This window comes from Corvus hawaiiensis, chromosome 30, assembly GCF_020740725.1.
Source record: "Corvus hawaiiensis isolate bCorHaw1 chromosome 30, bCorHaw1.pri.cur, whole genome shotgun sequence".
NCBI lineage: Eukaryota > Metazoa > Chordata > Aves > Passeriformes > Corvidae > Corvus > Corvus hawaiiensis.
The window spans coordinates 2,636,049-2,708,137 of record NC_063242.1 but is presented as its reverse complement, the minus strand read 5'-3'; the positions used below and the strand labels follow the sequence as shown (position 1 = coordinate 2,708,137).

The following is a 72,089-nucleotide window of genomic DNA, read 5'->3' as shown; positions in this document are numbered from 1 at the left end:
TTCTTAGCTCCAGGCAACAAGATACTAATTGAGCTGTTCAGCATGCAAACATTTTGAATTTCATTCCAAAGTACATGATGCTCATATTGGGGGATTAATGAGAGCGGAGTGTCTCTGCTTCTGAGATTAATTCTTTATGTACATTCTCACTACCAGTGTAACATTCTTTTAATTTCTGTAGTTCTGTCTGATAATTGGCTTCTTCTTGATCATTTTAATGGCAGACTTTTCAGCAAATCTAATGTCATGGGCTTAATAAGAATGATAAGAGAAAAATCCCATTTTCCTCAGTTTTCTCTGTAGCTCCATTTGCTTTCATAAAAAGTTCAAATTCTTATATTAATATCTTTCAGATGGCTGCTGCATGTTTGGAGAGTTCAATTTGCAATGGGGTGCTATGCTGTTTCTGTATTTTTTTTTATCAACTCTATATTTCCCTTTCAAAGTCTTTCTTCCCATGCCTTGCACTTCTATCATTGGGTAAGCCTTACAAGTGGTGGTGAAGAATTGTTTCTCATAATTAGGTCTTTTGCACATTCAAGTAAGTTGTAAATATTTATAAAAGCTTAAAAAGGATAGCAAGAGGTTTGTATGAATTGGTGCCTTAATGTCAGAGTACCTCCAAGAACATGGTAATCCAAGCCCGGTGCTGTCGTATGACAACCCGTACATATCCAGTTTCCCTGGTGAATTAACGGACATTGATGCCTTGATGCTAGATGCCAATGCAGAATTCAAATGCTAAAAAATGATGCCACCTCAACTTTTTAGTTAGTTGTCTAACTGCTCTGTTAGTTCTGAGTCATAATGTATATGGATAAGAACTGAATGAAGGCAGCTCAGGTGTTTCCAAGTGTGGCAGCACCAAACCGCAGTGTTTGACTTCACAGCCTTAATAATGTTTTTCGGTGTAGTTGTGACTGTACTCCTTTAGTTTTGCAAAATGTGTGGTGACGTCCTCCTCCTCCTCCCTTGTCATTCCATGGTATTGTTTTGGGGCTTGTATTTCATACCAGTATTGTTGATGAGCTGGCCTAGACTATGTATGGAACACTACCAAGGGAACCCGCAGATATGCATGGATACTCTTTTTCCCTCTCTTTGAATAAGAATGAGATACTTTTCACAGATATTTGCCAGCAGCAGAGAATAGAAAATTTTAATTTTAAAACAAACATAAAAGCATGGCCAAATCTGAGTAGATTTTTGTGGGATTGTCAAAGAATATGTCTACACAAATATATTCTCTTGCCAAACTTCAAGTCTTTCCTCCGAAGGAAATGAACTCCAGATGAAGAAATGACCATGGAGAAGGTCATCACATTCATTTTTAACACTAAAATAAAAAAAAAAAAAAAAAACCACAAGGGAAAAACACAGCTTCACTTCCAGGAGTGGCTGAATTCTCACTTCCATATCCACCCTTGCTCCACCTTCCTCTCTCACCTCCCTTTTGTCCTGCTCCATACCAAAATATCAGAAAAATTTGGGCACTTTGAATGCAAAAGTGTCAGACCAGGGGTTAAAGCTGTGCTTTTAAAATCTGGAAACCAAGATCTTACTTAAAGTGCCAAGAAATCTTTATAATTATAAAAAATCCTGTTAGAGAACGGTAAGATCTCCTGTAATTTAACCTTGGCACTAAAAGGGATAAGAAATTTCCTTATATTTTATTCTTGATTTTTTGATACCTCAATCTGCAACAAATAACTGGAATTCAGACAAGGCTGAATACACAAAACTTATGAAGTTAACAATTAACACAGTAAGCAATGTGTAGCATTTTTCCTACATAGTAGCTCAAACCTGACTTTAAGTGGTTATGGCAATTTTCAGTGATCGTAGCTTATTTCTCCTTGTATTTGAATTTATTTTTTCTGGATCAAGAAAATAGTTGTGCATATTAATATATTTGTACATCTATTAAATTTATAAAAGAGATAACATACAAAAATTTTAAAATCAGATTACTTTAGTATACTGTGAACACAATGGGTTAATCAAATAGTATAAGATGGATTCTAGCATTTCCCATTAGGTCCTTCACAATTCAATACTTTTTGTCAGCTTTTTCAAAACTGAAACAACATTGTCTCTGGTGACCCATGTGCATAGGAACATGGGAATTTTCTCCAGAAAATATATTATTTGGGACTGTCATTATAACTAATTTCTAAGTTACTACTTTGACCTAAGAATTTCTTTTTTGCACCTCAGAGAAACACTGCATATATGAGGCCGAACGCTTTTTTGATTGCTCTTTCATCTTGACAGATTGGTGCAGAGACACATAAGTGACACCTACTGAGAACAGTAATGGACTTCTTTCCTGAATTTTAAAACTCGACAGAGCATTTGGAATCTGGATTCAGATGAAAACCATGAAAAATTCACAAATCCAGACATCTCACTCACTAAGGTAATAATAATAAAGAAATCACTTTCCATGTATCTTTTGAATCATTTACCTGCATTTCTCACTCTACTGAATTAAGAGACATATTTTAATAATTCTAACTGACTGGAAAAGGAGCCCTCATATTATTTATGGCTGTACTTGTTAGGTTAACATCTTGAAACTGGTTTTGGCTGGTGTATAATCGTGAAATATATTGAAATTTGCCAATATATAAACACAAAGGCAATGATTTGTAATTGTCCTGGTTTTGTATATGTGCAGTGATAAAACAGCATAAACAATTTTGCAGGGCAGGTTTTTGCCTGTATGGATGGCTTTAACGAATGAAAATTCACCTTCAAGTGATTGACTTGGTAGCAAAGTTCCCAGTGAAAAGCAATCTGCTCTGTTCTGGAGAAAGATTGCCTGGATGAGTTCTAGCATCTGATGAGCTGAAGGCTGACAGTGAGAGGGATGGCCTCGTTCACTGATATTTTTTTGATCCTAAGTTTGAGAGGGTTTGTTTTGGCACAAGATGATAATCACTATGAGAATGAGAGGTTCACAAGCTGAGCTGGGTAGTGTGAGAGAAATAAGTGACATGAGATGAGATGGGGGGAGGACGACATCTGGCATCAGAGTTGGTGGATAATCTGTTTAAAGATGGCTCTGTAGACAACCTTGCACACCTGCAACACCTGCACTGGTGTTTTGAGGTAACCCTTTTGCAGTTTCCCCAGGATGAGTGACAGGAATGACAGCAGCTTGTGTGGAGGTGGCAGCAGGTCAAGACCTCATCCTGAATGCAGTCATGAAGAGTGGACACACTTATATGCAGGGTCACATGAAAAATCCAGATCTACAACTGGGAAAAGACGTTTAGATCACCCATTAATATTTTCCCCTATTTCTCCACTGCTGGATCCACTATTCAGATTTCTAAGATAGCACTCCAAGAACACCAAATCTGCTGGATTAAGTCAGGGAATCAGAAAAGCACCGTGATATGATTAGGAACACGATCAGGGATGGTACCATAACAGAAGGTCAAGAGAATGGGAGCCAAAGCCCTGGAGGTCTCCCAGAAAAATTCTTCACAACCATCATGAAGATGACAGAACAGAATCATGTACCTGGAATATATTGTCTCAGTCTTGAGGGTATCTTCTCTACAGTTCCTCAGTACTCTGGTAGAGGCCAAGCAGGAATACAAATGAAGTGAAGATCATTTGATTGCATTTCACTTCATTTCATTAAGCTGTGCCCACCTGTAATTAATTTTTAGCATGACAGATGTCATGATCTTTATCCTACGTTGAATTTGCCCAAGAAAGAAATTCTAGGTCTGTGCAGAGTCTATCATTCCTAATCTAATTTATATCTTGTGCATAAGTAGGAATGAATAGGTTATGCATAGGAAAGCCTGGGTTATGCAAAATTGTCAGGACTTTTTTTTTGGTGCAACCATCTACTGAAATACCGGATGAAATTTTCTTCTTCTGAGGTAACAACAATAACACCTTTGTGTGCTTAACATCCATGAAAATTATAGCTATTACCCTATCAACTTTCAAGGTTTCCTTTATAACTATGAAATTTTCCTGTGTCACTGATCTAAATTCAAGTAGGTAAAGTAGCCTGGGACTGGTGTGGACAGACACTAAAGGGAAAAAGAAATGAAGCCATGATTTGTGATGGTCACAGCTGAAATTCAGTCAGCTGAACTTTTGAAAGATGGCAGACACACTGGCTGAAATTCCAGATGGTATATTAGACTGAACAACCTTAAATTTTCTCATTTCTAACTTTAGTGATTTTACTGAAACCAAACAACAAACAAAATAAAAAAGCGTATAAATAATGGATGCTCAGAGCACCAGTGACTCATGTAGAGTTGGGAGAATTATACATAGTAAATAAATTATAAGATAAATTTTTCCTTTTCCTATTGGCAAACTGTCTTTGAATAGCTGATAATTTTCCTAGATTTATTAATTTGAAATTAATCAATTAATTATTTATGTAATTAATTCATGGCTTTATCTAATTGTAAAAGAATTATTTGGAAATCTACAATAATAAGGACTTATAGGGCCATGATTGCACAATATTTCACTGAATTTATTTTTGCTCTAGGTCAGCTCTGCAAAATTTCAGCTTCAGTTTCCAAATATTCATGTATGTGAATTTTAAAATCCTTTTACAATGCTATTCTTCAATATTTGCTTGTAAGTTTTATATACCAGTGAACATTTCTATAATAAATCTCTCTACTAAAACTATTTGCAGAAATCAAACAAAATGACTGAACTAAAAAGACTAAGTGTTGAAGGAATCTTTTCCAGGAAATACTGTTGACCTGGACATTTAGGGACAGTGAATTTTTTAATAAGCTTTGCTTATTCCTGATACCCACACAAGCATGTACTCACTAAATGGCATTACATTTGGCAAGGCAGCAAATGTGCAGGTTATGCTGTGACTCCTGACGGGAAGAGGAATATTATGGAGCTAAGGGATCAACAGAATGAGGCTTCAATTCATTAGTTCTTCAGTGATCATTTCAGATGCTTAGTACCAGACCTCCCTGATTGACATTCAATATTCATTGGAAGACAAGTTGAAGTCACAAAGTGTACAAGAAAAGGCAACAGAAATGGCTACAGGAATAAAGCAGTTGCCTTGAGAAGAAAAATAAAATAAGGCTTTTGAGAAGAAGGCTAAAGGGAAATACAAATGAGGTTTATATAATCACCATGATGATGGAGTAAGATCAACGAGAACTGTTATATAGAAAATTCCTAAAATCTGGAATTTCAGAGCTCTGAATCTCATAAAAGATCATAAAACAGATGGAAAAAACTAGATTTTTTTATTGAATAGATAATGAACTTTTAAAATGTGTTGTCACAGGAGACTGTGCAGAGAGACAGTATCAGTGTTTCAAAGAGATCAGACTAAGGTACTAAAGAGTATATGCAGGGATATATAATCTATCCTATATCCCTATGTATCACATATTCAATGGCTGTGAATCCCAGGAGAGGAAAAAGGCAGGTGGCCAAATTCACATGTTCTGACTAAATATCATCCCCCACTGACAGTGTTGGAGGCAGGGCGAGGTGTAGGGAACTGGCCTCACTCACTAGGATGTTTATCACATTCTTGCAGAATCTGAAACATTTCTAGCATGCACACTTTCTGTTTGTTTATTTCTGCTCCAAATAAACATTGGTTTCCTATGCACTATCAATCATTTTCTTGTGATCAGGTAGCATGAGGCAGAGGTTATAAAAATTTCAGCACCTTCACAGAGCAGAGAAAACTTTTATATCTGTAGATGGTCCTGAAAGATCCTGTAGGGACTTACTGGGACATATTAATTCCACATCTCCCTCCCCATATGAACTCTGTACAGTTTCACAGTCTCACAAGACTGGATCTCTAGATGTTAAGCCTGCTGTTTATGAAAGATGAAGTATTAGTTTTGTTCCATGAGAAATTTCTGTCTTAAGGGATTATCTCCTCTTGTGCTTTATTTGCTGGACAGGGGAAGTGCACATGAACAAGTCTTAACCAGTGCTGGTGCACTGATGCAGCTCTGTCTGCAATAGCAGTGAATATGATATTGAAATGTACCTTAAAAACATGGTCAGCTCACCTGAAAGTTCTTTAGGAAAAAAAAAAACGTGGGCAAAAACAATGGTACAGATTTTTTTTAAGACCAAAAGGGTCAGAGCAAGCTCATTCTTACAAGTGTGTTTAAAGAAAAAAGTCCTTCCAGACTCCATAGCTGACAGTCTCTCCCATGGCTGACAGAGAGAAAAAAGGCAGTTTTTCTTTCATGCCCTATACTTTCTTCCTCATGACATAAACAGGAAAAACAGAGAGTAATGGACAATTTTCTGCCATCCATTTCTCTTGTGGCAGCAGAGGAAAATAAAAGGGACTCTTAAAGTGCCACCCATTCACAAATCTCTTAATTTATGAAAGCAACACAGATTTCACAAAATCACATACTTCTGAACAAAACAGATGAAACATTTTCCACTTTACATAACAGTGAGGAACTGATTATACTGTTTTGTTTACTTGCCTGTAAAAAGTACTAATGACTAAGTATTCAGGCTGCAAGAAGAACGAAGTTCCCTTCCTTCCTTAGCTGTGTATGGTATCATCATATGTTTGTTGGTGAAGCCCTGAATGCAAACCTCCAGCAGCAGCACTTCAACACAATTCATGCAGTTACATAAATTCAGTTTCTTGTCAGAGAGATGTTTTCAGTTTAAGGCATGCATTTGGGCTATGAAGCAACTGAGATTATCTCTCCATGTTTATATTTTTTCAGAGTGACATAACAAACTTTCAATAAAGAGGTCAAGCATCAAAGGCGGTTACAGGTTGTTGGCATTCATTTGTCTTCTGGGTACAAAAGAGAACACTTATTCACTGTGAACACTGAAGAGCTGAAACAAGGCTTTAAATCAGCGTATGTTAGAGGCTAGTTCAAAGAGCATGGAGTATAACACCATACTACTGGTCTACAAAAGGAGGGAAACACACAGGGACAGAAAAAAGATCTATAGAAAACCACAAAAACCCACAATGTCTGCTGTTACAAGTGTGAGAAAAAAATTTTAACAGGATGAGAACTTATACTGAAATTTCAAATAAACATCTAAAGTACAGATTAAGCTGTGACTTTATGTAAAACATGAATTGATTTACCCCAAATCTTTCTACAATCATGCTAACAGCATGAAGAAGAAGAATGAAATAATTCTTTGCAATGGTTTCTCACAGGAAAAAACATTCCATCCTATGTTAGAGGATGCAAATACAGTTTAACAGGCTCACAGCTCTGGAAATTATTGCATGAGGAGAGAAACAAAGGCAATAAGTATATAACTGGTCACTGTGGATGAAAAGAAACACAAAGAGATCTCATATTTATACATAGACCTGAATTAATGAGAAGAAATTTATGTCATTGTTCTAAAGCAGGAAGGGAAAGGGAAATTTGTGGAGAAATGGTTGACATCACTTTTCTAAGTTTGAGCAATCAGGGAGGTTCAAGTGGAGTACTCAAAAAATGGGACATCTGTTCAACACCGCTGTGGACACCACCATTTCTTTAAACTGATTTATGTACATCAATGACATTTCACAGGAAAATGCAACATTTGCTGCTCTAGAGCTTATACTAAGGTCTAAAGAAATGACACCTTGATTTGAGAAAAGTGGTAGAAGGTTGTGACTGGTGGTTTAGGACAGCTTTGCAATGAGCAACAGCAGTCAAGGAGTGTGAGTAATAGAAGTACCATTTCAGAAAGAAGTGAATAAACTGTATATGCAGTTAGCAACATAATCTGAGCCAACCCCCAAATCTGTCCTCCAGCAATTATGAAAGGGTCATGCAGACTCATTGAAATGATGAAATACATAGAAAAATATATGTTTAACCTCTTTGAACCAGCAGCCAGAAAAATGCAGTACAATGATGCTGGATAGCTTAAAATTCTTAATGAAGTGTTAGAGGACCTGGAGGGATAATGAAATACCCTAACATAGAGGTAATATAATAGTAAATTAAAATCAAAACAGCACATATTTAAGGAGAATAGAGACACAGCACAAGCCAGTTTTCACTATCTTACAATATGGTGCTGGATCAAAGGAAGAAACCCACAGACCCCTGGACTAGCAAAGGACACCGATAGTCCTAATATTTAATTTCTTTGTTTAACAGACTGGTCATATGTATTCGAAACATTCCAGAACCTTAATATGGCTCGTAAACTGCTGTTATTTTTGTACTTGATTACTAAGAGAAGATGTGAAAGACTGGGCTTAAAAGAGATTTTAGCAAGAAGTTGGAGCTATTATCTCATGCTGAGACTCCTGCTACATAACATTGATTGGTTAGAAAAGAAGACCCTGTCAGCCTCTCTTGCTAAGAATGGTTTCTGAACAAACATAGCTTTCCCATATGAGGTGATAGTTTAAAAATAGGAATATATCTTACCACATACAGTTTTCTACAAATGATGTAAGTGACATCAAACACAGTAGCTGTTGGCTTATTTGAGTTCTTAACATGGTATCTCCACTCAGTATGACAGGACAGAGTTAAGACCTGAGCAGTAAAATTCAATAATTTGCCATTTATACAGGAAAAAAAAATAATGGTAGGTTGAATCATTCCCAAAATGAAACTCATAATAATTCTGAGCAAATGACTGCTTTTAACAGTTATTTACTCTATTTTATAGCACAATGTTAACCTAAGCCATAAAACATAATGACTTGGACTGCAGAAGTGGCAGCACGTTTTAATTTTCATTCCAAAAATACTAATACAGACTGTTTGTAACTTTTGCTTTAGTGCTTTGTATTTAATGTGCAGGAATTTGTTGTAAATCGCTATAAAAATTGGAATTAATTTCTAAAGCAAAATAAAAGCAAATTATTTCCTTCTGAACCCCTCAACCATCTCCTGGACCCATAAAATAGTTTCTTTTATTGAACTGCTCATGAAAAATGTAATGTTTTTCCAAAGCAAAGTTCTCTGCAGTGATGTGCCAAGTGATCTGATCATAATTAGGGAGCTGGGTAACCATGGAGTTTGTTTTCATCTACTTCATAATTACATTGCTTATAGTTCATGTTTTTAGCCTGCAGCTACTACAAAAATTTTTTCAGTGTGTCTGACAGCCAAATCAGTTTTTCTGTCCTTGGTCTCTACAGCAGCCATGGCTGGTTGTAGCCTTTCTGATGGGGATCTAAGTGGTCTCAGGCATAACACCTTGTGCCTAATTGAAGCTAAAGTACTGTACAAGGTGAAAATCAATGTGTGGAGGGGAGAGAGAGTGATAGAAGATGTCAAATGCCATTTCTGACAAGCACTTTTGGCTGTAAAGGAAACACAGGCCTCCCATAAGATGGAAAATTGTGGTCTTTGTTTACTTTGTTTACTCAGTGTTCTCATTCTCAACCCCTTAAGAAAATTAACTAATTGAGCCACTTTGTTTATTTTTTAAAATTAGCAGAATCACACAAAAAATTTGAGAGTGACAGAAGCCTTTATTCAGAGAACTGTTGAGAAAGGAAGAAAGCAAAAACTAAATTTCTCAGAGCTTTTTGGAATACAAACAGTGAAGAGAAAAAGAAGCAGGGAAAGATGATTTTCGAGATTCACTTCTAACAAACAGGAGACAACTGGATGAAAATCGGACGATGAAAGGCAACTCTGATGGACTGCTAGCAATATGACAACATTCATTACTTAGAAAGAAAGAGAGTGAAAACAGAATATTAAGACCAAAAAAATGTGTGAAAAGCAGACTCCAATAAACTCAGAGCTTTTTAAGTATACTTTTGTGGAAAATAAACCTGATGAGGAAAAACCTGGGTTCTGAAAATTTAGTTATGGTTTTAAAAATTATGTCAAGGGCACAAGTGTAAATTACAGTGGCAGATGAAAGATAGGAAGTTAAATTGGTCTTAATGAGTTTGCAATCACTTAAAATTTAAGAATGAAGAATAGACAAGTAGAAACAAGGTAATTTATGAAGGATCTTAAAAGAATAGTTGGAGCATGAGGAAAAGAATAGAAGAGCCAAAGCTCAAAGCAATCACTGCTGGCAGGAGATGTGAATAGCAAGAACACCAGCAAAAGGGCTGGCCACCTCCCAAGGGACCAGAAAGCTATCAACATATGATATCAAGAAACTGAAAGTAAATCTAATGTCTTTTTTGCTCAAATCTTCACTAAAAGGTCAAGTTCAGTCAAACAGGCAATGCAGTTAATGCTCACAACAAAAGGATAAGTCAAGATATAGAAGGATAAAAACAAGCCTGAGATTGCTAAAAATATTTACATACTTGTAAGTCTGCTGCACATGCCCATTTCCACTCCAAGTCATGTGAAAAAATAATTTCACTAATGTCAGAGGCATTAGAAGTCCTTCTGGAAATATTGTGACAATAAGCAAATTTCCAGAAGGCTAATATAGCAAAAAGAACATCCACTCTTAAAAGTGCAGAAGAAAAATAGGAATTACAAGCATTTGGCTTAAATTCACTCATACAAATTAATTACAAAATTTGTAGAAAGAGGGAAGATAATATGGACACCAACCAGAGCCAAAATAGTAGTCAAACATTTCTAATTTTCTTCTACAAGATGAGGAGGGTTTGTGTGTGGAAATACAATGTTTTTATGTCAATAAAATACAAACGCTTTTAAGACAACATACCAGATGCCAGAGTGTGCTGAAATATTCTGGGCAATTGTACGTTCACTAGAGAATCAGAAGTCAGATATTGTCAATTTCTAATAGGCAAGCAATACTCTGGGAGAGATATATAGATGTCCTATCCCAGAACATGCAAGACCTCAGCCAGCATGGGCTCTTGTTTCCAATGAGGGTCATTGACCACACAAGGCTCATAAGTAGAAGGTATTGAAGAACAGTAACAGGTCTGAGAGAGGGTGCTTACAAAGCATATTTCAAATACAGGGGTAAACTAGCTTGGAGAAGATGTACAGAGTGGTAAGTAACTGATGTGCCAATGTGATATAGAAGAGGAAATAAGTTGTTCTCCACACTGAGTGTGGGTAGGGAAGAAATGAAGGCTTTAAACTGGGAGATGAAATTAAGCTCCAGACTAGGAATGAAAATTCCTAGTGGGAAGACTAGACAAAAGCAGGAATCTATTTCCCAGAGAGACATTAGAATCTTGGTTTTTAAAAGCAGATGGGGCAGACATTTTCAATAGCAACCAGAAATCAAGGAAATGGGATGGATTACCTCACTTTCCTTATATATCTACCTGCTCAGCTGTTGAGGGAAGGGCAGGAGGGAAAGACAAACCCAGTTCAAGGTGGAAGAACTTACTGAGAAGACTGGATAAAATTCACCACTCTGCAAAAAGTGAATAACAGGTCTGTGTAACATGAAGGTTTCCCCAAAGTGCTCTACTGGAATTACATTGTAATCCCAGATCTTCTGAACAGGAACCTTCCCATCTCTTCCAAAACAAAGTGAACCAAAACCTCTGAATTGCTCTTGTTATTTGCATTTAATCTTGTTTACTGTATTATTGCCAGGAACTAGCCAAAAACAAAGCCCCAGTGAGTTAAACACTATATTAGAACTGAAGAATGGATAGTTCTTACACCAGAGGGCTCACAGTTTGAAGATAGATGTAATTTACTCTTTCTGCTTTCTTTTTTTTATCTTTGAGATCTCTGAAGAAATGTAAATATGTGTTTTCAGTATAGGTATATCTGAGATTTCAAGGAAAATACCTTTGTTATCATCCTGATTTTCAGTGCTTACAGTTTTCTACAATAAGCATTCTGAAATTTGAACTGTTTGAGGGCTATTTTAAATAGGGCAGAGTTTGAGTGTTTTGAGGTTTGGGGGCATTATTATTTTAAATGCTTCTCTATGTAGAACATCTTTGTAGTTGGAAAAATATTCTACTAATTTGCAGTTACCAGTATTTGAGAACAGAACTTAGTACAGCAACCGTATCACACTAGAAATTGTTTGTCATTTCTGAATTACATAACCTGTATCTTGTCTTTCCAGTCTGAATCTGATTTTGTAAGCCAATGCAGTTTTAATCCGGTCCAAATGTCATTCATGGCTATTGTCAAACATTCCATATCTTTAATGTGAGCTAAAGAAAACAATCGTTCACATGAAGAACATATTGCATGAAATGACTGCATGAGTTTTGAATCTCTTAAATGTTTTATCTCAATGTTTTTCAAAACTGTCCACATACTTTCAAATTACTGGAGCAGTTTTGCTCTGGGTTTAGCACTTTAAAGTATATTCCTTCAACATAGTTTTGCTGGAGCATAGAGGGAATGAAAGCAACATCACAGCATTAGAGAATTGAGGCCTATGGTAGAATGTATTTGCAGTGTGAATGAAAAAATATGCAAATGTTGTGTGCCCTCTCCTAGAGAATACATCATAAAACCATATTATGTACATTACTTTTGTCTCATAATATACGAGAAAATGTCTTTTAAAAAAATTAAAAGTAACTATTGCTAAATATGGGATTTCTGTTATAAATGCCATTGCATTTATCCCAAGGGTTTTTTTCACTGTGTAGATTGTCTGTTTGAATAACTATGATGTGAACCTACTTCTTCAAAGAAATAACAATTTATGACATCCAAAGTCGATGTTGATCTAATCTCCAAAATATAAAGTTTGTTTTAAAATAATTCTTAGCATTTTCCCATTACAGACAGTGATTATCTTAAGCTAATACCAATCAACAACTATCATAGGTTTTTGTATTTCACTTACAATTTCATTCTTTTAACAGTGTGTTGCAGCTGCATTTATTGTACATATTGATGTCTGAACTTTGTGTTGTTTTTCTCTTATCTTTTTCTCCATCCCCCTTGTAATACACAAACTGAATTTCTGCAAAATTCTAAATGGCTATATTCTTTTTGTCAAGCTTGGTTTGTGACTCTTTTTCTCTTGGTCTTCACATTTTCTTTCAGATCCTCTCTTCTTATAAGATGTTTAAATTATCAATGCATTTATTCTGGGTGCAGTTATTTGGCTCTATGCATATACATAATCAGCTTTAGTAGACCACTTAATGAACCTAATCCACTGTGCTTATTTTCACCCTCTTTTTTGAGTACGAATGGACTGAAACATTTGTGTAAAGTTTGGCTGTATGTTTTCATGATTTTTTGAAGCAGGCTATGTGTGTGAATTTAACCAAATGTGTAACTGTTTACAATATAAAAGCTTAGTTTTCCATAGTGACATCTATGCAACTAAATCCATGATAACAGTAAAAAAAGTCCCACAGTGAGGTATATCTGGATTTATGCAAAGCTTAGTTTTCCATAGTCACATCTATGCAACTAAATCCATGATAACAGTAAAAAAAGTCCCACAGTGAGGTATATCTGGATTTATGCAGAGGTTGAGTTAAACTCAGTAACACATCAGACTCATGGAAGCTTCTCCTTGTTGTGTTTAAAAGTATCAGTAATAACATGCACATAAAAGTTTGAAATGTAGTTGCCATGAATGTTATGTATTTGATAGAATATGAAAATAGGCAGTAACAATAAAAGTATAAATTGAAGAAAAGCTTAAAAATTGAAAAAAAAAAATTCAACTGGAATTTCAAATGATTTTTTTTTTAATTTCCACATTCAACACTGCAAAACTAGTAAATATTTTTTAGATTTTCATTGCATTTGATTGGTAGCTTAATTTTAAGGACTGTAATTTAATGGGTTCATTACCTTCCAATGAACCCATTAATCCATGTAATTCATTTACAAGGCTGAAAATCTGACCAAAGCTTGTTGTAATAAAAATGAGGCAGCAGTTTTCCCTTGTTTGACTTAATAATTTCTAATATCTCTAAAAAGACCTCACATATTTTTTATTATATAATAGAATGTCTAATTTTATAGGTTGCAGTAGTTGTAGATTTAAACATTTTATTCATTTGCTACATTTTTGTTTTGTTTTGAAATTTGGGAAACATATTTGTGCAATTTTTTCCTTGGCTTATTCTTAAGAGATACTACTGTGAAGTGATATGGTCCACAATCTGTTTGCACATTACAGCAATTAAAAATGGTACAAAATTGTTGCTGTCTTTATGCAAATGAGAAATTAAATAGCCTTGAGATGATTTAGATACACCCGTAAATCAGACAGGCTAAACAAGTAAGCTTTGCTTCTCACAGATGTGACAGCCAGATGTGGCTCTGCTTTTTATTTCATAGCTGTAATCTGTACTGGATTTAAGTTATTTCCTGAAAAATAAGGCAGGCACTCAAAGCTGAAACATCACTAGTTGCTTCAGGTCACTACTTGTTTTTAGCTGTGAGCATTTCCCTGTTTGGACTCTTTTTGTCTGGAGAAGAGGTGAAACAGGAATTGTTGTTTCAAGGCTTTGAAATTATTAAATAGTTTTTGGCAAGTGGTGCAAAGTGTTTTCACTGTAGCAGGTTTGTTTCAATACTACATTAAATTATCGCTCTTTCAAGCCAAAATTAATAAATATGCCAGGATGATCATGTTTTAGCGTAGAGAGAGTGTATTACTGGCCAGGTCCCTTGATGAAACAAACAGAAAGCTTTCATGGGCTTTGGCTTTCACATTTTTTTTGCTCTATTCAGTTGCTAATGCCTTCTCTAGAATTAAGAGACCAAGATTTTTCCTCAGCATGCACATTCGTCCAATTAAAGGTAATGAGTGAAATGCTGTCCTCAGTTATGTGATCATGAACTCCAAGAACTTTGTGCTAATTTTATTGGAAATCATGAACAAAAAAATCTAAAATTGTAGCTGTGATTGCCTGTATGAGATTCAGGAAAAGTGCCATCATGTCTCCGTGCCTTGTACAGTCCTTACTCCTGTTGCCTTGTAAATGAAGACTCCACATACTCCTTGCTCTAAATCTAACCTCTGCCTGCTCCAAATTAGTCAAAAAACCCTACGTGCTTGATAGTAGGAACCCAAGATACTGACACCTTCACAGAAAAAAACAGTAGTCAAACACCCTCCACTTGCAAATGGACGAAGCAGAAAGGTGACCTTAAAAGTTGACAGCGTGTCAAGTTTGTTTTGGCTTTCCTATTCATTTGCTTGCTGTGGGCTTTTCCTGTATTGACACTGCTTTTCCTGGATTGTCTGGCAGCTACTACGCAGTGATCAGCTCTGAACCTCACAGCTCTGCCTTGCTATAATGTTGAGTGTTCTGAAACAATGAGTAAAGAGCTGTATCAAACTGGGTTATGCTCATCAGGACTTAGGCACTCTGAAGACTTTCTTTCTCTTCAGAGAGCAGCACAACCAGATCCATGGAATTAACTGGAAAACATTTCTTCTCGTCCTTTTTCCTGTATGTTCTAAACAAAAGGTTTGCTAGCCACATTTTTAGACTTTCAAGTCTTCCTTTAAGTATAACTAGTACAAGTTATTTGGGCTCGTAAATTTTGATTCTTTTTAGGGGTTTATGACTCCCAGCAATCTATATGGAAGCAATTTGGTAAGTAGGAATAGGATCAGTTCTCTCTGTCCCTTTATAAAGACTTATTCTTGACAGATCACACAGTAATGCTATCAGCTAGTCCAAGGGTATAAACACCTGGTTTGATACCACTCCATTAGAAAGTAACATGGGCATGAAGTATGACCCAGCTGTCTTGGAGTTTTCTGTGCTCAGATTATCTGACTTTGGTTTTAGACATGGTCATGCACTAAAAACTGACAGCCATAATTCAGCTTCTTCAGTTGCAATATTCAGCGTATCAAACTGGGTTTGAGGGCCAATGTCTTTTCAAAGAAGACCTCTTTCCTTCTTTTCCTTTTTTTATTTCTTTTTTTTTTAATAATTTGACGAACCTTGATGCAGGTCAGCTATTTACCTGTGTATATGTCATATTTAGTTTTTGTTAGGTATTATTATCCTGGATAATGCGGCTAGCTCCTGCTAATCTGGAAAAGAGAATAAAAATAGGCAGATGTAATTTGCTTATTCGGGCAGACAGGAGGTTAGTCAGTAAAGGAACATTGGCATGGGAGAGTTCTCAAGTGTAATGACTCAGTATTAATTTAAAAACAGACTTAGAGAGTGGTCAGTTTACAATTTATAATCTGTCTGAATAGATTGGCCTGAAAACCTACACTACTTTTGCTGTGTTTTTCAAAAAAGTGGTTTGTTCTGGAACATGGTAAAAGGGCAGATCCTGGCTGTAGCCCAGCTAGAATGGTTCTCTGGTAAACAAGTGTCTGTTATTTTGTCATGACAAGGATTACAGGACTCTTTTTCTAAGTCTGTTTATTGAATTTATAATATTAGGTTCACTTTTAAAAGTCAATTTAGGTCTCAAATAAACAAGGTAGCAGAAACCCAACCCTACTTAGTATTACTGCTTTTTACTTCAGTCCATCACTTGCATTTATTTCCACTATGGTGAACAATCTCCTTTATTTATCATCTCATAAATCATAAATTGGAAACTTTTTAATGTATTTCAGGACCAAAAAATCAGGGTGGTTTACAAATGGCAATTCTGGGTGCTGCTGAATATTTTTCTCTTGGGTTTATTTTCAAAACTACGAAATTTCAAAATCTAGACTTCAGAGAAAGATCTGACTGGCTAGGAAAAGGTGTACTTTAAATAGAGAATGTGGTTGGTTTAAGTCACAGTATTTTTGAGAAAGACTACATGAGCCCTCTGTAGATGTCTTTATAATGAGCTTCCACATTAATTTTAAGAAATCAGTATGATGTGCTGCTTGCAGATTATAATGTAATTCTGTAATACAAATTAGATCAGCTTTGAATGTCTTTGAAATGTAGTGTGTTAAAAATGGTATGTACAGGTTAAAAGATACAGATTCAGAACACCGGGATTTACATGAAATTATCACACATGCTTTGATAGAGTCCTAGACTGATTCAAAAGAGCAAGTTTCATATGAAGCTGTCTCATTTTCTTTGATAGCCACCTTGATCTTTATGCAGTCATCTATTAATTATATTACAGATAAGGTAAATAAAAGTGCTGAAATATTGAGATCACAGCCTCCTTTTTTCTTGTGAAGACTAAAGGTATGCTTCTATGAAGTCAGTGAGCAACGGGGAATGATAAAGGTATTCTTTAGCTGTCAGACAGTATTTATTTTGACACGTGACTGAAAGATCTAGAGTTCAATAGCTAAAAGCATAACTGAAAGGGTAAAATTTATATGTGATCTAGACCAAAGGTGCTATAAGACAGTTTATGGATTTTCCAGGGTCAATGCAGTGGATAACACTGTGAAGGTTTTCCTGGTGGAATTATATTTCATTTAGTTCTCACAAGACTATGCTGTGAGCCTCATCCTGCCATGTGCTGATCACCATACAACTGCCACTAGCATCACTCTGCATTCCAGCTTGTTTCCTCTCAGGTTTGGCCTCTCTGATTGCCTCACACAAACAGCTTGAAAGCTTTAACCCTGTTAGTTCTAGAGGAGCCCATCATGCTTATTACAGACTAAACAGAGGAAATTTGCTTATTTTATCAGAGTTCAGGATTTAGCAGTGTGGATTTTGAATGTGGAAATTTTCCGACTTTTTTTTTAAAGGCAGCAACATTTAGCTAATAAGGTACAGTGTCACTGTTACACAGATGTCACTGCAGAATACTCTGTGTCAAGAAATTGGCTTACGTGCTTACTCTTTAATTCAAAATTTTCCAAAAGCAAATTCCTTTGCTTTCAGTAAGCCTTAATAGAAATGTCTAGCCTATGAAAGGTCTTTATCACTGTGGGGATGGAATATTCAGCTGAACTAAATGCATTTATTCACTTTAATATTAAATTCCAGTGTCCTGCCCTCTGTAGATACAGATAACTGAACCTGCCACAAAAAAAAAAAAAAAAAGGTAATCAAATGATGTGCATCTCTTCTAGAACAATATCTTGATTTAAACAAACATACAATTCCCTATATAAAACCTCCATGGGTGCAATAGGTTTAATTCAATTCATTGCTTATATAAACACTGGCATTGCCTGAAGATGACTCAAGAGGTCTTCTTTATTTCTTTATTTTACTTTAGATGTTCACATGTATTTAAATTTATTGCTAACATTGCATGATATGGCTGACTGTGAGATCATCAAAAGTTAGTAACTACACCTCTGTCTCCACTGATGTGCTAAAAATATAAACTAGCAATATGCTCATAAAGCACTCTAGATTCCTGCGTTCATTATTGGTGCATTTCTTCTTTAAGGGATTCTTTTCCTAGTTCTATATATTTCTGTCATAGTCTTTAAAGGGCTTATTGTCCAAACATGCACATCATTCCTACCTCCATTGACGATATTTTTGCTATAAATGTATGAAGAGGGAAAACAGTCCTTATGCTTTTAAAAGTAGTTTATATAAATATTGCAAGAAAAAAAGCTAGTCAGAACCCTGTCCAGTATTTTTCTGTACTAAAGTTCTTTTGTAAACTCACTTTGTAGTCAAGACAGATGAGTTTTTTGTAAGCTTATTTTTCTCAAACCAAGGAATGCAATTAGGTGACTTTTATCTAAAACATAAATCTGCTGACTTGCTAACATTTTGTAAAATGAGGAGGTAGGCAATGGTCACAGCAAGAATTTCCTAGACTACAGTTATATAGGTGCAAAGTTCCTAATTTTGTGTTTTCCTCTACAGAATAATTATGTGGGAAAACAGTGTGAAGCATACAGTGGCTGTAGGCAAGATGAAGAGACCATGGAGAATGAAAGAAAGACAGACCCCAATCCCCTGAAAAAAAATTATAGAAATCTATAAAAACATTATTCTTCTTATAGGATGTCTGAGTGAGATCCTCTGCTAGATAGGTTTTCATCAAAATCAATGTTATGCTATGTATTTTAAGATCATCTTTGGTACCAGACAAAGAGCAGTAACATCAGTGCTTGAAAAAACAGTGGTTTAATGTAGCAAAGTACTAATGCAGAGAAGAGAACTTATTAAATAAGTATGTATGTTTTCCATAAAACAGAACTGGAGTATCACCAACAAATGATGAGCACTTTGGCTATAAGAACGTAGCTTCAACAGGTTTCCATTCATGAGCTAAATTTACTGTAAAATACATTTGCTACTGGGTGGGGATGTTCTTTGCTCTTCTGGCCTTTGGGTGATTTCTCTAAAATTGTCAAAACTGAAAAGTGATGTGTGTTTATAAGTCATGTGCATGCTTGAAATTTTTGAAAACTACATCCTGAACAACATATCAGACCACACAAGGTATGCTTATATGGACAACGTAAAAATATCCAAGGCTTTGCTATGCAGATTTACCCTTTTCAGTTGTTGGGTTTTGTTAAACTTTCTCAGGGATGGGATATTGGGAAAGAGGATTTAAAAAACCCCCAAAAAACAATTGTCATAACTCCCATATCATGCCAGTAGAAATACTTTAATTTTCAGACACTTTATGTAGTAGAAAAGAAACACATTCTGTTATGTGTTAGTGAGTATGTCTATTAAAACAATTTTTAAATCTTTAATTTATTTTCCCCTCTGAATAAACTTACATATACACTAATTCATATATATATTTTACCTGTTGTTTGGGTGCTTGGCGTGGGGAGGGTACTGTTGTTGGTTTTGTTTGATTTGGTTTTTAATTGCTAAAAAAAATTAAGTCATTCACTGAAGTATCAAATTCTTGAGTATCTCCAAATGGTTCTGGATTATCTGACATAGACCAACATCTCATACTACAATAGCCATGATATGGCCAAAGAAAAACACAGTGCACAAACTAGTTAGGGACCTCAGAGTCACAGTCAAAATCTCTTTTGATGTTCTAAACAGATCCTTGTCCTTGCAGCTGTGAGAGCTGGCACTGGCATGCAACTTGTTGATGTGCACAGACATGAAACTTGTGATAACACCATGAGAGTCACTAGAGAGGGGCTGATATCAGGTGACCTCTTCTAGGTGGCAAAGCAATTTTCAAGTAGAACATCAGCCTTCAAGGGCAAGTAGATGAGCAGGAGAGGGATTTTTTTTTCTAGTTTATCGGGTTTTTTTTTTTTTCCGAACCTTTTTTCTACCTTTTACAACCAGTACTTTCATTTTCTAAGACCTATATCAAAAAATAAGCAAAATCCACTGGTTTTATTTGGATTGACTGTGGCTGAGCCATTTAAAGTAGAATGCTGGAGTATTTGTAAGGTTTTATACTGGGATTTTATCTTTAGTATAATTTTCTTTCAATATGGGTAGCTTCCATGTTAAGTGTAGCTATATCACACATTATTATATTATAGAAAATATTTTTAAAGATAGGCTAACAATTACTTTTCTTCCACTTGGTTAAAACTGTGTGCCTTTGTTTGAAAGTAAAAATAGGTGTTTTCTTGCAGGAAGAAGCTATATCCACAAGACTAAAAGACACAGCAAGGCATTATATCCGAGATCAGTTGGGGAATTCTGAGACAATGTTGCATTGACAAATTATTAGAAGACCTTGAGTTATCATACATTTTGAAAGGTCACTCACCCTGTGATAACAAAGGCTAACACTTCAGACCCCAACTTCCTCTTCCAGATCCTACGTGTCTGAGCAAACCCAGCAGCGTAGCACATCGGTGGCTACTCAACAGATGTCTGTACCCAGTGACATCATACCAAGATTCATCTGCTCCTTAGCATACCCTATGCCAAAGCTATAGTGTATGTAATCATGTATGGTGTGCATCATTACTGTAAATGCTTTTCAGTACAAAAGTAAGCTTCAAAAGGAGTTTTAAACCATCTCACAAGGCACATATATCTGTAGTGCACAAATCAGACAGGAAATAGTTGCACCACCTTTTCCGCTAAATTTACAGAACATCCGTCTAACACAAAGCAAAGAACATTTTTGCAGCAAGTATAGGTTCATTCAGAGTTGATTAGAAGGTAGAAATTATACACAGAGCCATCCATAATAATTATGCCACTTTTACAACAATTCATTCTTGTTCTAATTTTCCTGCAAGCTAGTCATGGGATGCCCCTGTAACTCCCATTGATATATTGACATAAGAAGTTCTGAAAGTTTGTCTTTCTCTAAAAATACACTTGAACTAGCTGAACTTCCTGATCTACTTCTCTCCCCAAAATAAACAATGAGTGCGATCTGTTTGCATTTGAGAAGAAGTTGCTCTGAATATCCTTAAGTGCTTTTGTAGAAGTGCATTTAACTGCACATATTATTCTGTTTTTTATTATGTAATATTCCCAATATGAAAAATCCAAAGGATTTAATTGGCACATAAAAAACCAATATCCTTAACATGAGATGTTAACATTTAGTAATTATATTTAATATTTTAACATTTATGAAAATCCTGAATTACAATAGATTATTTTGGAAAAGATCCCATGTTATTTGTTCCCTAATAGTCCCAGGGACATTTGACTTTTTCCAAAAGAAATATAAATCTTATTAAAAAAACTTTAGAAAGTTGGTGTGTATATGTCTAGAGAGGTTACTTTCCTTTTCATCTTTTCTTCATCCAAATTCTGATTTCTTTGCCTTTGTCAGCTTAAATTAGGCTTTTAATGTTATTTTAGCACTTTTTATTTAATATGTACTGAAAGTGGTCTGTGCCTAATGTTAGCACAGCTGTGAAATTTGATTTTTATCCTCTTTACTAAAGGACTTGCGGGAGTATAAAGATTTTTATAACAGTGCTTCCTAAGGAGGTAGAAACAATCAATATACTACCACTTAAAAAAAAAAAAAGTAGATAATTTGCACAGTACTCTTGACCATTGCAGTGATTAAATAAACACTAGGTGTAGTCACCCACTGCCTGTAAGCTCATAAGGATAATTTAGCCATTACCATCCACTCCTGCTTTTTATGTATCCAATTCAGTCACTGTGACAACAGCTCCAATGTATTTCATCGACTCATGTGATAACTGAGTAGAAAGAACCTCTGGAGGTGATCTGACCCTGCAAGGCCACCTGAAACTGGACTGCTCAGGGATGTGTCCAACATAGTTTTGGATATCTCCACAGAGAATTCAAGAAATTCTTGCACATGTTTGAAAACCTTTGTGGAGAAAAGATTCTTCATAATATCTGAAAGCACTGAGGGGGCTGGAGACCTACATCTACTGAAGCCAAGGTAATTTTGCATTATTGCAAAGAAAGTCAGGTCCTCTCCACCTAGCTTCTTCAACAGTTGGTATAGAAGAGATCCACTTCTTCACTTTTAGAGGAGGGCAGAAGCACTGCAGGTCAAAAAGAAGGTATTACATAAATGGCATTTTTGACCACCAGGAGATGATTCCAAGGCTGGCAAGGCTGATGCCTGTGTCCTGCCTTCAGGATAGTCCACTAGCCTCCATCCCAGCTAATCACTGGCAGGTGTTTAAGCCACCTTTCTCTGCCTCAAGACACTGAGCCCAGGCTAAGCCAGGTTGTGGACTACAGATGCTTCCCATGCCTGCAGAAGAAAGGAAGCAATTAATTTGTCCCTTCTGCAGGAAGTTTGTTGCTTCTTTCTGGAGGAAATCTCAGCCAGAGCCATATACACAAGCAGCATCTGTACCTCCCGCTGGTCCCTCACCATCTCCTCTTCAATGTCATCTCAGTCTCCAATGGATCTGGGTCCCTGGTGACCTCAGAGCAAAACTATTTTGTCATCTGATGCATTCATTTGTTCTCCTCATTCATTCATTTCTTGCCCTGCCTCTCCATATCCTTCCTCCTACAGGGTTTCTCTCTTCACCTTGTTAAGCCTTGGCAGGCGAAGGCACTGGAACCACTTTTCCAGCAAGGAGTGGATTGCCTACAGCAGGTTCCCAGGGGTGAGGTTGGTCTGGCCACTTCTCATCAGGTCTGTGTGGGAAGATTTAGTTAAGGGGGCAGGCTTGTGGCAATCTTCCCCAAGCTGGACTGGTCTCAGGGGAAATCCTCCTTCATCAGAAGGTCAATGTAATGTCCTTCATGCTCCAATCAGAGCTAGCAACAAACCCCTTTTCTTCCTTACCACCCCTGACTGCTCCACGGCCTCTCAGTGATCACAGATGTGACACACTCAGCAGCCTGAGGGCATAGTTCTGTGGGTGGACTTCTTTTAAGGGCTCTTAAGGTACAACAGTTTACCCAGTATGATCTGTCAGGTGGCTGGAGACAGCAAGGGGCTATTGAGAGGTACATACCTCTATTTTCTGACTCCGGGATTTGAAGTCTTCCATCAAAGCCATCCACTAAGTGGCTTCTCCAGGAATGTCTGGAAACCTCTCAGTATGCCAAGGAAACTTTCATCCCAGTTCTGTGGGAAAGCTTGCGCATGCATTTCTTGTTTATCATTCCCTCACACTCGATGAGTTTATAAAGAGAAAATAGAAAATATCTGTAATGATAAGTTTCTTATGAACATTTAGAATTAATCAGAAAGAGTACTTGTTCCATGTGTATTCCAAGAGCTCTGTGCAAGTGTGAAAATATAACATTAAAGTAAAATATATTTTACAATTATATTTTCAATAATTCTTCTTTCAACTTTTTTCACAATTTTTAAAAATTTTTGACTGTTTGCATGCTTTTTCTTGATAAGACAAATAATTATCACTTATGATCAAGACTTCCATCCTTTGTTTGAGAGGTGATTTATAAAACCTTCAACATTACTCAAGACCAAAATAATATGCCATTTTTCTTATATTATGGAATACTCTAATATTATGGAATACTCATATATATATATATAAAATACTATACTATACTATACTCTAATATATATATAATATATACATATATAATATATGTATTTTCTTATATTATGGTATTAACTAATAGTATTATTAAAATCAATAATCTCAAAAATGTAGTCTGGTATCTAAACTATTTTAGATAATGGTACTACTTCTTTAAAGTAGTGTTGAATAGCTCTTTCATGAAAACTGAATAGTCTGTTTCACATTCAGTTAAAGTTAATAATAGAAGTTAATCCTAATAAATTTCAACAAATGAAAAAAAATTTAAGTTAATATACCACGCTGTTTATTTAATCACTTAAAATGTACCTAGTAATCTTACCTAATCACCTGTAATGTACCTAGAGCTGAACTTTAGAAAAGATTCACAGAATTGTGCTTTAAATTATGTAGAGGGCTGTAACACTGTCATTTCCATCATTTCTAAGAAGCAGAATATTGAAAAATCACTTTCACATAAACCCACAATGAAACTTTGATAATAAATTTGTCACACTGACAATGACAGAACAATAATAGCATAGTTACTATAGTTGTACGTTTACTTATGGCCATAGAGGTTACATACAGGGATTTGGCAAAAGAAACTGTCATGTTGTTATCTGACCTTTTAGTTAGTGTAGTCAGGTGCTTGTCAGTAGCACTCCATCTTGTATTTTGACAGAATTAAGATCTATTTTTTTACTAAAACCATCCTGGGTAAGCTTATATCAAGAAGGAGCTTTTCTATGTTACTAGAAAAAAAAAGATATTTACTTTCTACATGAAATCAGTTACATGTCAGGTGTTCAACAAGTACACCGCTGAATGTGTTGCAGCTAGAAACTACCATTGTTTAGATGTAATTTTTATATACACTGGTTTTGGTTAAATGAAAAAAGACCTCTGTATGTGTGTGTGAGCTGTGCACTGGTATGTAAAGCAGATGAAAAAAACAACTGATAAATCTTTGTACATTTTGTATTTGATGTACTTGAGGGAAAAATAAAAGAAAATTTTAAAAATAACCAAAAAACCACAAGATTTGAAAATATCTTGGTCCATTTCTCTTAACAAATTTTATCTGAGGGACTAAAAATAGCTTTTACTAGAAGTGCTTATCTTTTGTGAGCCATGGGGTTTTTTTATGAGTGTTTGTGCAGATGCACAGAACTGGAGGGACAACATGAGAAATTGCCAAAAAAAGATATGTAAAAAACCTGACAAGAAGGCAAAATTTAATTCAAGAAGCATCAAGGTCCCAAGCGCTATTATGCATTTTTCACTCTCTGAGTTTTTGCTCACAGCTCTTTTTAATTATTCCACCTGATACTACAATGATTGTGGAGGTAGACCTACCAAAATATGTGCCATTAAACTAAAATATGCATAGCCTTTGCTGATTATAATCCATTCTTACTCTTGAGAAGATGTTGACCCATATGCTACATGACTTCCTTCTCTGCTTTGAAAAGCAGTACAGAGTTGTAAGATTCCACCTAAGGAACTTGTTACAGGCCCAGAAGAGACATATGCTTAATATCACATTGGGATATCTGGAAGGATTTCTTTACTGTATAAAGAAACACAGTATTCCCTATTCTTCCACTTCATTAACAGCACTTTGTTTCTTCAGCTTTGAAATGAGAGTTTATTACTTTCCAGTCTAAAGATGAGCTCAATATTGGCAAGCCAAGAAAAACCTATGAGCATATACCTTTGTTTTATGTGCTCAGAAATCTCTGCATAGTCCCACCACAATTTTAAAACCAGGGAACACCCTTCCTCCTAAATTAGGTAGCTGCTGTAAAGCTGCATTTGTAATAGCTTTTAGATACAAAATGTCTTTGAAGAGATACTGACATATATCTGAGGAAACATTTCCTCTTTATTTAAACATCCTGAAGGTAAGAGGAGGAGTTCTGTAGTTTATCCTGTCAACAAAAACAAGAAAAAGTTAATATCAGGGACATAGGTAAAAAGTAGTAGTTATAAAATACCATATATGTTTATGTGATGTTGCCATCAACATATATTTAGCCAGATATATGTTGCCAGGTTAAAACTTCAGGGAAGGCAAAAAATTCAGGCTTCAATAGACTTGAGAAGCAGTGCTTGAGACCCTGTGGATTAAAAGTGTATGAAGTGAGAGTGTCTTGTCTTACTCCAGTTATACAGAGATGAAACTTCACTGTTTTCTGGCATGAAAGTAGAGTATTTTAGAGATAAATCAGACCTCTCTAATTCCTACAAGTCTAACAAAGTTTTCTTAGGCAAATTAAACTAAGCAAAACACACAACAAGCTCACCTTTCCCCTGTGCCCCCGCTCCAAAAGAAAAAATCTCCTAGATCCTGGAAAAGCTTTGTAAAAAAGACTAAAATTTACATATAGTTCATATATATACTGATTTTAAGATATACCTCTTGAAAACATCATGAAAGTGGAAAAGAAATAAAAGTTGTACTTATTTTGTAGTGACCTGAATTTAGCATCAGATGTTAAAATCAAGACATGAAATTTTGGTAGAGAGATAAAAGTCTGAACAGAGACCTGACCACATGCCGGATGATATTAGTGGCAGATGTGATCGTCAGAAGTGTGATGGCATTTCCTCTGAATAGGCGAATGGACTCTTCAAACTTTGATGTTAACATGATTAGCAATGAAAGTATGCTTTGTTCCTTTGCCTTCACATGGTCTCAATATTGGCAGTTATCGTTTACTTGTATTTTTAAATCAAATATTATCCTGCCCTGTATTCATGTGCAGATGCTTTGCACAATGCTGCTTTTTCTGTTGGACCTAAAAGAAAACTGTGAATCATTGTGCTGAACAGAAGCTAATTTTTTCTCTCTTTTGCTCAATCCATGCATTTGTATTTCCTAGTTTTATATTGGAAGCCACAGTACCATACTTTCCACACAACACCAATATCCCTATTACTTTGTCCATTGCCCTCAGAAAGTCATTAATTGACTGCAAACCAACTTTATTGCAAAATGACTGCAGTTTTATTAAGCAACGGGATTTACAGGCAATAACATAATCAATAGAACATTAATATATCACATAATTAAGCAGTTCTTACAAGCTCTGCCTGTAGCCTTAAATATATAGAACATCATTGTGACTAGTGATAGCTGTTGTCCAAAAACGATTAAAATCATGATTTCTAGAGTGGGAAAATACATATCCTCCCTCAGCTGAAGGTAAAATGTCCTGTTTATCCCATATACATCCTCATTAGTCACCTAAAAACTCCCACTTGTCCACCTTAAAAATAACAGCTGTGTAAGATTGTTACTATAATGCAAGTTAGAACAGCAAGGTATGCTCCTGAGAACATACAGGGATCAACTTTTTTATTTGAACTCCTATAAGTTCACCTGGAAGTCAGTGATGCTTCCTGTATTTTGCACATTACTTGCGTGAGTAAAGATGGCACAGCAAACAAAATGGATAAAATATTAATTCTTGCACATTAGATTACTGCTGAATGTCTTCCATCTGCTGCAATAAATCTGGGTGTACTTATGGAGTTCTGTGAACCTAAAACAGAGTTTACTATTTCCATGAAGTCTATTTGCTCATGAAAGAATGACATGTGAGATGATGGAATCTGTTCAAACAGTATCTCTCAAGAGCTGAAAAGGACTTGAACACATAACTTTCCCAAAACTTACACGAATAGTCTCTGAAGTTCTATGCATTCTTTTTAAGCCAAATTAATAATTATTCTTAGTACATGGAGACATGTAAACCTGGAAAGCCGTGTCTGGACTGCCCTATTGGAATGTGGTTCTGCTGGCAGCCCTGAGGTCAAATTTCCTGACCAAATTCCGTTAGTACTTCCATGTACTTTTGAAATGTTCTCTTGCATATGGTAGTCATGTTGTCTCTTGAACAAGGAAATGTGTGGGACAGAACAATGCAAATATCCAGCACCTCCAGGATATACCTCCCATAAAGCCTCAATACCAGTACTCTGTAGTGCCTCTCCTGAAGTACATATAAGTCTATCCACTCTCACAAGACTTTGTAGAATTAGATCATGAGATCTTCGTGCCATAACCCTGTTCCTTGTTTCTGTACGTAGAATGTCTCTCTTCAAAAAACCATGGCACACATACGCCTCTCATTTCTAAGTATGGCACCCAAGCAAATGACAGTGTGCTACCACTGAGAAATCATCAATCAGAAGACAATCTGGACAGAATTACTTTATTAGAGCATAGTCTGAGAAAGTCAGATGCAGCAACTCCTATTTTAAAGAGACCACTGGCAATTCTGATCAAGTCAACTTAGTGCAGAGAGGAAAGCATTGACACATGGAGGAAGAAAAGTTGGTGGAGCCTTACGAACCAAAGGCAGTAACTCTGATTGGAAGGAGGTTGTGTATAAGGAGGTCCATCATAAGACTGCTGTGCAGCTTCTTCTATTCTTGGAATGGAAGATGGGAAGACAGATCTCCAAACTAGTAACTCAAAACAGAAAGGAGAAAAGGATATCCCTAAAGTATACTTTAAAGGATACTTTGGGAATGTACCCCTAAAGGATACTTTCAGAGAGAAAGACAGCAAAACATATGCCATGTGCATAAGCCTATGAGTGACCGACCTCCTCCTCCCATTTGCTTTGTAGGACCTTCCAACCTAACAAGGAAAACTCTTTAGCTTTTTTGAAAACATTGTCTAGGGGCAGTGAGAACTGTCCCAAAGATATTCACTGTCCAGCACCACACTTCCAGGATGGCAACCTCTTCCATTATGCATCTCCAAGTTATTCTTCTGTCACATACATGTGAGCACTAATCACAAGCCAGAGATCAGTTATCCTTTCACGCTGTGTAGGATATAGTTCTGCTACACCTACAGTCATCTCAAAAGCACATTTGGGACATATTCAGACTATCGTCCCTACTACTGATGAGGAGGAGCAATTGTCTTTTGCTGATTCCCTACTCCACAAGCTCCACTTCAGAATTTTCCAAGGAAACTACTCAACATTTCTAGGAAGCAAGATGATCAAATCCTTAAGGGAAATCTACTGTAGAAAATATCAAGACAGTGTTCATTCTGTAGAAAAGGAGGCAGAGTGAAGTAGATCACTTTTAGGCCAGACTTCACGCAATTTCACCATTGCTCAGAGGGACTCTTGATTTACGCACAACACACACACATAACTAGTTCTATCAATGCTGTCTGAACATGAGGGTGAACATGGATGTAAGCCCAGAATTCCCTCTGGCAGAGAACTGTGTATTATCAAACACAACAAAAAAATAACCAGATCAAAAGCAGGGTCCCAGGAGACTCTCACAATCTTATCCATTCTGGACACTTTCTTATGAATAACTGGGCAAACAGCCCAAAGCCTGATCTGGTTAGAATTGCACATCAGGTTTATACATTTGACAACAATTAAATATTTTTGTACTTTCAAACATGTGTTTGTTCTCTGGACTTAAGGTCTTTTGGGACTGCCCTTAGCTCTACTGCTGTTTTCTTTGTCTTCCCTATGAGATCTACATGCACATGCTCTGATCCCAGGAGATGGGAGCCCCTGTACACTAATGGTCTCTTATAGAAGACGTGGGAGTCTCCAGCCTCCTTCCAAGGAAAGGTTTGAAAAAGATGACTGCCAAGTGCAAAAGATATTCTCCCTGGGATCAGGGATATGAGATATTGTGCTGCTTCTAACTAAGAGGTGCACTGCCAGCATTTTTCTGCCATGCTTTGAAACTGATGTAAGGAATGGCTTCTGTCAGACAAAACAGTAGTATTCTTGGATCAAGACTAGCAGAAGACTGGCCAGGATGACAGACTGTGATATTTGTGATGATGTCTTGGGAGCAGTATCCCATTGCTCACCTTCTTCCAAAAGTTCAGGAAAATTACATCCATATATCCTAGGTAGTGAGTCCAGGAGTATGTTTTCTGATGTAGAGTAATGATGGAGGCTGGTACTCAGTATGGAATGATTTTATTTATTCTTCCTTGTAGTTCTACAGGAAGTTCAAATTTTTTTTTCAAGTAATGGAGGAGAAAAATGTTTTCAGGTTGAGGAAGGAAGGGAGAGCAGAGTCAGGAAGACATGGATGTCTGGTATAGAGAACAGTCAGTCTGCTTGCTGACAGCAGCCTGCTCTTACAGGAACCAAGGGAGAGAGTCGTAGCTGCTGAGAGAACAAAGAAGAGCAACAAAAGGGAGAATACCATTTGAAAGGGAGGACAAGGAAAGAGAGAGACAAGATAAAAGTCTTGAAGCCAGGAAAAGGCCCTGAGAATAGGTGATGAAGATGGCCAATGAACATTTACACAAATAGCCTCCAGCTGCACCTCTTCCATTCCAGGAAAAACTGACTGAAGCCACATCCATGGTCAGTGAGCCGAGAGCCATAAGTGCTTATTGTCAGGAGAAACTGCACAGATTGTGGCTCCAAAGGTAAGAGGCAGTCAAAAAAGGTGCATGTGAAAACCCTTTTATATAGGTGATTGTACTCAAGACCCAAAACGCCTGCACTGTGGGCATGGGTACTGTGTGTTATCAAAGGGTGCTTTCCAGAGAGATGTGAAAAACTTGAATCAATCTTCCCAAGCTTATGAGAAGCTATCAAACAAATGTAGATAGGCTCAAGCATCATAAGCTGAGTATTATTCTGGGGGAGAGGGTGAAAAAAAGGCAAACCCAGCATTCTAGTGATACCAAAAACATGCGCCCACCCCTTGTGATGGAAAAGCAGGCAAGAGGGACAAGTTTGTTGGGGTGAACAGCACTTCTGCTATGCTTCTCTAATCCTCCATATAACTTGCATAAATTGGTAAGGGCGGACCTAGGCAGACTACAGGACTTGTCTTGCCTAAGAAAGCCATGTGTCTGGGCATTTCAAAGAGCAAACATCTTCCACGCTCCTTCTGAGAGCATCCTCATATCCAGATAGTAGCCACACAAAAATTTAATGCAAGATCAGACTTCATTAGCTTCCTGGTAGATTTACCACAGATTACCAGAAGTATACAAATTTCCTGTGTTCACAATATATCATCTCCTCTTACCTCTTGTCCACATGTAATCACTTAGATTCACAGAGTGGGCCTTATGAGCAAGGCCTTGGGGAATAATTCTAACATACAACTGCGAACATATGCAATAATGGAAGGCTATATAAATTTTTTAAAAAGTAGTTGGTGACATGAATTGGTTTCTACTTCCTCCTCTGCCCTACTGCTTTCATTTCTTGTAAAGTTAGTAAGAAGATCACAGCAGAGAAAATGTAACTTGAGAAGGAATTTATATGTTCTTTGAATTATTGTTCTCCAAAGGGAGATGCTGAATTAAAACATCAAAATCTTCTTAAGGTTCTGGAAAGTAAGCCACAGGAGACACACATGTTGTACACCTCCATATCCTATTCCCCTCAGAAGATTATCATCTCTTCCATTAGCACACTACTATGTATTTTAATTTTACCATCACCACCACTACTCTCTTCATTTTATGAATGACAAATTACACACTATTTTGTTCTCATTTGTTCTTAAAAACTCTTTCTACTAAAAACTTTATGGTCTGTGACATTTATCAGTATTTGTTAATTCATATTCTCAAACACATTCTGAACTGCTGAAATTCAGAGAAACAGTGAGGTATTTTTGCTGTATCCATCCTCATAAGACTCTTGCTCCCTCACACAACCTAAACCATGCCCATGTCAGATGAAGAAAGTATTCACTTTTACCTTTTTCTCTCTGTCTATAGGAGAACTAAATATATGGATATGTTTATCATAATCTCACTTTGCAACACAGTTTTTGTCAAGGTTTCAAAACTGAATTTCCTTTTTTTAAAAAAATTACCTTATTTTACATATAGTTTTGTGCATGAAGTTGTAAATTATTTATCCTTTTATAGAAAAAAACCAGGGATTTGCCTGACATTTTTAAAAATTTGTTTGTAAACCCCCCTGTTTATAAATTTTCCCAAAGATTTCACCATTGTTTTTCTAGATATACAAGATATTTGTAAAACTGAAGAGACCAAGAGTAGGTCCCTCAATCAATTCTTAACCACTGAAATATATGGAGTAATTTTAAAACATGTTTTTGAGTTAAAAACAAGCAAACAAACAAAAAGCCCTTGATCTTAAGGCATTTCTTACAATGGTAACACTTTCTAGGGCAAGCTGCTCTGATGACTCCTGTAAGAATAAGCATAGTCTGTAAACACCAGATTGTTTTCACTACATAACTAAGTATGGATTTCAGTGTGTAAATCCAGACATGACAGCCAGAATGTTTCCAGTGACATCACGGGAGTTGATGACACTGTGGTGAATACATTATGAGTATGTGGATGCAGTTTAACTGCCCTAGTTCTGGCTCTACCTCTCACCTGCTGTCACTGTGAGTCTTTGAAACATCCCGTTAAACCTGAGTCACTGTCGAGTGAAAATCATAATTCAGAGGCTCAGGTTCTCATTTCTGCCATAAACAAAGCCTAACTTGGGGAAACCACTTCTCTACCTCTGTGTCTCCATCCTCTACTGGTCTCACAGAGGCAGTGCTTCTTTGTTACGTTCTCTGCAGATCTCATCTACTACAGCTTCACCTGTTCCAGGACAGTGGCTTCCTCCAGTGTTATAGAGAGCCATTTTTAAAAGGATTCCAGGTACTGCTATTGCAAAGCATGGAAAAATAATAATCACCTCCCTTGGGATTGTGAGTCTGAGCTGTTTGCTCTTTGATAGCCTAAAAAAAAAAAGTACAATGCATATATTTGAGCAAAATGTTACTATCATAGTAGAACCAAAGGCTGATGGATGGGAATTAAAAAAAAAAAAAAATTAAAGTAAGACTTTGTACAGTCATCTATGCAGTTTATCTTGCCCTTTGCTCTGAAATATCTGACACAATATCCCTTGAAGTGCCGTGTGGTAAAACTAACACTGATCTGAACTGTTTACATAACTCACATGTTCCCACTGCTGCTTGCAAATAATGGATGGATTTTCTTGCAATCAAGCTCATCAGAGCCTGTATGTAAATTCCGTGGTCCTGAATACAGAAATTTCACTTGCCCATGATTTTTTCAAGTTACTTATATAGGAGAACCATTACTACAACAGTTTTATTATTTCTGCTGCAGTGTCATTATCACATAGGCAAAGTCCAGAATTTGAGTAAAATTATTGGTTTCTTTATTTTTTTCAATTTTGCAGCGCCTAGAATGAATAGATGGAGGAGTCCCCTTCACAATCACAAGTGAATAATCCAAACAGCTATTTCTAATACCACAGCTCACACATTATGCTATCCTAAATGGGTGTTCATTCCTGTAACTGTTGTGAGGCAAATTGTTAATATTCGATTATCAATAATGATGTATTTATGTAATAATATGATTATTACATCAACAATGATGTAATAATGACTGGGAAAATACAATTGTATCAGAGGGATCAGCCCAAAGTCAAAAGCGAAGTGTACAAGGATTGAGATGAAAGAAATCAATATAAATAATGAGAGGGCAGTGTGATGAGGCTCTGCAGAGGTGGACTTGCTAACCCTAAACCTTTCCACCTGAATTATAACAAGTAAATCAAAGCACTCGTATATCTGGATCAAGGCACTTTCCAGCTTTGCTTTAGTGACAAGGGAATGGGCATTACTCAGAAGCTGTAGGGTGATGTTCAGAGGCAGCTAACAAACCACCAGCTCAGCTTTTCTTTTCCACAGGGCAAGCACTCTGAATGCTCCTCCTCCCCTTAACTTGCTGAAACTTGCAGTTGAGATTCACAACCTGACCAACACTGATAGATAACAAACCACTGACCTTGAGGGCGGCTTTGTATGTCAGCCTTCTTATTGCACTGAGTCACTGCACTCCTCGTGTGTGTTATTTTAAGTAGCACATTTATCAGCCAGTTCCAAATAGAATACGTGGCCATGTGTATTTTATTAGTGAGTTTTGAGTATTAAAAAAAAAAAAAAGGGAAAAAAACCCCCACTTTTTTTTAAAAAAAAGGCTTGAAGGCTCTGACACAATTTAAAAATCTCCTTGTTTTCAGTTACAACATAAGGAATCTATATGGATGCTAATATGTTTGCATTTGTAGCTTTTCCAGACTTTTTTTCCCAGCACACCGCAGTATAGCAATGTCAGAAATATACCATTCCCCATAACAGGACACATCTGTGGTGAATCTGCACAGAAGCAATTAATTTCCTTGTGGTATTTTTACACTGGGGTCTTAATGCAAGTCCCCACTATACAAACAAAAAGCTCTAGACAGCTCCTGCTGCCTGATAAAAAAAAAAAATCAGATTGAGAAGGGCTGTTTGGCCTAGGACTGCTACAGGCAATGACTTGTAATGAGGCATCCCAAGACTAATTATGAAGGTTATTAAAGAGAATTGTTTAAGTTGTACTAGAGTGCATGCTATAATCATGTTAAGGAAGATATGTGTACTGAATTGGGGTTCTCCAGTTTCTTCCCTTAGAGAAGTGGACCCACTACTTAATGAAGCCAATTTGGGTCTCCATTTATAGCAGCAATATCATTGTGCTTGGCAGACTGGTCAAGATGAATTTGATGGAGAGGCAGGTGAGAACCCCAGCAGCTTGGTGATAATTCACACATCATAGCCTTCACAACTAACTAACATCTGCAGGAGAGTGGGCCAAGAAACTGTCAAAAACAAATACTTTCAATCCAGGATTTTATTATTAAACTTCTCCCAATTGTTCAGTAAGGTTGAAAAAGCAATATTTCAGTGTACTCTTTCAGGAAAGGAAAAAAAAAAAAAAAGATTAATAAAGATGTTAGGAGGCTGAACTGCTGTGAGATTTGTTTAATTATTCCCCACAGTACTGCCCCAGCAATCTGCTGACATTTAGCCCCGACCTTGCAAATCCTCAGTAAATATTAATATATCAACTCAAACAGGGACCGTTGTTTTATTGGTTCACGGAGCTCAGAGAGATTCGCCACAGCAGTGAAAAATAATGTGCAGAACTGAGGAAGAACGGCTCCTTTGATATCACCTTCTGCTGCACACATGTGCTGGGAGCATCAACAAAATGGAAATTCTGTTACTTTGCCACAGCTGTAGAGTGACACTTCAGATGCCTTTGCTTCCCTTTGTACAGCCTGCTGGAATAATCCCAAAACCACAGTGGCAAGAGATTAGAAAACACACACACGCACGCGCGCGCACACATATACACACACACGGAGGAAGAGAGAGAGAGATCACATTTTATTATCTGACACAGTGGGTATTTTAATAACGGTGGGCTCCTACCTTAAAACCTAATAAGTTTTGCCAAGAACAATGAACATGCTGAAAAGAGCCAAGGAGAGTTGAATGCAATCTACTGGAATCTGTTTACTACGGTGACTTTGCTGTTTGCTTCCATGAGTGCCACATAAACTTCTTTCTTCTCCAAACAGTTGCCCCCACTGACTGCTTCCTAATGTATTTTATGTGCCTACAGTCCTCACAAATCCTGACAAAGCACCCACAATTTATTTTCTCCCTTTTATTTGCTTGCCTCAAATGTAAATGTACATTATTAAAATATCTTCTCATAACTATACCTCCATTACTAATAGACGAGTGTTTGATGTGGGTCAATACTGCATCCAAAATTCTTGGGTTTAGGGGAAAGGGCTGCTGTGCAACATTTGGCATTCAGATGTATTGAGCTGCAGAGTTAATGCGTGATTAATTTTATTCATAAAAATGTTAATCACTTCATTGTGAGACCTCTTTAACATTCTGTGCACCGAACACCTTTTAACTTCTTTTTCACACAAGCTCACAAATGTATTTAATATTTTCAAACATTCTGTTATTACCAATAACACTGGTAATTAAACATACATTTAAAATGCAATAAAAAGCTGGCAAGTAACGGCACGACACCGAACACAAATGGAAGCCCATTGCCCACTGCCTCTCCTGTGCTCCCTCCCCCTTGGCAGCAACTGACCAGTTTCTTTAATGTGAACTTGTTTGCAGAGTCCCAGAGGCAGTTTTTCCCCTCAAGCCTACTCCAACCCTCATTGACACAGCCGAACACCATGAAAATAATACAGCCATGTAGCAAGCTATAGGTGGTTCTAAAAATGCTTCTGTTCTCAGGGTGGAGAGGAGCACAGTGTTGGGCACATCGTGGCAGGCTGGGGGCTCTGAAGGGGTTGTTTTGGGTAGGGATGGGGTTGGGGTTTTTTTGAGATGAGCACTCAAGCCTCATCTGAGAGAGGTGTCAGGCGCTGGTGTGTGTGCCGGCTGCACTCACTGACTTCTTGTTTCCAGCTGGGCAAGGCTATTGTGAGTGTATTCAGCCAATGCACTCATGAAACTGGATAAATGGATTAGTGGATCAGAGACACCATCGGCATCTTCAAAAGGAAAACAGCAGCCTGCAAAAAGACTGACATTTGTGTACTGGGGCAGAGGGTGTGTGAATGCTCTGCCTCCTCCAAAGGGACAAGACAGTGATAAACTTTCCACACTGACCACCTCACTTTGTGCTACAATTGCCCAACAAAATAAATGGATTGCTTCATTGTTTTTGAACCGTAGGCAGCACAGGGAAAGCGCTCCTGTGCAGCAACAAAGGACAATGTATTGTGTGGGGCCAACAGCTCAAAATAAAACCTTTAATTATCTACGGGTCAGCCATAAATCTGGAATAAAAATAAATGTTCCTTTTTAAACTCGCCTTTAATTCTGCACGGAGTTTACGCCGGCACTTTCTATTCTCTCAGGAGAGGCACTACCAGGACTTGGTGTGCGCCCCACGTTTGCATTTTTGCATCAGCTTGACTCCCCAGGAACGTGTTAGGAAACAAGTTTGGCCATCAGACATGAAGGATGTCTATAATGCTAATTAAAGTTAGCAAGGACAGATAAAAGGTGTATTTATTTCACTTTTTTTTAAAAAAAAACACCCATGCATGTATTCTCTTTTCACATAAGCAAAAAAAGAAGCCAAAACTAATATTAATAGTGGTGACGGGACTCAAGTAAATTAATTCCTTACAGAAGTACATTGTTTAGTTTTAAGAGCTCATATTTTCGAAGTCTTAAATTTTGAATACCTATTTCTATGGGGTTTTCAGTCTCCTGGTACCCCGCGATTCCTGTCCACATGGCTGGTTTTATGGGCAAGCTATGAATGGCACTGCATGGGGGCACCGCACAATGGGGAACACCAACCTCGCCAGGAGCTGTTTCTGTAACTTTTCACTGGAAAACACGCCACACAGGCCATGTTTATTACATGTTCCAGCATTTTACTTGATTTGTTAGGCCCAGGTAAGTTTTACTGCTGAAACCCAGAGACTCGAAGCCTGGAATCGGGCCCCACATCACTCCTCACCACAGCTGCCACAGAGCTGGTGGCGGGCTCAGGCCCTGCTGGCCATTGCCATGGACCTTCCTGGCAGAGGGGCACCTGTGGTCCTGAAGGGCGCAGCTCCATGGCTGCCACCCACTTCACACAGGCCAGCAGGGACTTGCCACAGCTTTTTTCAGCTGTGGCTACCAGATCCATGGTGGGCAGCTGGGTTTTGGGGCCAGCGGGTGGCTCTCCTCCATCCACCTGCAGGCCTGCACTTAGCGTTTGGGAGCGCAGAGGTCACCAGGATGGCAGGGGCGCCTCAGCCCGGGGTTGAGGCAGCAGTCTGGGAATGGAGGGCGGGTGCTGAAGCCCATGTTTGATGCTCTCTTTCACAGAGCACTTACAACTCACCGGCCCTTTCCCTGTGATGCTTTTGTGCCTCCGTCAGCTCCTCTTTACATCTCGCCTTTTAAGGACATTAGGGAATTTAAAAAATATATAAAGACAAAAAAAAAAAAAATTAAACATACTCCAAAAGCATTGGAACTAGCCAGGTGATGGAGACTCCCTTTATCGCCTTCCCTCCCCAGGCACAGCGCGGGTGCCCAGCCTCAGGGCACGCCCCGGAGCGGCCTGGGCCCCATTCCCGCGCCGGGGTGCCCATCCCTCAGGGCGGGCACCGGCAGCCCGCCTCTCCGCCGGGGCCAGGCGGCCCAGCGCGGCTCTTCCCGCCCCTGCCCGACGGGCTGACAGGGATGGGGACGAGGCAGGGCCCCGCAGCCCTTTCCCGGGGGCCGGTCGAGGGTGGGCGCGGGCGGGCGGAGCGAGGGACCCGCGTCAGCGGGAGCCCCGCCGGGCAGAACTAATGCCGGGCCCGCATTGTCCCCGCCAGACACCGGGTGGTTTCAATACGAGCCTGTTTAACAGGGGGCCGATGGCCGGCCGAGGCTCAGAGCCACCGCTGCTGCCGGCCCCCACCTCCCCGCCCCCGCCGCTCCGCGCTCTTTGTAATAGTCTCATCTACAAGGACGATTGAAACTTTATAGTGCATGATTCATAGAGCGGGGCTGCGCTCGGAGCCGCGGCGCATATTACATTAATCAGTGTCAGGCCACTAAAACAGAGATATGAATATGAATTCTCCATATTGCAGGGGAGATAAATGTGCTTGTGAATAATTGATCGGCGCCCACGGAAAAAAAAAAAAGAGTAAAAAAAAAAGTTTAAAAAAAAAGGCTGGCGCGGGTGGGGGAAAACATGGTCATACCATGAAAGTTAGCGGGAGATCGAACGAGCCCCGCGACGAGGGCTGGTGCGGGGCTGCCGGCGGGCGGGGTCAGCCGCATCCCGCACCGCGCCCCCGCCCCAGCTCCGCCGGTCGCCGCTGCCGGCGGCGGCTTCGGGGCCGCTCCAGTTTCAGAGCGAGCGCATCAAAAACTCAACCAAGGCAGAAAAAAGGGATGACAGGAGTCGGGAACGATAACAATCATAGGAACGAGCCAGTTTTGGTACACACACCCTACTAATGTTGTCCTTCCCTTTCTCTGGTGTTTTTTTGTTTTTTTTTTTTTTTTTTTTGTTACCTAGTTAAAAATAGAGCTTTTTTTTTTTTTTTTCAGAATAAAACAGAAAAAAGAATAAAAAATGAGGCATGCATACCAATCAGCGTGTTTCATAACTACGTCTCTGTGACAAAGCCAAATCCCCGTAAAGCTGCCGTTTGCTTTTAATCTGTTCTGGCAACTGCGGATTTCTGAGTTTGCTGAACTCGAGATTATATCAACTTTTCAGTGTTCTTTCTTCACAGATTTCTGCCGCTCTTCTGTTAATGCTAAGTAAATAATAACAAAAACAAGGCTTTTTTTACTGGGAGAGGATGGAGGGTTATGCAAACGTATAAAAAAATGTTCTCTGGCAGTCTTTTAAGTAGCACGAAAATGTATCTTGGCACTCCGTTGTCGTGCTAAAAGAAGTATTACTGCTTGTAGCTCCCATTCGATTCAATGCAAATTTTCTTATTGACTTTATTTATCAGTTTCGGGTACCGTCATCATTAAAGAAAAAAAAAAAATGGTGGGAAACTAGTACTTTCCAATTTACTCTTATCAGCTCGAAGCATTCCCAATTACGGCAGATCGTTTAGCTTAAGCTTCTTTATTATTCTCCCTGCACTCTGGTGTTTTCTGGTATACATCTGCTGGGGTGGATCTCAATGAAAATATGACAGAAAAACTACAAATTATTTTCCTGCCAGGGTGACGTAAACGATCATTCCTAGCAGGGTTCACGTGACAAGCGAAACCTCGGGATTATGAAGCCCCCGCTCCTTCCTACAAGCGGCGCGGGGGCTCCCGGCGGCGGGGAGAGGAAAGGGGTGGTGTGGGGGCGTCCCTGCCCGGCCCGAGCCCCGCACCGCACCCCGGCAGCCTCCGAGAGCTCCGTGCGGTAGCGCAATGACCACTCGTACACGTGCTCTCTCTCTGAAACTTCCTGCAGGAGAAATGGCCACCTCACTGTGACTTGCGGGGCAGGGGAAGGGGATCACCCCTCTCCCCGAGTGCCGAATAGGCTGAGGCAGCGGCCTTCGAGGGCACGGAGGCACGCAGCCACGCCGGAGCTTTTCTGGCTTCAACAACACGGTTGTTCTCAGCTGGCCTTAGGACTTTTCGGTTTTCCCTTTTCTAAGGGGAAGCCACTTGCTCTCCTGTCCAAAAGCTTTGGGAGTGGCGCAAGCACGCTCCGTCCGAGCAGGCAGCCCGCAGCCCTGGGCGCGCTCCTCCCGCAGTCGGCATGCAGCTCCCAGGCCGCCCCCGCCTTCGCCAGTCGTAGGGGAGGCAGGAGTCGGGTGCTTCGTCCCATCCCCGGCAAATGCTCTGGGCGCGGTGGGGAAAGACGGAACGGTGCTGACCCCGAAGGGTTTCATTCATCGTCCCCCGCTCCCGGTAGCACCTTCAGCTGGTTGGGGGTTGTTAGCGTTACTGGGGGGGGGGAAGGGGTGGGAAATTCAAATAAGCAGATGAGAAAGAAAAATCCAGTTTTTCAACAGAGTCAGCTCTAGAGATGCTGAGGCTTCCAAAGGAGGAGAACTGCCAGCCTGATAACTAATGGGAATTATCGCTCTCCGGAGGATAATCAAAACCGGAAGCGCACTCCGGAGGATGCTGTTGGCTTTCTGGCTGAGTTAAAGGCGGGCAGCCTCCCGCTCTCCGCCCCAGCCGAGCGGAGCCGCGGGCCGGGCGCGGGGAGGGCGCCGCCCGCCGCCCACAGAGGGCGCTGCGAGCCTGCCCAAAGCGCGGCCCGCGCCCCGCGGCTCCGCTCGGCACCGCTCGGCACCGCTCGGCACCGCTCGGCACCGCTCGGCACCGCTCGGCACCGCCCGGCCCGACGGCGCTCCCAGAGCGAGCTTCCCGCTCCCGGGCGGACGGGCGAGGCGCGCACACACTCACTGCCCTCCTCTCCCCACAGTTCAAGTCCCTACTGACGTTCCTGCGCCACACAGGAATCCCCGCTCCGCTCCCCCCAGGACAGATCGGCAGCGCCGCGCTCGCTCCGCCTCGCAGAGCATCCCGGCGCGCCTTTTAGGTGGCATGTCCACCTTGGAGGAGCGGAGCCAGTCCGTAACAGCCAAGCGGTTGGTCCCCGGCGGCAGCTGCACCCCGGACGGCCGGGTTGCTCGGGGTCGACCGCGTCCCCCGAGAGGAATTTGGGAACCGGGGCAGCCCGTGCGGGACTGAGGCGATTTCATCTGAATTGATATGAAAGAGACAGCAATTTCATCAGGTTTACACCAGCACTGACCTGACGCACCGTTATGCTCTACACGCTTGAAAACTTTTTTCTTTTTTTTTTTTTTTTTTTTTTATTTTTAAATACGTCTTCCCTCTCCCCAAAGGCTAAGTTACTCTAGTTTGGTAAAAAGTGCAATTTTCGCTTTTGTTGGAACAGTTGCCAACAATTACCAACGCGAGACTGTCTGTGATTTGAGAAAAGTAGAAAAAAATACACCGAAACAACTAAAAGCCAAAAACCAAACTAGTTGATGGTGTGCTGGGAACTGTAGGATGTCAAAAATCAGTCTCTTTCCAGAGACTCTCTTTCAGATATCCCACACAAAATCTATTTTGCCTGACCTGTTTCTCTGCTCCATCAGAAAAACGCAAAATGTAGGAGCCCTCCGCCTCCACAGCTTTGCCAACAGATCTCTAAGCCAAATTTACCGAGGCTGTTCTTTGACTGAGATGATTTTGCAGCTAAATCAAGATCAATATTCTGATCTCTGACAAGAATTTTATTAATATTTTATTTGAAAAATCTCATCTTGTTTCCGACAAGTCCTGGTTTGAGGTTGGTTTAGTTTGGATAGGGCGTCACCGCATTATTTCTTAATGACTTTCCCAGCTGCTTCTTTCCATTTTCCACCATCAACAACCATCTGGTATCTTATTAGCACCTCAATGCTCATTCAGTGTTCTCATTTAGGAGGAAAAAAAGAAATAAACACTCAAAATATTACACATTTTAACGGACAGTCTTTGGAACATTAATGCCTTTAGAAAACGATAGATCCTGTCTCTCAGTCTATTTTCAACCAGCAGATAGGAATCGTAAAACTTTCTTCTAAGATGTGCAAGAGCTGCCTGGTTTTGGTTTTTTTTTTTTTTGTCCTGCTAAATTGTGTTTAATCTCACAGGAAAACATCTTTCACTGTCATATTTCCTCTGTGTTTATTCCAAGCGCAAATCCTTACAAATAATTCTTTTCCCTAAACTATGATTTTTTTTTTGTCTTGGGCTGGAATATATACCAAAGCACTAAAGCTCTTGATCCAATTTAGCAACCAGTTTGGACAGCAAAGTTATACACTAGGAAAATGTGAGAAAACTTGTCCCTTTCAATTTTAAGAAACTATTTTGTAACATAAGTGGAAGTCAGGTCCATTTATGTCTGGAAAATGGATACTACAGGACACATCTGATTCAACACAATTGGAAAAATAACTTTAATATTACTAAGGCAAGAGCCAGCTTCACTTCTTAAATTTGAGTGTATGAAAAAGGAAGCTCACAGATTGTTTTCAGCAAAATACCTTGGACTTGCTACTTTAAGTTTCAGTTACCCAAAGGAGGAGACTTGACTTTTTAGAAAACAAATGATAGAAGTTCGAATAGATTTGCAATATATGCATAAGATCTGCAGCAACAGAATACATACCTGAAGAGAGCTCATAATTTCATTTAGTTTATTAGACAAAAATATATGATTTAGACAAGTTTTGCTGACGTGTTATTTACAATCTGAAATCACTCTATATACAGAAAAAAGAAAACCACAAACACATGGGAAACATTTACCAAACAAATAATCCAAGAATGGTTAGAATAACACGATCTGAAATGGTACAATGAGGAGGGGGATCCATCTACAGATTTGTGTAATCGCTTTTATGGATTTGCACCACCTTATTGCAAAAAGAGATTGATGGAAGTCATTTATACCGTTTCCTTTTTTCTCTCTCTCTCTGTCCTTAATACCAGTCTCTGTAATATTTTTTCACCAAATCATTTAATCAAGCAGAAGGCAGAGCTGTTAAAATTCTCGGTGTTCCCTCTTGCTGAGCCAAAGAGCTGCAGGGGGGGAAGGGAGGAAGAAAAAAAAAAAAAAGACGTAACAATTTTTCAGGAAAAAAATCTTTTTTTTTTTTAATTGCCTGTCTATTGCGATAGCATATTAGTAATAGATAATCACACAAAAATCATTGTCACTGGTGTAATTAACACAAGATCTTTGAGATCTGTTAAGTTTTAGAAAAGTTACAGTCTGGCTATATACAATTGCAATTTAGTCTAAGTTTGAAAAGATTAGAGCAACTCCTGTGCTGTTCTCAGAGTCTGTATGTATTACTATGGTGATGATTAGGTGTTATAATTAGTCTTTATTATTCAAACACTCTGTTTCACATAAGTAACATTCCTAGAGTGAAAACAAACAAACTCACTTGTCACGGACAGGCTGGAAGGGCGATTTTAGCGGCTGGGGTGGGGAGTCAGTTCTTGGTACATTTTCTCTTTCTAGAAGGAAACAGATAAAAAAAAAGAAACAAAACAAAGAAAAAAAAACAGAAAGAAAAAAAAGAAGAAAGAAAAAAAGCCAAACAAAAACAGGAGAACCATTTTAGAATAACAACAGTACAAATCTCGATACTTTGCAGAGAACACCCTTCCCTCTCACCCTCCTGTTCAGATGTGTGTAGATATATGTGTATGTGTGTACAGCGCTACACCCTACTTTCAGTATTTTAGTAGTCTGCAAGCTTTTCTTGACACATTTTTTACTGTCATTGAAATTATTGGGAGATGAGGGTCATGATGGAGGGAAGGAAATCTCAAACCTATATGTTTCACTGTGCCCTTCCTGCATTTTGATCTTACCTGATGGGCGTATAGGGTGTGGATGTAATAGGCCACGTGAAATGTGCTTAATATATGTGACCAACATGCTGGGTGGGGGGCCGGAAATCAGCGCAAGAGTAAACTGTAGCTCCGTTAAAAGCAATCAGTTTCACCAGTGTGACACCATTCCTCAAGGAGAAGTTCACGTGCCTGTGTTGGGGGTGGAGGGAGAGGTGGAAGCCTGATGCATTAATTACCTATGTGTTTGGGACTGGTCCTCTCTGAAGGTTTTTCGCTGCTTAGGGCGCCCAGGGTTGCTGTTAAAACAGAAGATTGTTGCTGGGCCTGGAGGTGATGATTGTGATGAGCAGCGTGGTGGTGATTTACTCCCAAAAAGGACCTCACGTTTAGAAGGGAACTCTGAGTAAGGAAAGCCCCATTAGTCCAGTTGTGAAATTTGCCAATCTGACATGTGTAGAGTCCATGGCTAGGGAGAAAAGCAGGGTGCTGGATCTGAGGAGAAGTGTGGTTAACCTGGGGAGGAGGGGGTGGAGGAGGAGAAGATTTCAGGGCACCATCAGGACTGGTTGCCGTCTCTGCCAAAGACCAAATCTTGGGTTTGCTGTGAGATGGCATCTGTAAATTGTTCGGTCCCCCAGGACTGATGATTCTCGTGCTATTGTCAGAGGCCTCCTTCACCATGGCCAGAGCGTCTTTGGGTTTCAGCCCTTCAGAGCCTGAGAGTGCCAAATCCTTCTCCTTTTCCAAGTGCTCCTCTTCACTGCTTTGTCTCAGGAGCTCAGGCTTCTCCTCCTCTTCCTCGTTGCTCTGCTCCCCATCATTCTCATCGATTTTATCTATATCTATGCTCTCCAAGTCAATTTCCTCATCATCTTCATTCTTCTCAGGGTCCCCCTCATTGTCACTCCCGAAGAGGTTTGCATCTTCTTGGTCCTTACTCCTGGAGCCCCAGGTCACCTTGTTCTCCTTCTTGAGCCGCCGGCGGGCGTTGGCGAACCAGGTGGAGACCTGGGTGAGGGTCATCTTGGTGATGATGGCCAGCATGATCTTCTCGCCCTTGGTGGGGTAGGGGTTCTTGCGGTGCTCGTTGAGCCAGGCCTTGAGGGTGCTGGTGCTCTCCCGGGTGGCATTTTTGGGCCGCCCCGGGTCCCCGTATTGGAACTGTCCGTAGGGATAATAGCCAGGGGCAGTGTGGGCAGCAAAGGTAGCAGGGTGGACACCCGGATTATCTTTCAGCTCGTACTGGGAGCCCTGCAACACATTCAGACAAGCGGAGAGGAAAAAGCACATCAATTATCTCGTTAGCGTCTCTAACAGACCTGAATAGGCTACTCCGGGAGCCAGAATACGCCTTTCAGTGGTGCAAAGGGTCTTCACAGCCAAATTCTGCCCTCCCTGCTCCAGGCTCTTCACATCTAGGTCAAGACAGAGAGGTGCTCCCAAATGATTCCCCCTTCTTGCGGGGAAAGGAAAGAGAGGTGCTAAGCGGGGCTCTGACAGACATTGTGAGTATTTTCTCCGCAAACCAAACCAAATCAAACGATGGAAACGCATCAACTTCGCCTTTGCCTCGGCAAGACAATTTACTGTGCCCTTGAAATTATCAGGCACATAAAACAGGTACTTCACCGCAGTTACAAACTAATGCCCGTGCACAGCGTCGCATTTATCTGCAAAGTATCCAGGAGGATGTTAGAAACGCATGCAGAGCATTCTTTATTTTTGCTCCTAGTGAGACGAGACTGGGGAGATGAATGCACAACTTCAGTACCGAGAGACTTATAACGTAAAAGATTTTCCACACACAAGTCAACACCACCACCCCTGCTCCCCAAATCATACACCAAGATTCTGAAGTAAAACATTAACTCCTAACTGTTAGAAGAGCCTTTAAACTCTGGAAGGAAAACTGATCCACGCATTGTAGAATATGAATATGTAGACACTTTGTCTCATAAGTTTTACTTTGATCTGGCCAGAGCAAACACAAGTTGTTTACAAGCGTTTAGAGACGGTGATTTATTTGCAATCAATATTCTTTTTATCATCAGTAGTAAAACACAGCAAGTCAAATTATCCCATCAGGTGTTTTGGTAAATACCATTTTATCTTTCTAGCAACCTCATTAGGCCTCATTATTACTGCAAATTGTCCAGATATTAACCTAATATTTTAGTTCTTGATTTACAAATGTTCAGAAATTTAGGATTTATTTCAAAATATCACCGTCATGGTAAATCACTGTAATAAAATACCAGGATACTTTGGGAGAAGGAATGGGAACTGTTCCAAAATAGCTAACATTTCAAGCAGTTTTCTTTCTTTATTGCTTCTATTACGATCTTGCCTTTTTTCCTTTTTTTTTTTTGCCTAATCCAGAAATACATTCTTAGTATCACTATGTCATAATTTATGTCAGCCTTAGAAAAGGACCTCTTCAATAATGTTTGTGAAGAAACTAATTAAACTTTGTCAAACAGTTAAGAAGGATCATGTATTTTAATTTCAGAGACACCGCTTATACACAAAGAGTAGCCCGATGTAATTTTTGTAATGTGTTACAGAGTAGGCTTTCTGCACTCCCTTTATTCTGCTGTCTTTTGTTATTGTTGCTGAAATGATATTTTTTGTGTAAACTCTGTTGGGAATTCTTTTGAAGAAGCCACTTGTAAATCACTCATTGCTTCTGTCTCAACTTTTACTGCATTTCCAAAATCAAGGTTAAAAAAAAGAAAAAGTAGGAAATGCATGCTGTTAAAAGTCACTTTGTAGGAAATGTTTGCAGCACAAAAATGATGTTTTCAAACGCTGTCCCTTGTTCAACAGCGTGTTTTCCTACTTGCCTACATATATGTATTAAAAACCCTAAGAAGTTATGCATTGCATGCATTCGGTTATAAATATTCACACTTTTATGTGTCAGGGGGAGAGAAAAGAGGGACATTTGGAGAATGAAGTGGAACCTATGCGTAGCGCCGCCGAGAATTTTGGTAATACCAGCAACGAAAACGCTTCAACGACACCGGATACAAAAACAGTTAGTTAAAAAAATATATCTATGTTTCACTTTCTAATCTATTACATTCTTAAGAAAATGTGAAATGATCCCAAGGACAGTCTGGGTGACGACAATTTCTCTTTGAATTAACGCCGATATGCCTTTCTGCTCCGATGCCTGTAATGGGATGTAGATGCCCTCTTTCGCTTCATGCAAATCCCATCTATGATACCCGCCATAATCAGAGTATGAAAAGTTCAGGGAACAGAACGGGACATTTTCAAGGCTTAAGGAAAATGCCTTGAAATAAACGGGCGCCCCAGGTACCGACATTTTGGCCTTTCGGAAGGAACCTGTTTATTGCTCGGCGGCAAAGAAAAGTACCAAGCGGAAAGAGGAGCGCGCTGGAAAGCCCAGCGAAACAGCAGGACCGACAATATCACCCGTCAATAACAACACCAATAACAACAAGGAAAAAAAAGAAAACAAAAAAAAGCCGAGTTGCTAGGGAAAGCCGACAATACGGAGGCAGGAGCCCTGCTTAGCCCTTCCACCGCCAAGAAAAACTCGGAGGAGTTTTTCCCGGCTTGGAGCGACGAGGAGGATGGGGGGCTTCGCCTGCAGACGGAGCCCGCGACCCCCAGCCCCACTCTCCCCCGCAGACCCGTCGACAGTCGCGCTTCCCTCTCCGCGGCGGACCCCGCGCCGGGCGTGAGCCGCCACCGCAGCCGCCCCGCCGCCCCCCGCGCTGGGCTCCGCAGCCTCCGCCCGCCCCCGGCTCCCCCGGCCGCCGCGGCCGCGCTCGGTGGGCCCGGGCAAGCGCGGGGGGCAGCGCGGTGCTCACTCACCATTTGGGAGAAGAGGCCGAGGTCGGCGGTGTAGGGCAGGAAGGCGCTGTAGTTGGGGGCGCTGTAGGGGCTGGCGTACATGCCCAGCACCGAGGTGACAGCGGCCGAGCCGCTGCCCAGCTCGGCGCCCGCGGGCCGGCCCGAGGCGGCGGCGGCGGCGGCGGCGGCTGCGGCGGCGGCGGCCAGCACCCCGGGCCGGTCGCTCCCGTACACCGCCTGGCTGGCGCTGAGATACTGCGGGTAGCCCAGCTGGGGGAAGGACATCTCCGGGGCGCGGGCACAGAGGCGGCGGCAGCAGCACTGGCGGCAGCAGCAAGAAGCGGCAGAGATATAAAAAAAAAGAGGAGGGGGGAAGGAGGGGGGGGGGAAGGAATTATATTAAAAAAAAAAAAAAAAAAAAAAAGAGAAAGGGGGAGGAGGGAGCCTGCTGAAGAGCCGGGGAGGGGAGCGGAACAAACCCGGGCTTCTCTGGATCTCTCTCTCTCTCTCTTTCTTTTTTCCTCCCCCCCTCTCTTACTGGAGTCAGGCAGGGCGAAAAGAAATCGAGCCGATAATTTTCTTTTTTCGTTCTGATTTCTTTCTGTCAGGTATATATTGCACCCTAGGTATGGAGGAGGAGGAGGAGGAGGAGGAGTGTGGCAGGATTCAGTGGGGTGTCTTTCCTCAAATCTCGGCTCTTCTGTGCTCCTAAATCCCTTAGATGTGATCTGATCAACAATTGAGCTCCAACTGATGTGTCTGCCCTTAGGTCCTAGGCTGATCTTTCAGATACAATTTGAAGTTGATGTTTTGATTGGCACCCACTTGAGCTGCAAGCACCGCCCCGCGCCCCCCGCCCGCCCCGCCGCCCCCCTCGGCGCAGCACGTGGTGCGCAGCCCAGCCCGGGCCGCTGGGCTCGGAGCTGCGTGTGCGTGTGTGTGTGCGTGTGTCCGCGCAGCTGCTGTGCTCTGCTCCGAGTGTATTTAATGTTTAGCAATGGGCTCCTTTCAGAAAAGCCCCCACTGCTGTATGACAACCTGTCTACACGATTTTACAGCTGTCCAACATTGGGGTTTTGCTGTTTCGCAGCCTTAGTGTGTCCCCTTTTAACAAAAACAACTGTGTTGCTGGTTTTTTTCCACCTTTAACATTGAGTCCCCCTTGTCGTCGTTGGACTCAGGAACAAACGAGAGTGGCAGTGAGAGGAAAAGGGGGCTCTGCAGCCATGCGACTTGTAACAATTTACCACTACAAAAAAGAAAAAAAAAAAAAAAAAAAGAGCAGATAAATAAATAAATAAATGCGATTTCTCTACAGCAACCCACAAACGCCACTCATACACGAACACATATGCGCAACTTTGCTGAAAGTCAAAAGGCTCCTAACAGTACTTCCCAGAAGAATCTTTAGTTAAAAAAAAAAAAAAAAAGAAAGAAAGAAAAAGAAAAAGAAAGAAAAAAGAAAAAGAAAAATGGAGGGAAAAAAAAAAAAAAGACCCGCAGCGATGCCATCCTCCCCGCCGCCCTTTCTCCTCCTCATGCCCTGCCGACGGATTGACACTCAGGGACAATTATCATAGGCATTGCGACAGTTCTCGGAATACTGGAAATAAATAATCCCGCAAATCAACAACCTCGACATGTATGCCGAGGGGCACAGAAGACCCCCAGCCCTCGCCCCCGAGCGGGGGTGGGGGTAGGGGGAAACAGAGTGTCTTGTAGGTTGTCAAAACTTCCATCCTCTCGTTTCAGTTGGGACCGAAGGAAACACATCGGGGGGGAAAAAAGGGGAGAGGGACGGGGGAGCCGGGAAAGCACACACGAAAGGACCAAAACGAGCTCTTGCCATTATGATCATTAACAACAATGATTAAAGGAAGGGATTTTTTCCTCTCCTCTTCTTCTTTTCCCCTTGGAGAGGGGTGGAAGGTGCAACGGGAGACAAAGGACTCCTCTGCGAGGGATCTGGCCGCCTTAAGGGAGACGGGTTGTCACAGCTGTGCCCTGCCTGCAGTGTCGTCCAGTTCCCCGACGTGGCTGGGCTCTCTCGAACCGCCCTGGGACCGAGAGAGCCTCTCATTGCCCCGCCGGCACCGCAAACTTTCCGTTTCCGACTGCTGCCGGGGCCCTCCCAGCTCCCCCGCTGTGGAAAACGAGGAGCGCGGGGGCGGCGGGCCGAGGGCTGGGCGTTTCTTGCCCCGACCTTCCCAGCCCTGGTGGGACTGCCGGGGTCCGCTCTGCCCCACGAGTCCAGCGCGCAGCCCGCGCAGGGGCTGCGCTCCCGCTCCGCGGCTGCGGGGAGAGTCCTCAGGGCCGGACGGGGCGCTGCCGCCTCTTGGGCCGGCCCCGGCGGAGCGGCCCCGCGGAGGGGCGCGGAGTGGCCGTCCCCGGCCGAGCCCTCGCCGCCGCGGTCCCCGCAGCCCGGGAGCTCCCTCTTTGTGCTGAAGGGGCGGCCGAGCTCTTCCTTAAGGGACGGCCCGGCGCGGAGGGGCCGCAGACGCAAAGGCCCGCGGCTTTTCGGGATGCAAGTGTTTGGCAGGGGAGAGGGGGAAGGGAAGAAGGAGGAGTGGGAAGAAGACGGGTGTCTCCCTCCTTTTCCCAAGCCCAGAGCGAGAGCCAGCCCTAAGGTTCGGGCCGCTCCGCGGGGCTTCTCGCCCCCTCTCCCAGCTTGCAGCAATGGGCTGAGTGCGGCAGCCCGGATCCCGCCGGGAGCTGGCCGCGCGGCAGCGGAGGGAGATGCCTCCCCTCCTGCCAACGCCCCCGCGGGGTGTCTCCATCCCCGGCCAGCCCTTTCCTCCCCGTGCTCCAGGGAACCGCTCCGTCTCACGGTGTTGATTAAACTTCCTTCCCCATCAGTTGGAAATAGCGAACTTTCCCCTCCCTATGTCTAATGGGGAGAGGAGTACCTCCCCCGCACCACTCCAAAATCTCACCCTCAAAGCAGGAGAGAGACCCTCAGACAAGAATGCACGGCCGTAACAGAGCTGAGAGGGACTTGAAATTTGCAGCCTTATTTTGCGAATGGAAGTGTCACATTACAAAGGCTTCAGGTAAATAAAGGTGGGATAAGGCACCGACGCTGCCGAAATCTTCTTAGCTCTTTAGATCTGTGTGGAATGTGTATCCAGAAAAGGTTTCCACTTGGAGGCTTAAGAAATGTGAGTCATCCCCTCCCCCACCCGCTCTCATCCTTCTCAGATCGGTTCAGGGGAGAAAAAAAAAAGAGGGGGGGAAAGAAAAAGAAAAAAAAAACCCTCTCCTTTTCTTTTCTATCAGCCTAGCATCTTTTTGGGGTGAATTTTGCTACTCTTCACCCTGAGTAGAAATAGAGCAAATAAATACAAAGTGCAGGTTACCTGTAACTGTGATTTCGGAGAGAAAAAAAAAGGGAAACAAGAAAAAAAAACACCAACAAACCTAAATTGGAAGGAAAAGAAACTAGGAAGAAAAAAACCGCCGAGGAGGGGGAAAAGTTGTAAGACTGGTGGGAAAGCTTTGTTCCTCCTCTGCAAAGTTCCTTGTGCAAGGATGAGCAGGGTCCTGTGAACGCCATTTATTATGCACAATTCTGACGAGAAAATGCCAATCCCCACGCGATTCCCGCTCCTGCACTGGACATTGCCCTTTTTTTTTTTTTTTCTTTTTTCCCTGACGGTTTATTAAGTCACTTTAGTAGGCAACCTTTCAAAGCCTTTTTTAATTTTTTCCCCCTTGTGCAAGTAAGCTGGGACCAGAGCTGCTACACTAAGCTACTTAGCTTGAAAATCAGTTTAGTGAAGGTCTGGGAGATTCTGGGTTTATTTCCTCCCATACAAGACCTATGGCAGGAGCTTAATAACAAAAGTGCGAAAAGAACGAAACTGTACGGAAAATTACAAACATCAGCAGCAGCTGCCAGAAGCGCTAGGAAAATCTTTCTCTAAACCCAGGACCTAAACAGTCCAAAAGGTTGGTGTGATCAACCCCTCCTACTCATAAATTAGCTTCAAATTGTTAATAGATGGAATAAAACACTGTTAAAAAAAAAAAAAAAAAGTTGTTTTAATCATAATTCGGAAAAAATCTCTTCCTCTTACTTTTTAAAATTTTTTTCCCCTGAGAACTGTGTTGTAGTTGCTTGAACGCCTCCTTAACTTTCTGCAAGACCTAACAAAAAGGAGTACGGTGCCAAGTCATTAGCCGAACAGCGTTTTAAAAGACGATAAACAGTCACGTAGTAAAAAAGGATTTGGGCTGAGAGTGAAAAGCAGTCACCTTCCCGTCGGAGAGCGGCTGCACATCAGAAATCAGGCGGGAGAGAAATACGTAACAGCGCTGGGCATAATGTGATTATACCTAAGGTAATCGCTTAAAATAAATTGTATACTGTTTAAAGTAAATCGACCTAAATGGCCACGCTCATCTAATTCAAAGATCATTGGGCAGATAAACTTCTTAAAGAGCCTTTCTTGAGAAGGAGTTTGCAAAGACAGTGTGATCCTTCCAGTTTCTTAAGGCGATGCATCCAGTGCCAAGAGATTTTCTCTTTATTATTAACAAATCAGTTTAGATAGGGGTCCGATAAGAAATGCAAATCCAGACATAGGGGTCGCTGCTTGGCCGAATTTTAACTGAAGGCTGGTTCTGCGGGAATTGACTACAGGGTACGTTTGCGAAGAGGCTGTGTGAAGCTTTTGCACTGACTCTACTGAAAAATGAAGTCAGTGATTTTGATCTGCTCCAGATGTCCTAAGAGTGGATATTGCAGTGCTGGGAATCCGCACCAAATATCTGAGGGCAGTGATGGTAATCAGCGCAACCCATCAGCCAGGGGGGACTGGCAATTGTGATAACCTGCTGCAAATGCGCAGGGCTGGAGATGGCAGTGATAAACCGCTGAAAATATCTTCAAATGGAGATGACAGAGATGTTGAAAGGAGACACCTAGCTATGGGGAGAATAGGATACTAAGCAGAGCACAATCTGAGAGTGGAGTTCAGATATTTACTAGTCTACGGTTCGCCCGTGTAATTTCCACAGTGATACACGCCTTTGGGCGCCGTCTCTGCGGACAGATACGCGAGCGTATGGCCCCGTTGGTAAAACTCGGGGCTTATGCGGCGTTGATAATCAGATCTACCAAAAGAAAGGGAGGTTTAGTCTCTAAAGCGCCTTGTTTGTGGCTTGAGGAGAAAAGTTTTCTTTTAATTCTGTAACTGCTTTGTAACATCCTGGTAACGATTTCTTTTGCAAATCCTCTTTTCATTTTCAGCTCTCACCGGTAATAGACGAAGAAGTTTAAGACGATCTCTTCAGTTAATAGTCTGTTTCAATTTTCTTTCCTGTGGAAAGAACGTGCGGGGGGGAAAGGAGGTGTGCAAAAAAAATTATCCGTATGTTGCTAATTTTCTGACTGTTCTCAGCAGGTAGTTTCACCGTCTTTTTTTTGTTGTTTTTTTGGTTTTTTTGGTTTTTGTTTGCTAGCTGTCTTTTTTTAAATGTTTAAATTTAAAATAACTCTACCACGTTAAGTATCAATCCTATATATTTTAATGATACATCTGTGCAGGAGAGAATCCATTAATCTAATATATCTCGCCTAGATTCTAATTATGCACTGACTGCCGACTATTTGGATCAGTTGACTGAGTTTTCATTAAGTGTATTACATCTGATTTAGCGTGAAACCGTGCTTCATTTGAGGACGTTTACTTTTTTGGGGATGCCGGCAGTGCAGGGGTGGCTCGGCAAGACCTTGGCAGGGGGCTCTCTCTGGTCGCCTGCTGCCAGGCCCTGTCGCTGCCGTGTGACCATCCTGAGCGCTTCTCATCAGGGCTGATTTATGAGCCTTGTTAAACACCCATTATTACTTTGCACCTTTTTTCCAGCAGGGTCTGGGAAACAACCCCACTTTGTGACAACAGGGCATGTGTCAAACAATTATAGGCGGAGAGGTGATGTAGCTCTGGAGGGCCAGACTCCCCTCTCCTCCCCTTCACGCCCAACCAGAGGAACATTTCTGGAAGGAAGGAAGGGAGGAAGGGAGGGAGGGAGGAAGGGAGGGAGGGAGGAAGGAAGGGAGGGAGGAAGGGAGGAAGGAAGGGAGGAAGGGAGGAAGGAAGGAAGGAAGGAAGGAAGGGAGGAAGGAAGGGAGGAAGGAAGGAAGGGAGGGAGGGAGGAAATTTTAAAAAATCTCACTCTATTTTTGCAGATTTAATTCACAGTAACAGCAGCCTTTAGACCTCTGCGCAAATGAATGGTTTGGCTTGTCTAAATAAACACAAGCATGGAATCAGGGATACCTGATCGATTCCCTAAATGTGAAGATGTACACATCTTCAGTGTATACAGGCAGTACAGGAAGGAATCCAAGCCCGGGCAGCTGCAGCATTGGATTGCACTCAAGGTAGCAGCTAGTAAGGTGTTTACAAAGATTATTTTATTCAGAGAGAGAGTGTGTGCTTTAAAAATGAAAAATACAATCTTTTTAAAAAAAGTAAACTAAGAGAAATTGACTTTCCCCCCCAGATATTCTGGTGGTGACTTTTTGTTAATCCTTTATCAGTTTACTTCAGGTGCAACTTACATGTATTTGTGATAGCAAGGTGAATTCACAAGTGTTCTCTTCCTTTGCACTTTTGCAAATGAATTGTTAGAGCTATGCACACCGGCCTATATGAACAAGCACTAAAATCTATAGAATGAATCATCTGCCTCTCTGTTTCCCTCTCTGTCCATCTATCTACCTATCTATGAATATTTTATGTGTCTGAACTTAATTAACAAAATAATTTCCATTTTGTCTCAAAAATGATCAACAGCAATTATGTGGGTTTTTTAAGGTTTATAATTTTATGTCACCAGACTGTTGCTTGGGGGCAGAGGCACAATTGCCATGCCAGCTGCAGTTGTATTTATTTGGTTTTTTTCTGTCTTGTTCCTGTAGGGCTGCATTATGCAGTTTTTAATTAGTTTGTGTTTGTATTTCACCCGTCCCAAATCAATGCCATCCTGGAGCAATGCAATGTAAATTCCTGCAGTACAGGTGTAGCTGCTAGCTCTGGAACACTAGGAAACTCGTGTCTTACAAATGAAAGCAGTGAATGCCATTCAGCCAAACTGTCAACTTTAAACAGCCAAGAGGAAGGAGATCAAAGCAGAGAGCAGGAACTTCTACTCTCCAGATTAGTCTTTATGGTTTGAACGCCTAATGCTATTAAAGGGAACCAGGACATATAGCACATCGTTGGCTACAAAGTTACTTCTAATTTTGCTAAAGTCCTGCCTTATTTTGGCCAATGTAAGGCTTCAGAGCATTTCAAGATGCACTGTTTCCTTTGAGGCCTAGTAGCTACTCATCGGAAATTATGCAGAACTAATACCTTCAGAGACACATTTCTGTTTGTGCACATATTTATATAACTTATCGCCTTTTGAAAGATAATTTTGATTTCCTCCCAGGTTCCACAAAGTCTTTTAATAGAACTTGCAGCAATAAAACCTGAAATTTTAGTATCTCCAGACATGAAAAGTCCCTTTATATTGTGTTTGGTGTATCTTCTTTCTTGAAATGACCTCTGTACGGTGGTGTATAAATCTATTATTCCAGTCACTGGGGAATTCTTTTAAAGCTTGCTTTTTTTTTTTTTTTTTTGGTCAGGAATAAGAGATCGTTCATCTTTAACTAGGCCACATAGAAATTATGATTCAACAGCAGTGTATATTTAATTAGAGTAATCTCACTTGAATTTAATTACCTAATGAATTATTTGTTTAAAAGGTAAAAAGGCTTGTTTGCCAAGTACAGTGCAACCCACTGATAAGAACTTCCGTTATAAGAACATTAATATTAAAAAAAAAAACCAACATTTTATGGTTTTATATTTTAACTCTTTGGTTCTGCCAGCCGTCAATGGGTACACCGAGCCCGCTGCGATCCGGGCTCCCTTCGACTCCCGGCAGGGACTTCCCCAGCCCGCCGCCGCCGACTCGCGTAAGTAACGCGCCTCCCCGCGCCGCGCAGGCGGGGATGGGGGCGGGCGGTAGGGGCGAGGGAGAGACGGGACACGGACGTCTTTGTCGGGTGACATTCGAGGCGAGAAGCCGGCGCCGGCGCCACTCGGCAAGGGACGGTGAGGCTGCCCTGTTGCCGTGGGTGGAGGGGCTGCGCGGTGCTCCGCGCCCTGCGCATCCCCGGGCAGCCGCCGGCATGGGAGGTGCTCCCCAGGGCTGCTGTCCCTTCCCCTCAGCGTCAGGTCTGGAAGACGTCCTGGCCAGGAACAGGAAGGTGTCAGTGGAGAGTGACAACCTACAAAACAGTCGTCATTTATATTTTATTAGTTTTTTCTTTCTCCATTTCCCCCTAGTCTTATGGTCAGTGCAACTAATCATAGTTCTTTGATAATTTATGCTTCTTCAGCCATGGCAACAAAAACTGGCCAGCCTCTGCCCTTGACCTAACTCCTCAGCTCCCAAGTTTTCCAGCTACTGCATTGTTTGTTTCCAAAATACAATGCATACAGTGCTGAACTGCAACACTTGTCAGAAGATTTGTCTGAAAGCACCACAACCCGGGGATTAGCGGACTCAGAAAAAAAAAAATGAAAAAGAGGAAAAAAAATTTTTTTTACTTATGCAGTACTGGGAAGCTCTCTTGATGTATTCTACTTACCTGATGCAGAGAAACTAGGTCAAAAAATATTTTGGTTGGTTTGTTTGCTTCTGCGCTGGGAATCATCTCCATGCTTTGACAGTCGGTCCTCTCGAAGGTGTCACTGGGCGGCTACATGTCGCTTGGACCGAGAACTTTCGGTCTGTCCTTCCCCCTTCCCCGAACACAAGCAGGCCATCGGCAAGGCCTGAACCGGAGTGCGAGGAGCAGCGAGGGGTCGGACGGACCTCTCCTTCCCTTGCTGCCCAGCAGCGGTGCTCTGGCACCATGCAGGAAGCTGGATCTCTGTTAGATTAGAGAACGGACGTTAAAAGATATCTCTGGAGGTGGGGAAAGTGGCCTGGGGATACCAAACATGAAGGAGATATTTCACTCTTACCTTCGGTAGGTAAGAACCTACCAAGCATTTCTACTTAAGAAACACGAGCAAGAGAGATAGGTGAGTGTGTCTATACTCAAACCATGGGCAGGGAGAGTAAAAGTAGGTGCAAGCTTAAAACTAAGCTTGAGCAATGTTGAGGCATCATTTTGAGACACAGAAGGGCTTGGTAGTCCCCAATGGGTGGCACTGAAGCTCCCACTCGTGCAGTCCTGCAGCGAAGGACCGCACCACTCATCAGCCCGCGGGCGCCAGACGTACCTCACACGCAGGGGCAGAACTGCAGAAGTACCCACGGACCAAAACATCAAACCTGGCTGTTGGGCAGGGAATTCTCTCCCGGTCCCTCTTCGCCCAGCGTGACCAGGTAGGAGGCAACCCGCCGGTGGCCGGGCGGAGGTGGCGAGGGTGGCGAGACGCCGGCGACCCTGCGCGGCTCCGGCGCACCTCGGGCCCCGCAGCGCCCTCGCCCCGCTCCTGCGCCCTTTTTGTCGCCGCCGTCTAAAACGAAGATGTTTTCCAGAGCTGTCTGCCCTGCCGCAGGCATGCCTTCTTAAACTCTCAGTCAGCCGCCGAGCATCTTGAGCAGTCCGAAACTTACTCCCCAGCGGTTCAGGGAAGAGAGGAAGGCCCCTCTCGGGCTGGGGGCAGCAAGGCGCGGTGGTCTGGAGATGTGCTGGACATCAGGCGGGAAAGGACTGGTGAGAACGAGCCTCCGTCCTTGCCGTTCCCTGTCTTCTTCATTTAAGGGCAGAGATCCTAATTTTTTTCAAGAGTTTTGGAGGTCTGGAGAAGTGAAGCAGTTGTATATACGGGTTGCACTAGCTGCTGGCGCTGTGGCAGCAGTGGGGCTTACCAGCTCACCAGCACCTCGACTCCTATTTCATGGCGCCAGAAATGATTGAGTCCGATGACTGTTTTGCACTTTCAGGTAAATATGCCAAGTCCTGAACCCAGGAGTAGCCTCGGGTCTGTTACAGACAGAATGGATATTGGCTTCAGAAAACCTTGAACCTCATGATTATATTAAAAATGTCTAATATATTCAAAGCTCAGATCGTGGTCATTTTCAGATCTTAGAGCAAAATTATCACAACATTTCACCATTTATAGTCACATAAATATGTTGGTCTCCTCTACTGTGCGTCATTTGCACACACTGTTATTAGAATCAACTGGCACCCTCACTGAAATGTTTATAATGACTTCAAGGTATTATGGGAGTTATAGATCTGCCAGCCTGGCACTTTAATTCTTGAGGGCCCATGCTTTTCTTAAAGTTACAAGTGCAGTTGCCACAGAACATCTACATAATGCAGTTTATTCCACTAATTTTTATAACAAAATACAGATGTTATAAAATCATATTTGTCTGTGTGTTTTTATTCTTACTCCCTTTGGAGCATCTATGTATTTTCACTATATTTTTACTGATAAACTACAGCTGTATAATTTCAATCATGTCATTATGGTAGGACAAACTATTAAATAAATCTTAGAGTAGAACTTATTGAATTAAAATTCCTCACCAAAGCTTCTTAGATTCTTTTTAATATTCTATAAACAGTGTAATTTACAATGTCATTCTATCACTTCTATAGCTTTCTTCTTACACTGCAGCATTAGTAGCAGTTGGTGTATTTTCGGTCTTTGGTTTCTTTTTCCTTAGATGTATAGTCACTCTTTTTGCTAGTATAATTGATTTATGTATCCACTGATGTGTGCTGCATTTTAATGATGACTCTTTGTTTTATCCAATAATACTTTTCAATAAGATTGTTTGAATTGCATTTTAAGGACAGGTGTAAACTGATGCTTAGATTTTTAATGCCCAGTGTTGACCCAGGCAAGGTTTTTGCCTGGGAACAGATTTGGACTCAAATAAGAATGTACACTTTTATGCATTTTTACACTTATATACCTTTCTGACTTTAGGCTTACTAAAATGTAATTACCTTTACCCTTTTTCTTCTTTCCTCTACATTAATATGCTATATTTTATGAGGCCCATATCTTCTGTATTTTTTCTTTCTAACAAGTCCAGACTATATTTGAATGGCAGGACAGTTTGAGCTTGACCTGTATCAGACAGCACTGGTCCATTGAAAGCATTGCAACACGGTACTGGTGAGACCAGAAATAAAGTGGTTTTAATAAAATAATAGTAATGGAATGAAAATACATCCATTAAGCACTTTATTATAAGAAAATCCTTCATATGTGGTTCTTAAACAGTTATTGACTAGAGGGACAATAATATGACTTTTTTAAACAACAAAGTTAATCATGTCCTCCACTGAATTATTGGTCTAGATGCTGTAAGAAACAGAAAACTAAAAAAAGTTTGTTTTTTAGTGTTGGGACCTTGTGATAGTTAAATCATCGTGGCAATGTGTAGAACTTGGTATGCAATCATGAGCTGCATCATTGTATTCTACAAATTAGCACTGAGTTTATTTTATTGATTCACTGCAGGTTTTTCTCCTCAAAGCTGCTGTTCCCCATCCCATATGTTTCATTTTACTTATGCATGGTAGTTCCCTGTCAAAGGTGGCAATTTTGGGGGTTTTTTCCTGGGCTTGAGAACACTCAAATAATAATGATAATATCACTTCCACTGTTAATTTTTCATGTATAACTAGACTGCTTCAATTTACAAGACATTTTATACAATATGTGTATTCTACTGTTTCCTCATATGTTTTGCATTGGCCACAGACAAGATAAATTTTAGAAGACTAAGCCATGATGTTCAGAGACTTACAGTCATTATTAAGAACAGTGAGGAATTATGAGCATTCATAAACACAACAGGCCCAAATTAAGACCCTCAGTTCAGCAGCTGGAAGCCTTTTGGGGTTGATTACTACACTCAAAGAGAAAACATGCAAGGAACTACTTGTTCCATATACTCTGCAGCCTCAAGTTAAAGAGACTACAATGGTGTAAAATATCAGTTAGCTTGGGTGTAGATAGTGGAACCTTAACTGAAGTTTATTTATCGTGTTTGACTATGTCCATAAGTTCAGATATTTAACACCTGGATGCTTTTTTAATGTCACAGGATACTCAGAGTCAGATACAAACCAATTCTAATCCAAGCAGATGTTTTGAAGGCCAGGAAAGTAAAAGGCTGTGTCCCGCAGAGCTGGGCTAATAATGGACAGGGAAATGCCCATTTTCTGTTTCACCTTTTATTTATTTCCTCAGCTCTTCCATGAGGGTCAAAGAGTTAGGCAACAACACAGTCATTCAGTACTTCACAGGAGGTTTTGATCTCTCTCTCACCTTGTCTCAGGCCAACAAGCATTTGCAGTAGCTCATACTGTGCTGGCATCGCTGCTGTAATTGCACTAACCCAGAACAGTGTTGCCATAAACATTTCTGTGCTAAGCTTAATAATTCTAATGCTTCATGGAAGCAGTCTTGGTGCAGTTGCATTGATGTAGTAGATGCTGCCAGCGTAACTCACAATAATCTTGCAATCCTTACAAAGCCTGCTCTCTGCAATTTCCTTCTACTTCACATTATTTACTTGGTCTAAACTATTTGCTGTTTCATAGAGTGATAAATACCAGTTCATTTATTTAAAATAAAATAATCTCTTCAGGTATTGATTGGTGCTCTGACTAATCCTCACTTCATGAGTCCATCTTGGGGCCTGTTTGGAAGTTTCCCCATAATGCAGTGCTGCTTCATAGCTGAGCCAACTTCTGTGTTAATATAACAGATTTTCACCTGCAGAGAGGTTTGCTGTGAATTTTTTACATTGTTTATACACTCCTTTAAACTATGATAAACTCTACAGGCATAGAAAGGGCTTCTCTAGCAGAAGCTGGAGTACTTGATGGAGAAGAAGCAGTGGTTAAGAACCTTTGACATTTCAATTTCACTGTTTTTTGGGTTTTTTTTGGTTTTTTTTGCTTATTTATTTTTGCTGTGAGGTTTTGTGACTGAAGAACAGCCCTTGAAGTCCTGGGAACAGAACACCCAAATTATTCTCATTCAGTAGGACACATAAACAGCAAAATAACCCTTCTTGGGGGAAGAAACAACTCTGTGTTGAGAAGGCTGTTGGGCCTCCCTGTCTCCACTGAACAACAGAGCTGCTAATAATGTCAGTGTGCTGACATGAAAGTTGGATCCTACTAGTTACTTTCTTTAGGGTACGAGCCTTTCTTTCTGAACTCAGTACACTTTATTTTTCATCCTTCTTTTTTAGGTCTTCTCATCTTGCTTTCTTATCTTTGCCCATTAATTGCCACAATTTTTCTTTTGTCTCCATATTCCATGTTCCTGTTTGTCCATCTCTCCTGGCTCAGTCTTGTCAGTTCCTTGTTTGATCCCACATTAAAACCACTCTTGCTCTTTCAGTTGTTTTTATTGAAAACAGCATCCCTAAATCCTTCATGTTTATCTGTACATCATAGTTCATAAAGATTGCAGAGAAGGGGTTGAATTTCTGCAGGTTTATGTAATGCCTACTCTATCTGAGACCCTAAAGCCTAAGAAATAATAAATAAAAAAATCCATTTTCCACTGATGTGCTTATTCTGCTTAAAAATGATAAGTTCAAGCAATTAGGAACTCAGGTGACTCCTCATGTAACTACAGTTGTGTGACTAATTATGTTGTCCTTTTCACTCCACTAAAACTTACCCTTGGAAGAGCATGTATGTATGCAAAAGTTAACAACATTTCTGGATTTGCTTGCTTTTGCATTCCTAACAGTTGCTTGCTAATAGGAGTGTGTTTGTGGAAAAAATGGTTGCCTATGGATGCAATCTGACCTTCAGCTGGAGCTGATATCAAGTAACTTTACAGTTTGTCTTCTGACTGTTCACAGTGTTAGGAAAGAGTATTAATGTGTGTTTAACTGGATTCCATGCTTCCATGCACGCAGAACTTACACAGTTTCCTCAATAGTAAGAGTGTTAATTCATACACACGCACACAATTTTGGACACTTTTTTTTGGTTTTTTACCACTGTTTAGGTTTACTTGGCAGGAGTAGAAATGAGGTAATACATGTAAGAAAGACAATAAAGAACGTTTAACACCACCGAAAGGACAACTTCAGCCGGCTTGGCAAATTCACAGACATTGGGAATGCAGCCAAGGACATGGAGATGTAGATGAAGATACTGTGAGGATGGCTCTCTAGTTCAGGACCTGAGCCTGAGAAGTGCACAGAGTCCTGCTGGGGGGCAGTTTCTAGTAAGGTCCCTCTGCAGTTCATGTGGGAATCCATACCGTTTGTTACTAACCAGAAGGTAGAACAGAGTGTAATCTCAGCAGGTTTTCAGATCATACCACATTAGGTGGGAGCAGCTCTTTCCCTGGAGGGCAAGCTGTTGCTCAGAAGGACGTTGATAGGCTGGAGAAAGTCCAGCAGGAATCTCATGAGGTTCAGCACAGGTGAGTGTAGAGTCCTGGCCCTGGGCTGGGAAGCCATCCTCCTTCTATCCAGTCTTGGCATCAACTGTTTGAAAGGAATCTTTTTGAAAAATGATCTGATGGCCCTGGTGGACAAGCAGAGGGGACATGAGCCAGCAGCAACCAGCATTTGCACATTTGCAGTGAAGGGAATCAACTGCATAACGAGGGGTAATAGTGTGAGTGCAGCCAGTACGAAGGAAGTAGTTATTAGTGAGGTGGGTGTCAGTCTCTTCTCCCAAGCAACAAGGGATAGGATGAGGAAATGGTCTCAGGTTGTGCCAGGGAAGGTGTAGATGGGATATTAGGAGAAATTTCTTCATTGAAGAGATTGTCAAGCACTGGTACAGGCTGCCCTGGGAAGTGATTGGGTCACTGTCCCTGGAGGTATTTTAAAGATGCATGGATGTGGTGCTTAGGGACATGGTTTAGTGGTGGACTTGGTAGTGCTAATGGCTGGACTTGATGATGTTAAGCATCTTTTCCAACCTAAATGATTCCATGTTTCTTCTTTAATTAGCACTTGTGAGACTCCATATGAAGGACTCTGTCCATTTTCAAGCTTCCCAGTGCGAAATAGGTATTGACATGCTGCAGTCAGCGTAAAAAGGCTACCATGATAATTAGAAGCCTAGAGCACATGACGAGGAGAGGCTGGATAAAGAGTGGTTGTTCAGCCAAGAACAACAGGCTAATGGCAGGTCTTATTGCTGCCTTCAGGTACTTTTTGGTAAAGTGTAATCAAGATGGAAACACTCTTCTTACAGTGGCTGGATGAGAAACAGAAGATAATGGGAAATTATACTTAGATAGCAAGAGAAAAAAGGAGGGGGGTGGGAAATAAAATAAAAGGAAGCCATAAGAACCAGGACAGTTTATAGACCTCACCATCCTTGAAGATATTTAAAACTGAACTGGACAAGACCTAGAGTAATTTGACATAGTTGGACTCAAGTTGAGAGGAGGGCCGAACTAGATGACCTCCAGAGATCCTATTGAACCCAAACTATTTTATGATTTTACAGCAGTTGAGCACATAGCAATGTAAAAGTGGAGTTAACATCCTTGCTTGTGTTAAAGGACTGTCTAGGACAGTCTACAAAATATGACAATAATGTATGTGGCTGTAATGTGTGAGTTGTATTGATTACAGATACACTTATTTCATAGCTTTGAACTCTTATCAGAATATACTGTGTAGCAACACTGATGCTTCTCTCTTATGGGTTTGTAGCACAGCTTTTATATAGCCATGATCACTAAGAAGATGCTGCCTGATAACAGCAAACAAACCATGATAGAAAGCTAGAGACATCTGTCAAGCACTGTGCCATCTTTATCAGTAAGCCATTTCAGGAAGGAATGGAGAGGAGCGAGAAAGGAATGAGCAAGACCTGAGAAATAGTCATCATCCAGCTGGTAGCTGACTTTCCAGCCCAGATGGTGATTTAATGGTCTGCTCCAGAGGATGTACAAGTAGAATTGCATGTAGATGTTCAGGACAGCACTGTAAGAAAGTAGAGCTGCTAGTTATTATCATGTATTATACTTCTGAGGATAATTCCTCTGAGCACACAAGCAAGGATGCTTGCTACTTGAAGACCTTTTGTCTATGGCCAGACTAACACAATTCAGCTCTCTTGGCTTGTGCTGTCCCAGGAGAGCCTCTTGGCCCATTCCAAGATTACAAAATAACAAAGACCAAAGTCAGAATGTAAAGTGCATGAGAGGAGCACGAATGGCTTGAAATGCATTTTGTAGTGTCGAAATAGAAGTATACTCTGACCTTCTTAATCCTAATTATTATTATTATTTATGAAAGAACAAGTGCTGCTAAATAAAAGATATAATTTTAATTGTAGAATTAACTGTAATTACATGTCATTATGAAATATTTCATAATTTTGTAAGTGCTTAAACTGTTGGTATTTAATGAACATAATTTACAGTAATTCCTTTATTCTTTCTTTGTCTAACCAATAATCATCTTTGTAATAGGTAGTAGAATCGTGAACTGAACAAAACTGAACACATTAAGTGTTCACAACATTTCTATTTTTCTTTTGTTTCTGTAGGAATCCAAAACAAAGTTAATCTGATCAACGGGGATCAATAGAAAAGTGAGTGAAGATTCTTATTTCTTTGAAGCCAGGGAAGGCAATGAAATAATCCTCCTAAACAATGAAGGCCTTTAATTCAGTCTCGAACACTGAAAGGCATTGTGAAGTGGGATTTGCAGTGTTTCTGGTTTTAATTTAAACTGTACAAGCAGGTGCAGTAGTTGGAGGTGAATTACTCTTACTACATTTTTGTGATACTATAAGACAAAAATCACAGAAAAGTCCCAGACCTGACTTATAGACTGTAAGAATAAAAAAAGTCTGAGAAGAAGTCTTGTTTTACCCCCCATGTTCCCATCCCAAATTTTAATGTATCCATCCTCTTTTCTTTGTGGTTTCATTAGGTCCACAAGCTGAAGGACATCTCAGTACTCAGGACTCTGCACCCGTGTGAGCTGGCTACCTCTGGAATGAACACCAGCCAGTTCTTCAGCGTCTCTCTCCTTGGTGCCTTCACCTGAAAAGCTGGTAGTGGACTGAGCTGCAGAGGACCCTTCTGTGAACTTTTGGGACTGAGGAATGCTTAAGACAATATGGGATGGGTCCACCACCCTGAGTCACAGGTTGTTGGTTCATGAGGTGGGTAACACACAGCAGCAGGGCAGGGACTTGCCAGTCAGGACTCTGTTGCACCATTTCCAGGGTCTAGAACTGGCAAGGGGAGTCAACCGAGAGTTCAGGAGACTTGGCATCATTTGGTGACGAGGCAAGTCCAGAAATGTAAATCCAGTCTGGTGGTAGCAGCCAGGGTCCTGGCAACCACCAGACAGGCCCTGGAGTTAGGTGGCAGGTCTGAGGTCAAGCTGGGAAGTCAGTCCATGGATCAGAGCTCAGTCCAGCAGACTGCATGGCTGAGCATGGCTGTGACAGACCTGGAGACAGGCACACCTACAGCACAGCTCAGGCAGACAGTGATGGCCCCAAGTGGGGCCCCTGGTGTGTGCATGGGCACTCATACAGGGCTCTGTACCTAAAACCTACGAGTGCTCTTGGGGCCTTGATCAGCCCATGGAACGGTGGCTGATCACTAATCAGAGAGCAGCAGTAGCAGGTGGATCTTAGCTGGAAGGTGCAGTACTGGACAGAAGAAGGGATGCGAAGAAGGGATGCAAAGAAGGTGCCTCTGGTTCATGGTGAGGCAACCAACCAGGTTGGCCAGAGGAAAGCACAATGGGCTCCCATTTTGATGAAGTTGATGGCAGTGCTTTTATGGATAGCAGGAGGATGATATTTTGACTCTCTCTATTTCTGTCTACTGCATAGGATTGTGAAAATGAAACTTGCAGTAGGCCACCTACTGTCAGTCACTGTTAACTTGTTTGAGGTAAAAGAAGTTCTTATAAATCTTGTCCTGACTTCTATCCCATCTCCTGATTCCCTTACTTCGTGTTCAACTAGAGTCTATTCGGCAAAGAAAATATTAATGTTAAATATTTATGTTCAATATTTCCAGTTCCATATATCTTACAGAAGGAAATGAGGATTGATTGCTTGTTTTCTTTGTCATGATCTTTCACTTTTCTTTGTCTTTCCTTTTCTTGTAATGTGAAAGGAAAATCAACTTTTGAACCTTCGGTTTTTCTTGACCTTAGGCTGAACTTGCTGATTTTGTTACTCTGTGTTCCTGTTTGTAGACTCTAGGAAGGTATAAATGGGCAAAATCAGGCTTATTGTGGATTCACAACTTTAATCATGACTGCAGTCATTGTGAGGACCATTTAAAACGTATTTATTCTACAAGTTTTCTTTGGGGTTTTCTGTCTACCTGCAAGAAAAAATATTGTCCTCCAGCCCACCTACCTCCAGGAACTCAGGGACCCTCAACCATCAAAGCTGCCACAGAAGATTGGTTTCATGGCATTATGGGGAGAGGCATGATGCCAGAGTGTTGTTCTTATCTTCAAATAACATCTCCCTGAATAAGGTCCTCTTTGTTTTGGGAGCCATGGGTGTGTTTTGTATGCACCGTTCATTTATTTTTTCAGTTACATGTTCAGAGATAACACAGGTTGAACTAATTGTCTAAATAAGATTTGGAATTTAACAAATTACAGTGTTCGATAACATAATTTTCTTTGACAAAAACAACACAGGTAGTGCTCTCCTAGTCTGGCAGCTCTGGGAGTTAGAGTTGATGCAGAAGAGCAAGAATGAGATACTAAAAGCATAAGGAAATAAGAAATGTTATTTACCACTATTTCAGTGTCACCAACTTGTTATTTTTATTGTTCTTCAGAATAATGGGATTTATTGAAGCAGTTTATCCTCACATCAGGTAATACACATTATGCTTGAAGAACGAGGAGGATTCAAAATATCAAAACATAAAAAACCACCTTAAATTTAAGAGAAATCCACAGCAAGGAGAACTACTCTTTAAAATCTACCCTATCTGGAACAAGCAGAAAACAAGTACATGTGGAAAAGAATAGTTCAGTTATTAAAACCACACAATATGAGATATTTGCATAGTTACTGCCATGCTCAAATGAAAGAAGATAATTGTGTATATGAAAGGTTTTAAACAGCTGTCTTTGAAATCAAATAAAGAATTAGATAAACATGCTGGCTGCTTTGCATCTGGGATATATACACCAACACTCAATATTAACAAATCGCTAAGGGGTTGTTGGACACCTGAAATTCTATTGATTGCTAAAGCTCAATGATGTCTCAGAGACCTGATCAAAAGAGCAGACAAGCAAACAAGTAGTTATATAGTATTGGGACTCTTAGCATATGTAAAATGCACTGTGGTAAGAGCAAACATTCTGACTAGATAAATAACCTCAGTTTGGTACGGCAGCAGCCATAACAGGAAACTTTTCAAATGTTGATTACATAAAATTGAGGACGATACAGTGAAAAAGAGTATTGTAAATCAGACAGCAGGGAATTTCAAGGATCACAAATCCTTGCCTAATATATATTACAGCAATAAATTCTAGCATGGATTGTTTCTTTTATAACAATGGTTACCAAGAAAATAGGAATTGTGAGCTAAAATTCCAGGGCATTTAAATCATGATAATCTCTAGAAGTTTAATTGTTTTATTTTGCTTCCAGCTTGCTCAAAAGTGAACACAAGTAATTGATATAAAACGGTTTGATTGTATATATTTGTATTTATTTCCTTAGATTCTATGTTAAGTCAACAAATAACATTCTTATTGTAGTTATTATGGTGACTGGAAATAGTCAACTTTATTCCTTCTCATAGATTTAGCATGACCTTATTGACATGTATCTAAAATTCCACTGAAAACTGTGGAAAGATATCAGTACAAAACTGCCTTGTGAGTCAGTCTTAGTGCTTGGTAGAGGTTGTTGATCCTTAGATCTTCTCATTATTACGAAACATTCAAAACACCCAAAACACCAACTGCCTGGAAGATAATAGTGATTTTGAAAAAAATTATTTTAAGATTAACTCCCAGAGCATTGTGCCTTGCTTTTCATCTCACTGGAGTTATTAGTCATCTCTCAGATGGCTTAGCAGGGATGGTCACCATACCATAACCCTGGGCTCTGATTGTGGGGATGTCCTTATGTTGTAATTAGAGGAAAGATATTGCCTCAGAGAAAACTGTAGTATAAACATGTACTGCTCTGGCTAGCATTAATCTATTTTGATATGAAGTGGTCTGGCATCATGGGAAGCCAAAGATTTTCTTCATGTGGTTTACAAACAAAAAGAAGAGCACTGCAAGACTACAGAAAAAACACAGCTCTAACAATGTTTATAATTTGGCCTGAGGTTGACTCCACAGTACCTGCAGGCAATCTCATGCAATGCAAAACACCACCGGTGAATTCCAGTTCTCTGTACAAGGCAGCTCATAATGGATGTTGGCTAGCCATCATGCCCTTATGACTAGTTACATGTCAAAACAATGTTGTGCACAAGTTGACCTTGGATCCCATATATTTCTGGCCAAGTTTTCCCAGAAGAAAAATTCTGATGTTGCACTTAGCATGTTCCCATCCTTTAAAAACAATCCAAAAAGGCAGGCTAGATGAAAAAAATTCGTCTCTGTTCTTGCAATTTAAATTTCACCATTCCCAAAGTATTCAAGATGTCCTGTCCAAAACCAGGACTTCAATTCTATATCCAACTATAAGAGATGCTGGGCAGTAAAGCGTTTCTGCAATTACGATGTTTTAGGACCAGTCTGTGACTATTCTGTTTAAAGGGAAAGGGGAGTCTACAGCTATGCAGTGCCATCTGATGCCACTGACAATGTGACATTGATTATATATAGACAATGATCCTGAGTCGTTGTGCAGTTCTTCAAGAAAGTGTAAGTGAAGATCTGAGCCCATTATTTATTTACCTAGGATGCTACCACAAAAAATTTCAATTATATATCTTTAGGGCTTCACAGCTAAAGTGGAGCTACTCCTGAAGTAAGATGGAAACATTGGTAGTCGTCTAATTCCTCTGGAGTGATGCAAGAAGGAAGTACAATTTCTGTGGCTCATAGGATTGCTTAATACAGGACTGGTTGTACTGGGATATGCTGCTGAGCTGTGGTGTACCAGGTAATCTCACAAGACCCATAGTTATGACTTTCAATACATCTTCTGTTTAAATAATGGCAACATTGCCTGATACTAAGGGCACATAAAAACCTAATTTATTTTATTTTCCTTTTATATGATTGGAACTAATGAAAGTGTCAGGAGGTGAGCAATTTCTTTGCAGAGAGTTTGTTGTTTAATTCCATTACATCAATAAGAAATGAGGTATTAAAATATATTAAAAGATAAATATGACAATTTTCCCCTGTTTTTCCAGTATGATTTGCCTTCACTGTGTCTGTCATTCACACAGAAAAACTTCATGGTATAGATGGTGATTTTTTTTGTATTGTCAGTATCTAAAAAATAATAAGGTATGATGTCTTGGGGTGACTTTATAGACATAGAGATTAGATTAATATGAAATTTTAAATATTGTATTTAGGATGGTGAAACTGTACTGCATGACCTACAATAAATTACTTATTTATATTTCACTTACCTATTACAATCCCAGGAATACATTTCCAACAGTTCTTGTATTTTTCTATCAAACACTTGATATCAGGACCTTGACAAAAGAAAATTAAGCATTATGCTGCCGGGCAGTCTCTTCATTTCACAAACAAAGGAATTATATTTTTAATGAGTCCTCAAGTGAACTTGTGATACTGAATTGTGCTGGTTACTCTTGAATCCTGTGTTTTCACCAAGGAATTATGGAGGAAAATGGAAGGACATTCTCCTCAAAACCCACCCCTCTGATCCACTGTCTGGGTTCCCACTTTTCATTTGCAGAGCCCGGCAAGTGTCAATCTTCTTCCCATGGGGTTGCTTTTTAGCAAACAAAGATAAACTGCTCTCTACTACAAATAGCTGCAGATGGTAATAATAGCACTGGTAAGGAACCAGGTGAATGCCAAACTTTCCTTGAAATGCCCCAGCCCCTACTGATGAGGAGGCTTGCATGTGGCACCAACTTTCAGGGGTGTTCATTTATCATTAACCAACTGGGGAGACAACATGAACTCAAATGTCACCAGAAGAGAGGTAACAGCTCTGGCTTAATGCTGTACATTTATTTCAAGGAATGATTTGTGAACAGAAAGTAGGACTAAGTGTATTTAATAAATAATTTGCTCTGAGTCAGATTCTGCTATGTTTACTCACACAGAAAAATTCCTTATTTAGCAGCTGAGTAAGCATTTCACGTGGAGTGAAATATTATCTGAACCAAGAGAAAAGATCAAAAATTTGCTTTATATTGTGGGAAATAATCATAAACTTTTTAACCATGGCTGACTCTGGTTAGAAGGCATCCAGTACTGGTCAGTAGGGCACTTTATGTTAGTGTGGTCCATGCAGAAGGACTACATGGAGAGATTACGGCACCATTTCTGAGAAATTCTCTGTTGCCGATATTCAAACGACTATTTTCAGTCAAATGAATTGTCAAAGGGACAGCAGGCCCCACACTTGTCCCCTTCTGCGTTCCTGCTTCCTGATCCAAAGCACATTTGAGAGTCCTGTAAGAACTGACACCAAGCAATTAGAAAGAAGCAATGGATTTAAAGTATACAAAGGCAGGATAACATAGGCTATAGAAGATCTCAGGAAGTTCCCAGTCCAACTGCCTGTTCAAAGCATGTTTAACTATGTGATCAAATAGGAATGAGTAAGGCTTTATCCAGTTGGGTCTTGAAAACTTTCTGAGATGGGGACTGCACAGTCTTTCTGGGTAACCTGCTCCCCAGCTTCACTGTTCTCAAGGTGATAAAGTTTTCCTGATATCAAATCCAAGATGGCATATTTTTGGTGGATTTTTTTCCTCTTAAATGACTGTAGGGCTTCAAATGAAACTATTCTTTGTGCAAAAGAAGTGTTAGCTCCCTGAACCTTGTTTTGTGTAGGGTTTGATCCAGAGGGCATTCTCCAAAAGCACTTATTAGCCTGGATCTTCCAAATGAAGCAAATAGATATTTAGACGTATGAGACCTGGGGCTACATCTAGGTTTGGATGGAGATAGCAGAGGTTCTGAGGATCTTGACTCTGGGGGATGTACTCAAAATCTGCCATAGGTACCTTAGGCCTTTTTGCAGCTCCTTTCCTGCTCTTAGGCAAGTAAGACTCATTCTTGGTAAGAACATTCACAAGTTGTGTGGGGCTGGCACTCTTAAGAGCAGGTTTGTGATATGAACAAAAAGAATTTCAGAAGTGTTGATAGCTTGTGTATTTTCAGTTTCATGATCGGAATCACATTAATGAGAACATCTGACTCAGAATGTTAATGCTTATTCTCATATGAGATAAAACAAGTAGACAAACTGATAACAGCATCACGTTTGTGTAGCTGATCTTTTGTCTTTTACTTTTACACAATGCACTATTTCCAGGGAAAACAACAACATCAGCTATAAAACTTCCTTTGGACAGTTAATTAATAAATCGATATCAATTAACTTTAAACCACTGTTAACTACAAAACCAGAAGTTTAAATCAGCCGTAAATTCAATTGTATGTTCCAACCCCCCTTGTGACAAGCAATTTCTAAGAATTGCTAACAGGGGCTGATATGGAGGGTTGGTCTGTGTCACTGTTCTTGTTCACTGTTGCTACCGAACAGAGCATGAGGGATAGAAAGTTCATGAAAACTGGAATGAAAACTTTCTAGATTTTTATATAGCAGCCATCATGTTTCCCTCATTGACAAATTCCTTCAAAACCAATCCTGTACACATTCTTCAGGAAAAATTGCACTCAGACACTTTTTCAGTTAGAAAATCTGGTATAGCAAGTACTTTGGAAGCAGAAAGGGGCTTGAGAGGCAGCCAGTACTTTATAGAAATGACTCCATGTGCATCTGGGCTGGTGGTGCAAGCAGGGGTGGTCATGGGTCAGTGAAAGACTAGAAAGTGCTGTTGCAGGGAAGTTCCTTGGAGGGGACTATAGCTATTAGAGTATGGATTAATTACATGAAAGTAGGGTGATCTGAGGTCATGTGGTTGTAGATAAAGGGGATAGAAGCTATAGGGAAGAGACGCAGATTGGTACTAGTGGATAAATTGCCATTACTGACACAGCTGCAGACCTGAGCTGGGTAGCACAGATCCCTTCTGCCCTTTGTCAGGGAAGGATACCCATAAGCTCCAGCTCCACCATAAGGACAGTTATTGGATGATAAGGTGGCAAGAAACACTTTTACTCTAGTCCTCACCAACCCTTTTCACACTGCCTGCCATATTACAAAATAGCTATGATCAGCTTTACTTGCCCTTTCCTGAACTTCCAGTTCACTCACCAATGATGTTTAAAGGACCCACTAAAAAGGGTGTTCTGACAGGAACGTGTTCTGATTGAAGACATAATGTTTACTGTGGTTCATGGTATTTCTCTACAAAGGCTCTAGGTTGAGCAATATATAAAATGTGTTTTTTTTTCTTTGTCATCCAGGAATCATGTGAGTTTCAGACATGGCTTAATTTAGACCCAGTTCTGAGTTCCTTTTTGGATCAAAATTTGATTAATATCAATGGGTGTTTTGGTCATGCAAAGATTTTTAATTTGCCCTCTGGATATCTGGACTGGCATCTTCTGAAATGCTGACTTGGAATATAAATTCCATAAACAGCTTAAATTTAGAATATTTCCCCCTTACCATACCTACCAAGTATCTTTTTTATCCCGTGGGGAAGAAAAAGCTATCGGAAAATCACAAGCGA

At 40.6% G+C, this 72,089-nt stretch overlaps 2 protein-coding genes across 5 annotated transcripts; one reads left to right on the top strand and one right to left on the bottom strand.

The window, feature by feature from the left end:
• Positions 1–42,252: 42,252 nt before the first annotated feature.
• On the bottom strand, positions 42,253–48,074 carry IRX1 (iroquois homeobox 1). Of its 2 annotated transcripts, XM_048289594.1 has the most exons (5): positions 47,742–48,074; positions 47,284–47,583; positions 43,674–44,688; positions 43,023–43,095; positions 42,253–42,651 (listed from the first exon to the last, which is right to left on the bottom strand). In XM_048289594.1, the coding sequence occupies exons 2-5, from the start codon at positions 47,545–47,547 to the stop codon at positions 42,594–42,596; spliced, it is 1,410 nt and encodes a 469-aa protein (XP_048145551.1). In that variant the 5' UTR covers positions 47,548–47,583; positions 47,742–48,074; the 3' UTR covers positions 42,253–42,593. The 2 variants fall into 2 exon arrangements, with proteins under 2 accessions (XP_048145551.1, XP_048145550.1); XM_048289593.1 differs by having other exon boundaries at positions 47,284–48,073.
• Positions 48,075–53,455: 5,381 nt separating this feature from the next.
• Positions 53,456–66,385, top strand: LOC125318439. 3 transcript variants are annotated; one of them, XR_007200355.1, is made up of 4 exons: positions 53,456–53,647; positions 55,148–55,234; positions 63,803–63,847; positions 64,192–66,385. XR_007200355.1 is itself a non-coding variant. In XM_048289160.1 (3 exons), exons 1-3 carry the CDS (start codon positions 53,528–53,530, stop codon positions 55,694–55,696), a joined length of 243 nt encoding a protein of 80 aa, XP_048145117.1. In that variant the 5' UTR covers positions 53,456–53,527; the 3' UTR covers positions 55,697–57,610. The 3 variants fall into 3 exon arrangements, 2 of the variants coding, with proteins under 2 accessions (XP_048145117.1, XP_048145116.1); XM_048289160.1 differs by lacking the exons at positions 63,803–63,847; positions 64,192–66,385 and adding an exon at positions 55,661–57,610; XM_048289159.1 differs by lacking the exons at positions 63,803–63,847; positions 64,192–66,385 and having other exon boundaries at positions 55,148–57,610.
• The last annotated feature ends 5,704 nt before the right edge of the window (positions 66,386–72,089 follow it).

Coding starts and splice junctions, on each gene's coding strand:
- LOC125318439 (XM_048289159.1), top strand. CDS start 53,528: ATGGAATCAGGGATACCTGATCGATTCCCTAAATGTGAAGATGTACAC. Junction 53,648..55,147: donor AGCATTGGATTGCACTCAAG/GTAGCAGCTAGT, acceptor TGGTTCTGCCAG/CCGTCAATGGGTACACCGAG.
- IRX1 (XM_048289594.1), bottom strand. CDS start 47,547: ATGTCCTTCCCCCAGCTGGGCTACCCGCAGTATCTCAGCGCCAGCCAG. Junction 44,689..47,283: donor TCGGCCTCTTCTCCCAAATG/GTGAGTGAGCAC, acceptor AATGTGTTGCAG/GGCTCCCAGTACGAGCTGAA. Junction 42,652..43,022: donor TTCCAGCCTGTCCGTGACAA/GTGAGTTTGTTT, acceptor CCCCCCCTGCAG/CTCTTTGGCTCAGCAAGAGG.